Here is a 72,089-nt window from a genome sequence, read left to right as displayed (position 1 = left end):
CATCTCTATTTTGAACTTAGGTGGTTTCTCTAATAACTTGCCAAGGGAAATGATTTCTAAGAAAGTACATTAACCTTCTATGATATACACTTTAAACTTAGAAATTCTTAGATTCTCACTAGATTGTAAGCTCTCTGAGGGCAGGAGTCTTGTTTTCTTGTTTTTGTTTTTTTCTCTTTGTATATTTCTTTAGCTGAGCAGTATGCCTTGTGTGTAGGTCAGTACATGCAGGTTTTTTTTTTTTTTTTTTTTTTTTTTTTTTTTTTGCGGTACGCGGGCCTCTCACTGTTGTGGCCTCTTCCGTTGCGGAGCACAGGCTCCGGACGCGCAGGCTCAGCGGCCACGGCTCACGGGCCCAGCCGCTCCGTGGCATGTGGGATCTTCCTGGACCGGGGCACGAACCCGTATGTCCTGCATCGGCAGGCAGACTCTTAACCACTGCGCCACCAGGGAAGCCTGAGTACATGCAGTTTTGAAGGGTGATTTCTTTTTAAATTAATATGCACATTCCTTAAGACTTGTTCCTTGGTAAATACATTATAATACATCAGGAAGTTGGACAAGACCTCACTCTGGTAATAAAAATTTAACATACAATTTATGCAACATATCAAGAGGTTTTTCTTGAATATGTTGACTTAACTGTTGATTTTCACTGAACCATAGGAATATGACAAAGAATTAATTCTATGGAAATCAAGTGTTATGTGTCTTTTTTTCTTTTATGCTGAAGCCAAAGGAAAAACTTCTTCACAGCTTCAATCAGAAATTTCAGATGGTCAAGAAGATGTTATTAGCATAAGTACAGCTCAACCAGAAAATATCACAGTGGCTCCAGAAGACCCACCTGAAAACTCCATTGTCAACTGTGACTCCCAGGCCCTAAATATGTTGGCTGATCTTGCATTAAGCGCTGCTACCTCTACCACACCATCCTCTGAGCCCAGAAACTTGCCCTGCTCCTCTGAATTGCCACAGAACGATGTTTTGCTTTCTAAAGAACATTCTTTGCGTGGTACATCAGACCATGAATATCATAGAAGAGTTAAAAGTCAAAAAGGTGGACCGTCATCCAAGCCCTCCTCTGATAAGAGTAATCTGACATCAGACCCCACGGTCAGCCAGGAGGAAGAAAGCTTGGTTGCTGGCATTCAGGCCCCTGCAGAAGCCCAGTCAGCACTGCCCGAGGAAACCCTAGAAAGTTCCGACGCAAGCCAAAGCTCTGTCATTGCTGTGGAGCGTTCCTATGCCCTGCTCCTTGCAGAACATTCAAAGAAGCATCTACAGCAGAGAGGGGCCCCAGGCCCTGCGTTTGCCAAGAATGGCACAAAAGGCCCTGAAGCGGGAACCCCAGTGGGGAAAGTGATGCCATTTCGGCATCAGCAGGTCACCTCCCCACTGCAGCAGCTTTCCGAGGCCCCAGCGCTCAGGCGCAGGAGCGGGGTGCTGCCCTCCAGCCTGCAGGACTTCTGCCGCTCTCGTACCGTATTCAGCTGTGACGGCTCCTTTAAGGTCACTTTCGTATGGGAAGCAGATTACGTGTTCAGCTTAGACGGCAAGTAAGTATACCAACAACCCCCTGGAGAAGACTGTAGTCAGAGCACTACACGGGTGAGTGGGAGTGACCCTGGATGAAAACGGATGAACTTTTCTGTTGAGATAAATGTAGCGAGAAGGGATACTTGTGCTAAACTCTGGGGAGGGAGAAGGAAGTGTGTAAAATCCAGTAACTTGGGAATAATACCAAGCAGATTCACTGTAATTATTTGTTATATCAACTTCATTTTTATTTTACTCATTGTTTCATGTTCATGTAATTTTTAAAATAAAAATGAACACAAAAACTAAGGTTAATAATTAAGGCACTTACTTATAAGATAATCAACTAAAACAGTCATTTTCAATGATTTTGGTTTCTTCTTTCTTTAAAATCTCAGGCCTTGGAATACTGATTTACCAGATACCATGGAAGAAGTGAAGCTTTTACTTCATATGTGGGTAGCTCTGTTTTATAGCAATCAAAACAAAGTCATACAATCATCCCGAAAAGTAGTAGAACACAGCAACCCAGCAAAATACGTGTGCATAAATAGCACGTTAGAATCGTTTGAATTCAGTGAAATTGAAGAGTCCTCCGGTGTGGAAAGGTGCTCCGTAGACCCTCTGTTGGAGACTAATGAGGCTCCCAGAGGTCCTACTGCCAAAGTGTCCTTCCCAATCACTGACCCCCTGCTTCCTTTCATGAAACCACCGCCTGTGAGAGGCTTGGAGCTTTGGGTGCAGAATGAACAGAAAGAAATGTTTGCAACAGCAGGTCATCCAGAGACCCCAGAAAGCCAGAATTTCATCTATTCCTGTAATAATGAGGTAGGTAAAGCTGAATACTGTAAATGCTGGTGTTATTTTTGAAGAAATATTTTTTGTACGTAAAATCACATTCATAACAAGGCATTGGTTTCTTTTAGGAAAGTGGATTCTCTAGCTATGTAAAGGATTAGAATGCCAGAAACTTAGTTTACAAAGTCTGGATTGTCTGCAGGTGGAGCTTATCTACCATCCTGATTGAAGAAACAAAAGGAGGAAAAAAATCGTAGGCCTCAGATGATCTGGGAGCCAACCATAATTATGTAGCTTTTTAGTTGTATGATTTGGGGCAAATTACTTGTTCTCTGAGCTTATTATCTTTTAAAAGAGGTGAATAATACTTATTCTGTTTACCTATAATAGTGTTTATGGATCAAATGCAGTAATAATAAATATAAAAAATCTTTGATAAACCTTAAAGGAAACTAAAATTGAATATATTAAAAAATATTTTTAAAAACAAATCCTGAGGGCTTCCCTGGTGGCGCAGTGGTTGAGAGTCCGCCTGCCGATGCAGGGGACACGGGTTCGTGCCCCGGTCTGGGAAGATCCCACATGCCGCGGAGCGGCTGGGCCCGTGAGCCGTGGCCGCTGAGGCTGCGCGTCCGGAGCCTGTGCTCCGCAACGGGAGAGGCCACAACAGTGACAGGCCCGCGTACCACCAAAACAGAAAACAAATCCTGAGACAGTAAATAAAATGCCAGACCTCTCATATTCTGCAGATAACTGTTTGTAAATATGAAAAATACACTTTGTTTCATTTCACTGTTCTCAACTGATAGGACGGATAATCGAATTTTTTTTTTTTTTTTTTTTTTTTTTTTGCGGTACGCGGGCCTCTCACTGTTGTGGCCTCTTCCTTTGCGGAGCACAGGCTCCAGATGCGCGGGTTCAGCGGCCACGGCTCACGGGCCCAGCCGCTCCGTGGTATGTGGGATCTTCCCGTACTGGGGCACGAACCTGTATTCCCTGCATCGGCAGGCAGGCTCTTAACCACTGCGCCACCAGGGAAGCCTGATAATCGAATTTTAATTGGAGCAAATTAAAAAGTTGTATCAGATTCTAAGTAAATGGATTGACAAAATACCTGCCTTTTTAAGCTTTCAGAGCAGATTTATTACAGAATAATTTTACATGGGTTTGGGCACCTTCAGTGCCTGTGTTAACATTGAGTTTCTGTACCTGGGCTTCCGTGGGGATTTGCAGGTCCAGGGGTGAGCCTCAGAGGGTCTGTGAGTGTCTGCAGATGCTCATCTTCATCAGAATGAAGACTGGTGGAACGCTGTGGGCCAGAGACTGGTCTGAGCCCTTCACTCGCATTAGCTCAGTTAATTCTCACACGGCCGGGTGAGGTAAGGACCGTGCCACCCATCTTATAGGTGAGAAGACTGAGGATGGAGAAGTACAGAATGGCCTGGAGGCACATAGTAAATTGTCCGGCCAAGACTCAGATCTGGACACTCTAGCTGTTTCTCAGTGTCTAATTCTGTGGATGTATTTATGTATATATATGCACATATGTGTGTTTATATGTGTACACATAAAATATATGTTACGTGTGTATGCGTTCTTTTTCTGAGGATGGGGTTCATAAATTTCATCTTATTCTCAAAGAGATACATAAAATCACTACCTTAGAATAAGAAAGTATTTATGTCTAGTCAGGCAGATTTTAATTATTACATATATATTTATACACACACTAGTTTCTTATAAAGTATTTTCGGTCGTGGTAATATATATTAACTTACTTTAGTAATGTCCAATTAGGAATGATTTTCTTGCAAACATGAAAGAGTATTAAGTAGAAAGTAGAATGTTAAAATTAACGATTCCTAACACTTTCTATAGCATATACTTAGAAACATGTTTCCGTCATCTTCTTGAATACTGTACCCATACTTTAAAGGTGCACACACCTTTAAATCCTGTACCACTCCCTATTCTAGGGCAAACTAGGATTATCAAAGTTTTCATTTCACTAAGAGCACAGGCATGGTGAGATTCTCGACTATGGCCCAACATTATCAGCCACAGTACGATTGGGAGGGTCATAGAACTGTTCTCAGAATGAGTGTGCCATCAAGAGTTTTCTACGCTTTGTATCTGGCCAGTCGTGTCCCCTTAAAACCAAGTCTCAGCTCCTCCCTGCCAATTGCTCAGGTCAGTGTCTTTCTTTGACTAAGGCAGAAATGTTTTTAACAAGAGATTTGAAACACAGGTCCTGACTTACAACACGACTGCTTCAAAATCTGGCAGGAAATCTGTGGCCGTAGTGTTCCAGAGCTACAGGTGTAGGTCAACTGTATGGTCAATCCACTTTACCATATTCTGAACAAGACCATTCTTCAGCCTTTAAAAAAAAGAAGAAAAGAAACAGCCTTTTTATGAGGTTATCAAAATTGTCCAGAGGTATTTCTGTTACTGTTTATGCTAAATCCTTTCTGGTACTGTTTAAATCAGTCCTTTTAGTTGAGTTTATTAATGCAAGCTGCACTGTGTTTTCTGCTGCTTTGTTGAATAGGGAGGTATTAAAATGAGAGAGAGATTATGTCCAGTTATAAGCTAAGAAGACAGCTAAGGGGTAAGGGACTTTTATTTAACAGGATAGAGATTGATACCTTGGGAAAGCTGCTTATCAGTGTATTCTGAGTACAAGAGATAATAATTAGTGTTTCCTCATGGGAACATTCCAGATGACAGTGCATTTATAGTCTAATTGAAAGCTGGTGTTTAAAATAAGTTATTCTTTGCTTTAAAGATTATCTTTTAATCTTACTAAAAATAATTTAAATTAATTGAGCACTTTTTCCTCTACTGCTGCATTTCTGAATTAAGTGATGCTATTTAGCAAACAGTCTGCATTTTCAAGTCTTTAAATTGCCAGTGGTCTAGCCACTTTTCTTCCCAAAAGTCCATTAAAAAAAAAACAAAAAAAACAAGGCTGTGCAACTAAGAAAGTTTTGGAGTTCTCGTGTGTGTGTATTTAGATAAAACAAATTCCTATTTGGGGGGTATTTTAAGCCTAAGAAGAGAGAGATTTGCTTGATCTCTACCCTATGAAGATTCAAAAGAACAGAGCAAACTAAAATTGATCTTTGTCTGTTCTGTTCTTCACATATGTAAATGCTTGAAAAAAAGATCCATTTGGCCCTTGATTTTTTAAATTAATTTATTTCTTTTGCTTTTATCATTTCAGATAATTGGGGGGAAAGCCGAACAAGAGTCATCAGATAAACTAGAGACCTCTAATCTGGTGCTTTCTAGCATTGGAAGTACCCAAACTAATGGATCTTCTATTCCTGCTGAAGATAAAACCTTTGAGCCACTTGATGGCACACAGGTGACATCTTATAATGATACTGTCACACAGTCCACATTCGCCAGGACTTACGATGGGATCAGCAATCCGTCAATGATTTTTCAAAAGTCTGTGTACAGCACCCTTGAAAGCAAAGTTGATGTTTTTCATGCAAAAATGCAAACAAAAACAGGTGCTTTGCAGGGCTTTATCCAGCATAGCAGCCTTATAATCAAAGAATGTCAGTCATCCTTGGAAGGGGAGGATGATACGGAGTATGTAGTGATTAATCTGGAACGAGTTACATTCAGTTTTGAAAAAAATGCCTATGCACCGATACAGACAGAAGTTGTAAACAGAGCTGATAAACCTACACCCTTTAATGTGGAGTTGATTAAACAAGTATCACCTGCTACAAGCCTTAGACATCCTGTGTCCGCATTTGAAAAGACACAGGGTCTTAGGGACGTTCCCTCTCTGGCAATGTCAGGACAACAAGGCGCTAAGTACCTTTGTGCCTTCTCAGTGAGTAGAGAGATACTTGCTAAAGAAATGTGTTCGTTACAGAAAGGGCAGGCTGTTGCAGGCTCACCATCGCCGTCTGATAATTGCCTTGTAACAGAGGCATTATCACTAGTTAAAAGTTCTAGTTATTTGTTACCCAGAGAAGAAATGAAGCTCTCTCAAGAATGTTTTCTGTCGAGCCAGAGTCTCTTCAGCATCTCTTCGGAAGACACTGTAGAGTCGTCCCAGCTTGAAGAAGTAGTCTCATCGTCAGCTTCTGATCCCTTGGAAGAAAAAGATTCACTTGACTGCATCCCATCAGTGAGGAATGCTTCGGATGGCTCTTCAGAACTAAAGAATGACAAGAGTGGTCTAAACAGTGAACACATGAGTTTTGAAACATTTAATTCTGCATTTACCAAACAAACCAGCCTATCTGTGAATAGAGAGGAAGTCAGCCTCGAGTTATCAGAGGAGGATTCTGACCTTGACCTCACTCTCACCATATCACCGCCCACGAGTCCCTGGGAAGAAGCATCCGCTGGTGAAATGGAGCAGCAGCAGGAGGCCCCGTTACCCTGCTTAGAGCTTCAGGAGACAGCGGAAGAAATAATTGAGCCTGAAGAGGTGCCTGATGTGAACTCTGCTGATCACACGTCAATGAAACCACGAGAAAGTGAGAGAAAAGGTGATAACTTACAGACAGTGGCTTTCATACTTTCGAAAGAAACCTGTGCCCTTGAGGTTGCAGAGGAAGTTCAAGTTGGTTCAGACTTCTCCTTCAGTTGTTTTTTTTTGTTTGTTTGTTTTTTGTTTGTTTTTGTTTTTGTTTTTGTTTTTTCCCTCCTTCAGTTCTTTAATTAAAGAAGTGTCACCAGCTTCTAGTCCTGACTGCCAGGTACCAGGTGAAGAAGCACAGCCAGCTTGGGCTGTATTTCCAAGTAGTTTTAAACTCTGTGATGCACACTATGAGAAAACTGACAGATCCTCCCAGGTTGAAACAGTAGATTTGGCCATAACAGAAAAAGAAAATTCTTTTGTTGGTCCCACCCATCCAGTGGGACAAGATAACTTAACTCAGATATAGAAGGAAAAATACCAAAATTTAATAACGATGATATTTTGTGGGATTTTAATTTTATTCTTTATGTTTTCCCTGTATTTTCTACAGTCGGAATGACTACTTTTACAGGCAGAAAAAAATAATAATGATTAGTTTTGTTTTTTTTTTAAATCAAAGTAAGAAATCAGCCAGGTTATTACAATTCATTGTCCAACTTCTTACCTCGCCTCAGCCATGTAAAACGGGGGTTGACCGAGACTTGGAAGAACCACCCAGACTGGCAGTGGCAGCATGGTTGTGTGAATGAAATGCAATGACTTTTCTCCGGTAACTTGCAGAGTAGACCTAATAAAAGCATCTTGAATAAGGTCATTACCCCTTCAAAGGAGGAGGAAGGCTGTGTCATAGCCTGACATGCCTATTTCTAGTACTCGCCTTTGTGTGAGAACAGCATGACTGGATTATCAGCAAAAGAATCTTAGGAAAAGGCCCTGCCAATAAGGAGTCAAAGTCATGTGAAAGGGCCAGAGGAAGAAAGACCAAGGACTCAGTGTGGGAGGGACTTCCCAGACATACTGTACAACAGACAGAAAATAGGCACCTTCCTCACCGTCATGAGGAGTAATTCACATCCTGTGACATTGCTTTCTGTCCTTGATTATCTCAAATACAAGAAAATATTATCAATCAGCCTTTCTGAAAAGTACCAATACCAATGATCCACATTTCCTTTTCCTTCATTTGTCTGTTAACAGTGTTGATGTAAACCTTCCTGAAATAGAAGCCAGCACATTTCTTAAAATATGTTTTTGATGAGTGGTGCTCCCCACTTTCCCTTTCCTATTATTTCCCATGCCTCTCACAAGAAAAAGAAAAGAATTCAAAATTTTTTCCCCAATTGATCATGCTTTGGTTAGCGGGGGAGTTTTAAAGCTACCTTTCCCAATTTGGGTTATTTCCATAACAAACAAAAAGAACTATATTGCCAGTATTACTAAGAACATGCATAAAAGGATGCTTAATCCGTTTCGATAAGCTATTCACAGGCATAAAGAAACATTCAGAGAGGTTAGTCATTGTCATGAGAAGCTCAGGAAAACTATCACTTTCAAATGCAGTATTTAGGACACACTCCCGTGCATTGAGTCATCCCTCCAGCATTTGCGGAGCTGCCACTGACTAAGCAGAGGGGGTTGGCCGAAGGAGCTAGCCTTGTGTGACATGCCAGCCCAGGCCGGCCGATGAAAAGCATGTAGAAGGACATCGTGGAAAATTCCTAGGTCCTGAAATCCCAGCGCCAAGTAAGGGGAAGTTGCAGAGGTTGCAGTGCGGGTGCACAAGAAGGAAGGCTACAGAAGTACAGCACAGAAAGACTTCCAGGGCCCACGCTGCCAAAATGAGGCCTGGAGAACATTGATTTGCAGAGCAGCAGGACCGATGCCTTTCGAGATAGGGTACAGTGTTTCTGGATGCTGATGGAGCCTCTTGAAAGGTAGATCAATTTCTGGGGTCCCTTTTAGGGAGACTCTCACCCCGGGCAGGCTGCTGACCATCACCGCTGACCTGAGCACAGCTATATACAGAAGGATGACACCAGGAAGCCTAGGTCTGTGCCTTTGGAAAGAAAAGCATCACACTCAGAGAGTCTGGGGAGCTTTTATTGATATTAAGCAACAGATTCACAGGTGTCAATATAATATAGAAGCCAAACTTCATTTAAAGTCTATAACTGTAGGAAAGCTTATATATGACTTCCAGATCCTCACAAATCCATTTGTTTCAGAAAAGATTCTAAAGAAGAAGTCTGGAAAATCCTTAATTAAATTTTGGGATTGAGATGATGATGGGATACAGAATAAAGGAGGTCTCACAGATCTTTGGGGTTGATCGGAGGAAGGCCACATGGAGGAAGTGACTTAGGAATTTTCTTGTGAAAGTGTTGGAAACATACCAGCAGAGAGGTCTGAAGACAGTGAGGCTGTCCACAGCAGGCACGGGCTGGAATGCCCACAGGCGGCAGGTCAGTCTGCTTCATGCGCGGGTCTGGAGAAGAGCAGATCTGCTCAGAGCCAACCTTGGAATGAAGACCCCTGGCTGCTCTGGGTTGGCCTAGGGGATGTTCTGAGTATGACTACATTTCCTTTCTGAAGCAGAATCTGCCCTATTCCAGGAACCTAGGGTCTCTCAGAGATAAGGTTGTTCAAGAGAGACAGTAGCCTCCTGGGGATGCCTGGGATTAGGGAGTTCGGTCAGTGTGCCTCAATCTTTAAACTCATATTTGCATGGGTATTAAGTTTGTCCAAAAGGTGGGGATCAGAAGTTGTACAAAATGAATGATCTGCAATGCTCATTAAAAGGTACAGAGAGATGGAATTCCCTGGCAGTCCAGTGGTTAGGACTCTGCAATTTCACTGCTGAGGGACCGGGTTCAATCCCTGGTCGGGGAACTAAGGTCCCACAAGCCACGCGGCATGGCCAAAAAATAGGTAAATAAATAAATAAATAATTTTAAAATAATAATAATAAAATCATTGAAGAGCAATCCGCCTCTTCTTTGGTGGAGTCTGAGAGCACACAGGAATGCTGGTCAAGCCTGGAGGTTGTGCTGAGAACTTAAAAAAAAAGAAAAATGATACAGGGAGAAAAAGGAAAGATATGACAGAGGAAAGCATCTGAAAGAATAGATAAAATAGATTGAGCTAGAATAACAGGATTTAGTTTACTCTTTAAATTGAAGGCAAGCAATTAGCAATGAAGGGTAAATTTTCTAGTCCTTTCTACTCATACATTCAAAAGATGTAGAGTAATCAAAAATGCATGATATGTTCTCTGTTGTAGTTATCAGAGAGAACCAACCCCCGCACACACATTAAATCAGAATAAAGAAAAAAATGCTTCTGTGTGCAGGGAAAAAGAAAAAAAGGTCAATGCCAAGCAGAACAGGGTTACCTGGTGGTCCCAGAGGGGAACCTTTACCATGGCCCATAATTCAAGGTGGCTGATACAGACTAAAGGGGTTTAATTCCAGTGGACCAACATTTAGTGAGCACCTACTAAGCCTAAGGGCTGGAGACTGTGGAAACACAAAGATGAATAAGAAGACACTCCTCCCTTCTCAAGTTCACAGCCATCTTTTGGGAACCAGATCAGAACAGGAATAAGAAAGATATAAGTGAATCCAGTCTTTAGACATGTAATAAACCAACCTTAAAAATGCCAAACCGTTTGTTCAGAAGAACAGCAGTCTGTTCAAATGTAAGCCAAAGGCCGTAAGCTCTAAGGCCTGGCCAGTCTGCCAAATAGACATCACTTGTGATTTTAGGGATTCTGTGTTAAAAACATCAAATCACAACCCCTCTTAGTCCCCTGGAAACTCATAATCCACTGTTCAGCCTCGCTGAAGGTTTTCAGTATCTTGAGCAAGTCGTAATGTCTGAGTGCAGGCTCTGGAGTAAAGCCTGGATTCAAACTATGGCTCCCCTATCTGTTAACTGTGTCCTTGAGTAAGCATCTTCCCCTCTCAGTGCCTCAGTTACCTTATCTGTAAAATGGATACCTTCATCACAATATTGTTGAGAGAATTAAGTGACCGAACACTTGGAAAGCATTTAGAAGCATTTCTGGCACATAGTTAGCACTGAATAAATGTTAGCAACTTTTACTGTAGAGGCCCCTGACTAGGAAGTTCTCACTAATCCTTATCAACCAACACCCAAATAGGAAAGAGCAAGAAGAGCTATAGGTTTAGGAGGCTGGAGGTGAAGAGAAGCGGGGTTAAAAGAGTAGCAGGCTTCCCTGGTGGCGCAGTGGTTGAGAGTCCGCCTGCCGATGCAGGGGACACGGGTTCGTGCCCTGGTCCGGGAAGATCCCACATGCCGCAGAGCGGCTAGGCCCGTAAGCCATGGCCGCTGAGCCTGTGCGTCCGGAGCCTGTGCTCCGCGGTATTATTCATCATAGCCAAGAACTGGAAATAATGCAAATGTCTATCAACAGTAAAATGGATAAAGAAAATGTGCTACACCCACCCCTACATATATAGCAATGAAAATGAAAGAATTGTGTACACAGAAACATGAGTCTCACAGTGTTACTCCAAAGAAACCAGGCACAAACCCATTCAGTTTATATAAAGTTCAAACCACAAGCAAAACTAAATGATAAAGTTTAGGGATGCATATTTAGGCAGCAAACCTACTAAGAAAGGAAAGGAAGAGATTACCATGGAAGTTAGATTCGTTGTTAGGTTTGATGGTAGGTAAGGGGAGTGGGTATTGATCCATAGGTGGCGCAAGAAGGAACTTCTGGGTTTTTGGCAATGTTCTATTTCTTTTTTTTTTTTTTTTTTTTTTGGTATGCGGGCCTCTCACCGTTGTGGCCTCTCCCGCTGCGGAGCACAGGCTCCAGTTTTAATGTTCTATTTCTTGACCAGGGTGGTGGTTTCATGAATATTTGCTTTGTGATAAGCCAGGGAGTTGTACATACTGGTTTTATGTACTTTGAAAACATCGGCTGTACCTCAGTCTCTGCTTCTACAGCCAACCTTCCTCAGTTCTTGAACACAATTTCATGTCTAGGACTTTTGTACTTACTTTGTCTTCTGCTTGGAAAGTTCTTCCTCCTCATCTTCCAAGAACTAATTTGGTCTGTTTTTATCACTGAGGTTTGACCTCAATGTCCCTTATTCAGTGAGACGTTGTAGCTCTGCCTTTTCTGCTCTGGCCTCCAGCCTCCAACCCCATCCTCAGCATTTCTGGCTTGTTTTCACTGCAGTTATTATTAAGTTCTGTTCTGGTGGTGGTGGTGGTGGTTACTTGTTACTGTTTGTCATCCACCTCTAGAATAAGCTCCACTCTGTGCAGGGTCCTTATCTGGCTTATTCATGACTGTAATCTTAGTGCCTAATTCAGCACCTGGCCACAGTAAACAATAAAAGATGCTACTGAATGAGTAAATTATTCTATTCCCATAGTGTGGCCCAGTGTCTGGCTCACGGTTAAGTGCATCACCTAGTATCTCTGATTGGTATAAGTAATGCTATTTGTGGTAACAGCATTGCTATAGTAATGCTATTCCCTTAACTCTGCATGGAATAGAAGCTTCTAGCGGTGTTTTCCTAGGGAACCCACCACATAAACAAATGTTACATGGATCAACGTGATTTCGTAAACGTCGCTTTTGGGCAAGACAAGACAAGCGACGCTGCGGCAGCTGTAGCAGGAGACTCAAGGAGGGTAAATACTCCCAACGGTGAGGCGAAAGACGCGCGCCAACACATTCAACGCCGTCGTGGCCGCGCCTCCGCGGTTCTCCTTGCGCGCCTTCCGCTTCCGGTGACGCGTCAGCCCCGCGAGACGCCCAGCTCCGCCCGCCGGGCAACCGCGCCCGCCAGAATCCTTTGTCCAATCCCGGGCCCCGCCGCGGCCTCGCGCCTGCGTAGAGGAGAGAGGTGAGCGCCGCGTGGACGAGGGCCGCAGCTCGCGCCTGCGCGTCGGCTTCTCCCCAGCGATTGGCTCCTGCCTCCTAGGGACGCCACAGTTCAGTTTTCACTTTCTCTTCCCCCCACCTCCGCTTCCTGTGGGCGTGGGGTTTTACTTCCGGGTTCTAGCGTCAGTCACTGAGAAAGTCGACTTGTTACCTCAGGTGGAGCGGAGTTTCAGCGTTCGTGCCTTCCTATGACCCTCTGGGGCAGGAGCAGCGTTTGTTTGGCTGACGAGCGCGGCGAGGCCTGCAGGCTCCGAGCCTGGACGCCGGGTCCGCGTCACTCCCGCCAGCGCCTCGGAGCCGCCCCGCGACGCCCGGGCGGCTTTCTTGGCACAAGGGCGGAGAGGAAGGACTGTTTGCGACGTGGAGGGTCCCGCGCGCCGCTGACGAGCCTGTGCGAACGCGGGCCCTATGGAACCGGGAGGAGGGGAGTCGCTGCAAGGGGCGGCCCGAAGGCTCCCCGGCCCGGGGAGTTGGCCCGGGCGCGGCTGGTTGGCAGGGTCCGACGGGATCTGTCACGCTTGGCCTCGAGGGCCTGAGGGGAGGAAGCGCGTGTGGAGGCGCGGACAGCATTTTAGCATGGAGAGGAAACTGAACGCTTATCTTCGGTCCGCGGGGGCGGCGGCGGCGCACAGGACAGGTGAGACTGCCTCTCGTGGACGCCCACCCAGAGGGCAGGCGAGAGGAGCCCGTCCTCCGGGGCCGAGTGCCCGGCGTGGCCGCTCGGGTTGTGCGGGGTTCGTTGTTGTCATTTTATTTTTTAATGAAAAATTGAGTTCCAGTCGACTTTGCATGCTTCTCCTGGATGCTGAGTTGACTCACGCGTTCTTGCCTGGTAGCGCTGCTCTGGGTGGGAGGGGCGGGGGTCGGAGATTTTCAGAATCGCTTTTGCTTTGCTGCTTCGGCTCTGACTCCACCTGTGGCCGCTCTCAGCTGCTAACACACCGATCTGCACCAGTTTCTAGTCAGTCAGCGTCTTCCAGGTGTGTAAGGCGTCAGAATTCCTGTTTCCCCTTTCGGAGGCGGGAAGTGTAGGGCGGTTCAGCACTTCCTTTGAGTTGCCTGTGAGAGGACCGCTGCATCCTCGTGGACGTTGTTAAGAAGTGGCCAGCTGAAGCTTTCTTTGCTCCTTGGGTTGGGACTGGCAGTGAAGTACTTTTCTAAGGATTCTTGGTTAAGGCCGCACCTCCGCTTTCCTTCTGCATAGACTTCATTGGCCGTGTGTGACCTTTTCTTTTTTAAAGTAGGCATAGAAGAGGTCTTTCCCCAGGGAGGGTCATTTAGCTGAAAACAGAAGTAGCGCGTCATCGTAGGTTGGTCCATTCAACCCAGCAGTTTGTCTGAAGGTGGCACCAAGCAGCATTTGTGGGAGAACGTGGCACATTAACCTCAAAATTGGGGGGAAGATCCTTTGAAAATCCTCAAGTTTCTCTTAATCACCACTTGTCTATTTGAAATCCATATATTTAAATACACCTCTTTTACCCTTTATTCTCCCTGTAAGGTAAAATTAGAACAGTTAGGTTTTTGAAAATATATTCCAGACGTTAAGTGCTGTGCAAGCGTACGGTGTTATTGCAGTAACGTTGGTGATCCAAGGGCCCACGGTGTTCCCCTGAAAAAGCATTAGAAGGGGAAAGGGGTTTGGATATATTTAATATTATAGGCTCTGAGATTGGTAGTAAGCTTACTCAGGAGGTTTATAACAAAGCTGCTATTCCTTAATAGTGTAAAAATACTTTTCTGTTGAAAAACTGCCTTCTAGAACCAGATAGCTCTATACAGTATACTCAGTACAACAGTAAATAACTCAGACTGGAGAAAAATTAAAAGTGACACAGTGTTCACAACTATTTTAAGGAAGACAAAGAACAGTGTTTGAAATTTTGTGTTTTCAGGACATTTGTCCAAGTGTAACCAGTTCTTTTTTAAAAAGAGCTGTATCAGGAGCATCTCCTGTAATCCAGACATAGTTGCTTAAGTGAATTAAAATCTGCAAAGTGTCTAAAAACTTAACTGAGACGTAGTGTTTGTTAAATAAATGCAGTGTGATATATCTATTTAGTGTAATTAAATAGATATGACATCTGTTTGTCAAATGAGTCTTTCATTCCTCTACTGATGGACGTTTAAATTATTTTCAAGTTTTCCCTTATAACTAAAATGCTGCAGTGATTTTTTTGCCATTATAAGCAGTGTTTCATGCGCTCATCATAGTATTTCTATGAATCGTAGACTTGATTGCTTCTGAGAGTGATGGATAATAACGCTATTAAATTACCCTCAAATGATTGTACCTTTTTATATTCACTTTCTCAAAAGATGTGTTTTGTCTCCCCACTAGCCAGCACCGGATGGTAATATTTTACTAATTTTCTAATAGTTGAAATAACATCTCATTTAAATGTTTATCTTCCTTGGATAGTAGGAAAATTAAGCATTTTTGGCCAGGTCATATACTTTGCTGATTTTTTTTTTTAATTGAGTTCTGAATTTTCTTCTTTTCTTTGACCCATTTATCTACTACCACACTGTTTTAATTATTGTAGCTTTATAATATAGTTTGGTACTTTCTTTTGAAAAAAGTTTTGGGCTCTTCTTTTGCATTTTTCTTCCAGATGAAATTTAAAATCATCTTTTCAAGTTCTGTAGAAAATCTTGCTGGGATAGATATTGTTTGTGATTGCATTGAATTTATAGATTAATTTGAGAAGAGACATTCTTTTGAGTTTTTTCTTCTAAGAGGATAGGTATGCCTCCTTGTTTCTTCTGTTAAAATTTTTGTTGTGAAATATACCATTTGTATATACTGTTTTAAAAAACAAAAACAAAAAACTGTATCTGTGTACTCTGCTTAATAGACCATCACAAGTACCTTAGAAGCCTTTGGTGTGTGCCTTTCTCCAGAAACAAAGGATTCTCTGCCCCCATCACCATGGTCGTCCTGAATTTTGTGTTAATTATCCCTTTGCTTTTCTTTACAGTTTTATGAACCATATATGTATCCTTACCCAACATATTGTTTCCTTTCACCTGTTTTTGAACTTTAAGTAGAATCATATTGTGTACTCTGTGAATTACTTTCGTTAAACGTTATGTTTCTGAGATCCATCCCTGTTGAAGCATGTACCTATAGCTCAATTCAGAAACTTGAGGACTCCTTCACAGTTCTAGGAAGTATTGAGGACCACAAAGATCCTTTGTGGATCATATTGTGGATCAATATTATATTAGATATTGAAACCAACCAATTTTAAACGTAGATATTGGTATATTTACATATACCATTAAGTATATGGTGTATTGCTTATAGAGGTGTATACCTCTAAAAAATACTACTACTAATAATAGTAAACCTACTACATCTTAAACAGCATTTTTAATGAAAAATAACTGTGTTCCAAAACCCAGAATAAGTTAGTGGCAAGAGTGTTTTTGTTTTACGTTTTCGCAAATATATTTAATGACTAGAGTCTCATGTTTGCTTCTGCACTCAGTTAGTTGCAATATACTGTTTTAGTTGAAGTATATGAAAAAATCCGGCCTCACTGAGCTGTATGTTTAGAAGAGGGAGGAATATTTTAATATTCTTTTAAATAGTTATATTTTTCTTTAATACTCATCAAAACCTAATAGTTTCTTAAAGGTTAGCTGAAGTATAGAGTTTGGAATCAATGAACTTCTCAAACTATGCGATATTAAAACCTATTGGTCTAGCTTGCATTTTTTTTAACATCTTTATTGGAGTATAATTGCTTTACAATGGTGTGTTCGTTTCTTCTTTATAACAGAGTGAACCAGCTATACATATACATATATCCCCATATCTCCTCCCTCTTGCATCTCCCTCCCACACTCCCTATCCCACCCCTCTAGGTGGTCACAAAGCACCGAGCTGATCTCCCTGTGCTATGCAGCTGCTTCCCACTAGCTATCTGTGTTACATTTGGTAGTATATATAAGTCCATGCCACTCTTTCACTTCATCCCAGCTTACCCTTTCCCCTCCCCGTGTCCTCAAGTCCATTCTCTACGTCTGCATCTTTATTCCTGTCTTGCCCCTAGGTTCTTCAGAACTTTTTTTTTTTTAAAGACTCCATATATATGTGTTATTGCACGGTATTTGTTTTTCTCTTTCTGACTTACTTCACTCTGTATGACAGACTCTAGGTCCATCCACCTCACTACAAATAACTCAGTTTTGTTTCCTTTTAGGGCTAAGTAATATTCCATTGTATATATGTGCCACTTCTTTATCCATTCATCTGTCAGTGGACACTTAGGTTGCTTCCATGTCCTGGCTATTGTAAACAGAGCTGCAGTGAACATTGTGGTACATGACTCTTTTTGAATTATGGTTTTCTCAGGTATATGCCCAGTAGTGGGATTGCTGGGTCGTATGGTAGTTCTAATTTTAGCTTTTTAAGGAACCTCCATACTGTTCTCCATAGTGGCTGTATCAATTTACATTTCCACCAACAGTGCAAGAGGCTTCCCTTTTCTCCACACCCTCTCCAGCATTTATTGTTTGTAGATTCTTTGATGATGGCCATTCTGACTGGTGTGAGGTGATACCTTATTGTAGTTTTGATTTGTATTTCTCTAATGATTAATGATGTTGAGCATCCTTTCATGTGTTTGTTGGCAATCTGTATATCTTCTTTGAGAAATGTCTATTTAGGTCTCGTGTCCACTTTTGGATTGGGTTGTTTGTTTTTTTGATACTGAGCTGCATGAGCTGCTTGTAAATTTTGGAGATTAATCCTTTGTCAGTTGCTTCATTTGCAAATATTTTCTCCCATTCTGAGGGTTGTCTTTTCATCTTGTTTGTGTTTTCCTTTGCTGTGTAAAAGCTTTTAAGTTTCATCAGGTCCCATTTGTTTATTTTTGTTTTTATTTCCATTACTCTAGGAGGTGGGTCAAAAAGGATCTTGCTGTGATGTATGTCATAGAGTGTTCTGCCTATGTTTTCCTCTAAGAGTTTTATAGTGTATGACCTTACATTTAGGTCTTTAATCCATTTTGAGTTTATTTTTGTTTATGTTGTTAGGGAGTGTTCTAATTTCCTTCTTTTACATGTAGCTGTCCAGTTTTTCCCAGCACCACTTATTGAAGAGGCTGTCTTTTCTCCATTGTATATTCTTGCCTCCTTTATCAAAAATAAGGTGACCATATGTGCGTGGGTTTATCTCTGGGCTTTCTGTCCTGTTCCATTGATCTATATTTCTGTTTTTGTGCCAGTACCATACTGTCTTGATTACTGTAGCTTTGTAGTACAGTCTGAAGTCACGGAGCCTGATTCCTCGAGCTCCGTTTTTCTTTCTCAAGATTGCTTTGGCTATTCGGGGTCTTTTGTGTTTCCATACAAATTGTGAAATTTTATGTTCTAGTTCTGTGAAGAATGCCATTGGTAGTTTGATAAGGATTGCATTGAATCTGTAGATTGCTTTGGGTAGTAGAGTCATTTTCACAATGTTGATTCTCCCAATCCAAGAACGTGGTATATCTCTCCATCTGTTGGTATCATCTTTAATTTCTTTCATCAGTGCCTTATAGTTTTCTGCATACAGGTCTTTTGTGTCCTTAGGTAGGTTTATTCCTAGGTATTTTATTCTTTTTGTTGCAGTGGTAAATGTGAGTGTTTCCTTAATTTCTCTTTCAGATTTTTTATCATTAGTTTATAGGAATGCAAGAGATTTCTGTGCATAAATTTTGTATCCTGCTACATTGCCAGATTCACTGATTAGCTCTAGTAGTTTTCTGGTAGAGTGTTTAGGATTCTCTATAGTATTATGTCATCAGCAGACAGTGACAGCTTTGCTTCTACTTTTCTGGTTTGGATTCCTTTTATTTCTTCTTCTTCTCTGATTGCTGTGGCTAAAACTTCCAAAACTGTGTTGAATAATAGTGGTGAGAGTGGGCAACCTTGTTTTGTTACTGATCTTAGAGGAAATGGTTTCAGTTTTTCACCATTGAGAATGATGCTGTCTGTGGGTTTGTCATATATGGCCTTTATTATGTTGAGGTAAGCTCTCTCTGTGCCTACTTTCTGGAGGGTTTTTATCATAAATGGGTGTTGAATTTTTTCAGAAGCTTTTTCTGCATCTCTTGAGATGGTCATATGCTCTTTCTCCTTCAGTTTGTTAATATGGTGTATCACATTGATTGACTTTTGTATATTGAAGAATCCTTGCATTCCTGGGATAAACCCCAGTTGATCATGGTGTATGATCCTTTTAATGTGCTGTTGGATTCTGTTTGCTAGTATTTTGTTGAGGATTTTTGCATCTATGTTCATCAGTGATATTGGCCTGTAGTTTTCTTCCTTTGTGACATGTTTGTCTGGTAGCTTGCACTTTAAAGGGATCTTTCACCCATGCATTGGTCATGAGGAAGATACTAGTTCACTGAATTATGTAGATTTCCCAAATGATGGCACATTTCAATATATAATACCAAAAACTCACTTACATTATCATCACCACTTTGAGAACCACACCTGTGATTCATTCGTTTTTGTTGAAGTATAATAATCTACTCTAAGAATATATTATACGTTGATCCATTTTATTCTTTATGAACATATTGGTTATTACCAACATTTGGGCCATTATAATTAGTGGAGCCATAAATGCTCTCAGTCATCTCCAAGTGCATATACACAGTACTGTTGATCGGGCATATTTGTAGTGGAAGTGCTAGATCCATTGGGAGGATATTTGCATGTTCAATTTCATTAGATAATATCTAACTTTCCCCAGATGGTGATTCTGATTTATACTCCACCAGTTGTGAATGAAACCTCCCTTTGCTCACCATTCTCTCTACATATGGCATTGTCCAACTTTTAAAATCTTTGCTGGTCTGGTAGAAGTGAAATGATATATTACTGTGGTTTTAAACTGCATTTCTCTGATTACTTAAAAGAAACGCAGGGCTGTTTTCTACAGGCTGCTTGTTTTTTCTTACTAATATCTACGAATTAAAATGAAATATGTTATATGTACTAGTTGATGAACTCTTCCTGTTGCTAAAAAAGTTACTAGGATCATTTATTTAAACAATTTAAAAACATGTAAAGGCATACGTTGAAGAAAGTCTTTCTTCCCTGTACCTGTCCAGCTCATTCCCCCAGTGTATTTTTTGATATTCCTCCTTCTTACTGTAATTTCTGCTATTATGCTCCTTTATTTTGCTCCACTTTTCAGCATATTCTAGAAGTCTTCACAAATCAGTATAGAGGAAGCATACTCATTCTATAGAGTAGGAAAAGCAGTTTTCTACTTTGTGGCTGTACCAGTTTTACCTAATCTGTAGTAGATAGAGTATTTGATATTTTTCTAATCTTTTGCTATTAAAAAAAACAAAACAGTGGTGCATGGAGTAACTTTGTAGAGTTGTCATTTTGTATGTGAGATTTCTGTACAGTTAATTTCCAAAACTGATTGTTGGGTCAATATGTAAATGCTTTTGAAATTTTGGTAAATATTGCCAAATTGCTTTTCCTTGGATTCTGCACTCTTACCTGCAGTATACCTAAGTGACTATTTTTCCTAAAACCTCGCCTCACGGAATATGCTTATACATTTATAGGTTTTGATAGTGTGATCAGTGAAAAGTGGTATCAGTTTATTTGAATTTACATTTTCTTGGACTGTTTGAGCATCTTTATATATGCTTAAAGGTCTTTCCCCCCTCTTTTTTTGTACTAACTGCTCATATTCTTTGTCCATTTTTCTGTTTTTTATTGGGTTGTTGAACTTTGGGACTTCTTTACATACTCTAGGTACTAATCTTTTGACAGTTAAGTAGGTTGCAAATTCTTTTTCTCTTTGTGGTGCTAGTAATTCTTAATTTTAAACATTCTTATTTCATGTCTGTATATTTAGAATTGTTATTTGTGGGTAGTTTGGAGTATAGCTGTAATTTTAACTTTATTCACATATGGATAACCAGTTGTGGTAGAAATTACCATTGAATCCACTTGGGTTTGAAGTTTTGGTGGTGGCAGATTCTTGACTAGTGATTTAATTTTTTTAATAGTAGCAGGATTACTTAGATTCTTAAAGAAAATTATGTCAGTTTTGGTAGATTAGATTTTTTCTAGGACTCTGTCCATTTTGTCTAAATTTGTAATATTTATTGGTACAGAGTTGTTAAAAGTGCCCTCTTCCTATTTTTAATGTCTGAAGAATGTGTAATTATGTCTCCTTTTTTCATTTCTGATAATGCATATTTCTGTTCCCAACTCCCCTCCTCCTTTTCTATTAATTCATCTTGCCTGTAGTTTATCATCGATCTTAGTCTTTTTAGTGAATCCTGTTTTAGCTTTGTGATTATCTCTATCATGTCTTTGTTTTTATTTTTTAATTCTTTTTTTATTTATTTGTTTATATTTTATACTCAGCTGCGTCGGGTCTTTGTTGCTGTGTGCGGGCTGTCTCTAGTTGCGGTGAGATGGGACTACTCTTCGTTGTGGTGTGCAGGCTTCTCGTTGCGGTGGCTTCTCTTGTTGCGGAGCACAGGCTCTAGGCTCGCAGGCTTCAGTAGTTGTGGCACGTGGGCTCAGTAGTTTGGCTTGCAGACTCAGTAGTTGTGGCACATGGGCTTAGTTGCTCTGCAGCATGTGGGATCTTCCCAGACCAAGGCTTGAACCTGTGTCCCCTGCGTTGGCAGGTAGATTCTTAAGCACTGAGCTACCAGGGAAGTCTTATCATATATTTCTTTTTGTGTTTATTTTTTGTTTTTTCATTTATTAAACTATTTTTGAGATAGCTATAGATTTGTATGCATGTGTATGCTTTAGATATGCTTATTTTAAAGAGCATCAGTTGGAATTTTAATGCAATTTTCAAACATGTTTAGCTGGGATATAGCCTATTTACATTTGCTACAGTTGCTCTTATTTTTGCTTTCTATTTGTCCTGGCTGTTTTATATTTCTTTTTTCTCCTTTTTTGTTATTTTTTTAAAATAGCTATTTAATATCTTATATCATTTCATTTTCCCCGTATATTATTTCAGAAGTTTTATACTTTTTTCTCTTTTTATAGTTATCCTAGAAATATCATGCATCCTTGACTTTTCAAAATCTAAAAATAACCAGTAGGGCTTCCCTGGTGGCGCAGGGGTTGGGGGTCCGCCTGCTGATGCAGGGGACACGGGTTCGTGCGCCGGTCCGGGAGGATCCCACGTGCCGCAGAGCGGCTGGGCCCGTGGGCCATGGCCGCTGGGCCTGCGCGTCCGGGGCCTGTGCTCCGCAACAGTAGAGGCCGCGGTGGTGAGAGGCCCGTGTACCGCAAAAAAAAAATTTTTTTAAATAATAAAAATAACCAATATCTTTACCTTCCTCTTAGATAATACAAGAACCTTAGTAGTTTAATTTTATTCAGCTCCTCATGACTTAACATGTTATTATTATGTAGTTTAATTTTTTTTTAATATTCTTACAAGACAGAAGGAGACCTGTTTAGAATTGTTATTGTGTTTTGCCGTCAGTCCTTTTTTATATTTCCCACATTTTTGCTACTTTCTCTATTATTCATTGATTGTTTTATCTTTTAGACCATCCACCTAGGGCCATTTTCCTTCTGCTTAAAGTCTATCCTTTAGAATAGATGAACTCTCTTAGTTTGTGTTTACCTGAAAGTGTCTTTGTTTCACCATCACTTAAGGGAGATGTTTTTGCTGAATATGGCAGTTTAGGTTGGCAGTTATTTTCTTGTAGCAATTTGAAGATCTCATTCCTCTGTCTTTTGGTTTCCATTATTGCTATTGAAAAGTCACCTGTCAGTCTTTCAGTTCCTTGTCTCTGGCTGCTTTAATATTTTTCCCTTTGTCTTTAGCTTTCTGCTGTTTCACTGTATCTATATTTATCTTGCTTGGGTTTATTTGGCTTTTTTAAGTCTGTAAATTGGAGGTGTTTTGAAATGTGTTTATTGACTTATTCATAATTCCTAAACTGTGAATTTCCATTTTTATGTTCTGTTGATCTGTTTGTCTTAATGTATAAATAAATCTTTTATAACCTTCATAGTAAATATTTTCTCCTGGTCTTTTGCTTTTCTTTTCCTTTGTTTCCCACAGTTTCCCCAACAGACTGCATTGCCAAACTCGTGGATTTTTGATAATCTGATAAGTGAAAAGTGAACCTTGACAATAAAACTCTGGAACTGGTCTTTTGAGAGGAGTAGGACTGCAACTACTCTTTCAGTTTTTTCATCGTAATTGGTCTATTCAGATGTTTCTTCCACTTAGACCAATGTTAGTAAATTATATTTTTATAACTTTCAAATTTATTGGTATAGTGTGTGATAATTTATTCTTTTAGAAATTTTTCCCTGTATTTGTGGTTAGCCTCCTTTTGTTGATATTTAATTTTTTCTCTTTATTGATTATATTTGCTAAAGGTTACTTATTCCAAAAGAACCAGTTTGGGGACTTCCCTGGCGGTCCAGTGGTTAGGGCTTCACCTTCCAATGCAGGGGGTGTGGGTTCAACCCCTGGTGGGGGAGCTAAGATCCCACATGCCTCATGGCTGGCGGGGGTGGGGGGGGACAAAAACCATAAAACAGAAGCAATATTGTAACAAATTCAGTAAAGAGTTTTTTAAAGAAATGGTCCACATTAAAAAAAATCTTTTTTTTAAAAAAAAGAACTAGCTTTTGGTTTTTATTGTTTAACTCAATTGGCCTTTTGTTTTTAAATTTGGCCTCTCTTTTTATTTATGAATTTTCTAAGAAGTGTCTGGGGCATACTTTCTGTTTTCTCTTAAGAATTGAGTAACACTTAATTGGATAACTAAATCCCTTGGTAATATTCTGTGTTAAAGACTCTGCCCTCCTTGGTACGGTGAAATAGACCCTGTTTAGAACCTTTGGGTACACCTGCTTCCTCATTAACTATTCAAGACCCCAACTCCTGAGGCCTGTTTTGACCAGTTGAAGCACCTGCTTCACCCTGTGGTTATCCTCCACTTCTCTATGAGCCACCTTTAGTAAATAGGCCTATTCTCTGCCCAGGGCATTTGTGATGGGATATATCTAGGGGTGGTGGTGATTAAAAAAAAATCATTGTTATGGTATGGATTAGATGTCACTTTCCCTTTTGTTATATGTGATAATCAAAATAATCTAAAGCAGGTCTTAAAATGTAATTGACCCTGAGAGAAATTTAGTCTTAGGATTTTCTTGGAAGAAGGACAAAACTACTTAACAGTATCTTTGTAGTGTATAAATACAGTAATGAGTTTAATGCAGCCATTCATTGCAGGCTGATAGTTTAATGCTGAAGCACAAATTAGTAAACGTGGTTTGATGAGCCAGAGCAAAGGCCGGTTCCTTTATACAGATGTCTGAAAATGGCACCATATCAACTTCGAAGTGATTCTAATAAAAAGTGCATAATCTTGAATATGGAAAGTATGTTCTCCAAAGAATCTGTTGACTTTTTACACAGCATAGCAAGAAAGAAAACAAAATATGATATGAGATTATAAGCATCTGTCTGATATATAGAAATCTTTTTTATAGTAGAAATGGATTTTGAAAATGTTCAAACAGTCTTCAAAAATTGAATATTAAGTCTAAAAGTAAGCCACAGTTAAATGAAACAATCATAGTACAAAGGGATTTTTAGCAATGGAAATAATTTTTTTTTACTTTTGAATTTTCTTTATATTTTTATATAGCAGGTTCTTATTAGTTATCCATTTTATACATATTAGTGTATACATGTCAATCCCAATCTCCCAATTCATCACACCACTACCACCCGCAGCCAATTTTCCCCCTAGCAGTGGAAATAATTTTTTAAAGTTTTTAAGAAGAAGGCAGTTGCTCTCCCATTGCATATGTTAAATATGCAAAGTGATTTTGCTATTTTCAATAGTAATTAATCTACGTGATTCTTTATGAATTTAAGTAATTTCCTTTGTGAGTTAAGGTCTTCCTGTATGTTTTCTATTTGTACAATACCATAGCGGCAATGATTCTCTAGGAGCTCCTGATTAGTTTTCCGCTAGCAAGTGCAGATACGGTCCAGGAAATGCATATGGATGTCTTAGATTACTTGGTTAAAACATAAGCCAAAAGGAAAGACGTCCTTAGATCAGGCCAAACACCACACACACACACGCACACACGCACACACACGCACACACGCACACACGCACACACACACTCCAACTTTATTTTTCATGAGTTTTGTTAGGGCTGTGTGGCTTAGTGGGAGGGACAAGCACCCCATCCCAACCCTGGGTGCTGGTATCAGCATCTCCTGGGCATATATGGAGTATCCAAAACCATATTCAGTAGACCTTTTATTTTTGTAAATTACAGAGCAAAGCCCCATGAAACTATAATCAGCGAGTTTACTAGACAATAATGGGAAAGCTTTATAGCAGCGGTGAGTTAGAATAACTTGGGGTCACTGTGGTGAAAAGACATGGATTTCGGTTTAGGTCTAGGATTTGCAATCCAGAATGGTTACTGAATAACCTGCAGGCAAGACCTTCGAGGGAATTGAAGCTTGGAGCGATCGTTGTAAAATAACAATAAAACTGTCCACCTAAGAGTATTGGGAGACGTCAGAAACAGGGAACTGAGGACACTCTGCTTGTCCAGCCCTCGGACCAGACTGCGGCTCCCCGAGCCGGCGCACGGCCAGGTAGCCTGGCTGTGCGCGGCTCGCGGTTCGCCACCCGCCCTCGTTGACTTTTAAAGGCACAACCCGCGCCGCCCCCGCCACACTGGCTTTCGCTGGCAGGAGGGGGCCGGAGGGGCCAGCTGGGCAGAGGGACAGCCCCCTCCGCCACACGCCATGAGGTGAGGAGGAGGGGCCGGCCCTAACCCCCACCCAGCCAGGGGCTCCTGGAGACACCTGCGTCTGGGGCCTCCCACCTGGCCGGTGAGCTGCCTGCCAGACAACTGGGTGACGAGGAGACTGGGAGAAGGGACGGACTAGGTGTCCCACCTTCAGGGGGCTTTGGGGAGTGAAGCTTTGGTGGGGCCGCCGAGGTAGGTGGTGAACAAACGGTTGTATGTACTTAAGGGTTTACGGAGCGCCTTTGCCTCCTGACTCATGGGATTCTGCGAGCGTGGAGTGGAGAAACCCTTGCCGAACTGCCAGAGAGATGGCATCACTCTTTACAACTCTTCTGTGTGTGTAGACTTACAGTATTTTAGGAAATCTTTTGAATTGTAAAGAGTGATTCCAAATGGACTTTTGCACTTCAAATAATAGCAAGGGTATCTTGGTTTTTACTCTTTCTGTGGGTGATTATCTTGACATTAGAAAACATTTAAACTTTTGTACATGGTAGACTTTTTTTAATTTAAGAAATTTTTAAAGTTTAAAAATTTTTAAGAACTTAAAAATTGTTATAAAAATCATACATTTCTCATTCTGTAGTATTTTCTATTTTTTAATAGAGAAGCTTTATCTTATGGGTCTCTTACTGTTTTGGCTTATGGGAAATGCTATTTCCATTCATTTACTTTGTGTTCATTTTAAAAACTAACTTGCTACTACTTAGGGCCATGGAAGATCTTTTTTTCCAAAATGAAAATAGCTTTAGTTCCCCAGATTATATTTATGCTTACGTAAAATTTCAGATAATACGTAAAGCTGTAAAAAGAATGAAACAGGAATTACCTGTACTTGACCTACCCAAAGATAACTTGGTAGAGCGTTGAGTACTGTGGTGCTAGGAGCTCTGCTGGGTACTGAAGGTCTTTGTGAGCAAGACAAAGAGTATCTGCCTCTGTGGACCTTACATTCTGCTGGGGAAGATGGACACACACACACCCCCAAAAGTAAATTGACAAAATAGCTGTATGTTGTAATGAGTGATTTAAAGAAAATACCTACTTTAGGTGGGGTGATCAGAGGAGGTTTATCTGAGGGAATAACTTGAGATTTCACTCAAAGAAGAGAGGGAGCTAAGCCGAGGGCAAAACAGGAGAGCGAGCGTTTCAGTCAGAAATAACAGCAAGTGCAAAGGCCTGAAAAGAGCAAAGAGCTTGAATGGAAAGACCAGGGTAGCTGGACCGTAGTAGTAAGCCAGAGGAGGGAGGATCAGGTGAGGTGGAGGAAGCAAGCAGGGGTCAGATTTCACAGGGCCATGGCAGGGAGTGTGTGTTGTATTCTGGGGGCAACGAGAAGCCGCGAAGGGTTTAAGTAGAGAAGTGAAGTGATTTGGAATATGGATTGATTCATTCAATACATGAAATGTTTATTGAAACCTTACTGTGTACCAGGCACTGTTCTGGGCACTGGGGTACAGCATGGAAAAGGATAAATTCCTGTATTCATGAAGCTAATAATCTAGTGGTGGGCGCATAATCAAATAAACAAGAAAAACATCAGATAAGCATTATACAGATGATGACCATTGTTTAAATCATAGTATATGTTCTTAAGACTTTGTGTATATATATATACATACTTCTCCTTTGTTATCAGCTTTTCTTTCCCCTAAACAACTTATGGTAGGATTTTTTCTGTGTTACATTAAATGAACAGCTTTCTTTTATTTGGAAGCATCAATTTGTTTTGTAGATTAAGTATGGCCAAAATAATACTACATAAATGAAAAAAATACTGTGCAGCAACAAAAACTTATCTAAGTCATCTGTTTGGAAAGAAGTATATAGTAACTTCCTTTGGACAGTCTGACATGTGGCTCTCCTGCCTCATCCCATGTTCCAGCAGCCCCTCATGATAACTTTGACCTGTTAATGTGGTTAGTTAAATTTATGGATTTCCTATTTATTGAACCAATTCATACATTCCTAAAATGTACCTTAATTGACTTCTGTTATTATATTAGTGTCCTGATGGATTCCCTTTGCCAATACATATATTTTAGGATTTTAGTATCAATATTCGTGAGATCTATAGTTTCCTTTCTTAGTATTTTCTTTGTCAGATTTTGGTGTTAGCATTTGACTGCTTTATAAAAAAAATCGGGAAGCTCTTTTTCTGAGTTTTGGAACAGATTAAATTGCATAAGTATTATTCTTTCATTTAATTATCAAATACATATTTACTGAACATTCACTGCGTGCCAGGCATTGGGCTGATGCTGGGTAATCACAAGTAGACAAAACAGACATGATTCCTGTCCTCATAAGGCTTGGTTTATTAGGTAAATAGACATTAGTGAAATAATTATGATTATGTAATTATAAACCATGATAAATACTCTGAAAGAAATCGTTGAAGATCTACTTTGACTGTTCTTTTCATGTATTTGAGTAAATGGTTATTGCGTTAATACACACTAAAAATTAATTCTTTTAAAATTAATATTTGTTGAAGATTTGATATGTAATTAGTTCTGTGATAAATACATAAGTAAATAAAATGAGGTCTTCATAATTATAAAAGTTAAAATAAAAATAATGGTGATAGTAGCTACCATGGTAGGTGGTATATTGCACATTTTTTGATTGAAGAAATTAAGACTTACATTAAGTAGACACTTCAGTTATGTCTGTGACACCTCCAGTTGTACACTCCTCTGGAAATTCCACTAAGATCATAGTAACAGAGTAAAGATATAAATCCACAAAGATCAAGAGAGTGAGAAAGGAGAAGATAAATGAAATCAGTATTTGGGAAACTACAAAAGAAGGTGGTCAATTACTAAATGATTTAGTGGATTAGAGAATGCTGAAGGCTGAAGAGAGGTAAGCCAACAAGAGAAGCAAGCCGATTCCCTCCACAGAATCTGGAAAAGGCTCAGGATTTAGAGGTACCAAGTACTTCTCAGGGCAGGAATATGGGTGGAATAGAAATAGAAGTATCTGTAAACTGTGGTATCTTTTAAAAAGAAAAGAGAAAATACAACTTACGTAAAAGAAGAGATTCTTTTTTTAAAAAAGGGAGAGAAATTATTCAGGAAGCAAGAAAGGATTAGATAATAAAGCTGAAGAACTCTCCTAAAAAATAGAATAGCCACAACAATTAGACAAAAAGAGTGAGAAAGTATTTAGAAAATAAAGGTCCAGTCAAGAAAGTTTTTCATCTAAGCCAGTGGCAGGAAGAAAAATCTATAACGAAATCAGTACTATAGATATGTGGGAGAATCTGGAACATGATACAGTGGGTAGCCAGTGATACCAACAGCCAGTGTCATTGAGATGGGATATGTCATGAAGGGTTTCAGAGAGGTACTGATACCTGAAATCTAAGTAAGTATTCAAATGATAAGCCAAAAAAGGGCACTAGTGTATACATTTTCAGGGCAATAGAAATAGCAAATGCAGAGGTGGAAACACGATACACATGAGGAACTGCAAGCAGTTCATTATTTGAGAAATTCAGTATACTTTACAAAAAATAGCATGTATAGTTTTATAATAGTACACCTTTTTTCAAAAAGGATTTGAGGTAGAACTGTGTGAATATATTTAAGATTCTTTAGAAAAAGTAGCAATATTGATTATATCGTTCATTATGTCAAGAGGGGAGAATTAAATTGGGATTCAGGAGACCAGGATTCTAGTGCAGACCTACCACTAACTTGTTGAGACCTTAGTGTGATAATGTTGTTGACTGCCTTCCCAGTAATCACCTCCCTTTTTCTTCCCTTCCCCCAAACCACAATTTTGTCTAGCTTTTGGGGTGATCCCATGCTTCAGGAGCAGCTTGGGCGGGTGAGAGTGGGGGGCTGTGTGACTCTTAGTTACTCTAAGCTCATTATGGTAATTCCACTCTCTTTGGTTAGTGATTGTTTTAGGAATAAACGTGTGACTCAGTTCTGGCCAATGAGTTGAGAATGGGGTGCCTGCAGAGAGAATTCTGGGAAAGCTTTCTCACCGAGGACAAAGGAAAAGATGCCCTCTCCCTGCCTTCATCTTATTCTAGCTCTGAAGATGTGTTTGAGCCCAGTGTACGGATGCAACAGAGCAGTTTTCAGGCTTAAGGGTTCCCTCCTCTGCTCCTGAAGCTGAGGATTGTTTTTAAAAATATGGTGCCTTTGTTGCTACTCCTTTTCTAAGTTGCAAGTGTAATCTGGTTTGGGAGGGTCTTTACTTCCAGCTCTGCTTTCCTCTTTGAGACCACTGTCACCAGGAGATACAGCCCTTGCTTTCCAAAGGTCACACACTCACTCTAGGAGTATTTTGTGAGCGCATTCTAAGATCTCCAGGCCACCGGGACACTTTCATCATAGAGACTTTTTCTCGTTTGTCTTGATAAAATGCAGGGTATAGCATAGTACTAGGCACATAATAGTCATCACTAATAGTTTTGTTTAATGAAGGGTGAATCAAATATTACTTATGTAGGGGTGGGGAGAGGTTTTATTTGTGTTCTATTTGATTTTATTATTTCCAGCCAGTAGAACATGGGTGTGGTTCTATAATCTGTGCATTTTGAAAGGGTTTTTTCAATGAGGCAAAATTGATTCCTGTTTATCTCTGCGAAGAAAATTTTCTTTAGAAATTAAAGAATTGGGGGAAAACCACTTCAATCTATGTGTGTTACTACTTCTTATACAGCAAATTTAGCCTTTAGCTCTGGAGACTTGACAAAGAAGGGAAACATCACAAAATTGTACCTAATGCAAACTAGATGCTCAGTAAACATTTATTTATATAGTAGATATGCCTGAAATAGAACTATTCACTTTATGATTTAATTTTTTCTTTTTTCATTTTAGCATTTATGACATTAGCAGAGAACAGGACTATGTCAAGAAGTCCGGGGGTATACTTGGTGCAAATGAATTAAGACCACCCTCCCAGCTACATTCCCGAGACAAGGTTCATATCAGAGAAGAGTGGGTACTAAACTAAATGCTATAAGCTATTACTAATGAATCCAAAGCTGCACAGTACAGTTTTTTAGATTTTAATTTAGATCATGTAAAATGAAAGGACTTTTTTAAAAATTCTAACTTCCAGTAGCTACAGATTTCTTATAATTATTAGTCCAAAATTGATAGGTGATTAAGTTTGCAAATTGCATCAGAAAAGGTGTGTGTGTTCAAGAGAAATTGTCACACTCCTCTATTTGTATTTCTTTGAAATTATGATTTATTTTACTTGATTTTAAATTGAGATATTTTAAATAGTAGAAGTAATACATGCTTATGTAAGAAAAATCTAAATTGTAGTGATATATATAAGGCAAAAGTATAAGTTCTCCTTTTTGTCCACTCCCCAATCACCATTGGTGTATATACTGTTAACGGTTGGATTTCCCATCTTTTCTACATCTTTTTCTGTATACTTCCAAACACATAATTTTTTATGGTTTTTTTTTTTTACCAAAATGACAGATAATACATATTATTCACTCAGTAGTATACAATAGATATCTTTGTACGTCAGTATATACAGATTTACTTTGTTTTTATTTAGTAAGTGCAAGGTGTTTCCCTATTGATGGCAATTTAGGTTGTCTCCAGTGTTTTTGCTGTTATAGGTGTTGGTGCATGGAACACCCTTGGACATATAACCCCTGCACTTATGCTAATATTTCTGAGGAACAGATTCCCAGAAATGGAATGGTTATTTGGTATGCCCATTTAAGTTTTTGTTACTTTCTGCCAAATTGTGTTCTAAAAAAGCTGTATATATCTTAAACTGGCAGTCCTTTGATATCTTAAAGGTAAGGGTAGTACATTTTAGGATTAGGTGATTAAAGAATGGGCTGTTCCTTCAACAACTGTCAAATGACCTACTTAGAGGAGATACAGTATATAGGCATGGAGAGTATTAAAAGGTGTAGGTTGCCTTCTACTAATAAGGGCCTTTAATGGCACATATTGTTGGGTTCTTAGTGTTTCTGTCTCTGATAAGTGCTATTGCTTAATTCACAAACAGGAGTTGTGGTCATGTAAGTCTGGGGGAGATGTAGAAGTGGCTAGATTCTGTTAGATTACTGTGACACCTAAGTTGTTGACGTTTGTTCATCTCATTATTTGCTTTCAGACCAGATGCTTATAGAATGGAAAATAGATACCTGTGGTATAGCATCAGAAGCTGGTTTATAATTTTTTTATCTCTCTTATTAGAAGTTATAAAGAGAGAAAAAAGTGTCCCGAAATCAGACACTCAGTATCCCTGTCATGGATTTTGAGATGGGGGAGATTGATGCAGGGCGCTTTGAGCAGAATCCAACTTGTTGTGTCAAGCTTGACCTAACTTTTTTTTTTTTTTTTTTTTTTTTGCAGTACGCAGGCCTCTCACTGTTGTGGCCTCTCCCATTGCGGAGCACAGGCTCCGGACGCACAGGCTCAGCGGCCATGGCTCACGGGCCCAGCCGCTCCGCGGCATGTGGGACCTTCCCGGACCGGGACACGAACCCGTGTCCCCTGCGTCGGCAGGCGGACTCTCAACCACTGTGCCACCAGGGAAACCCAAGCTTGACCTGACTTTTAAGATCCAATCCACAAATGGCAGAGAAACGTGCCCAAAGCCAGGTGCTACAGGAAAGAATATTAACTCAGTTTTCAGAGCCATTTTGATTCAACTTCAGTTTTTTCCATGTGCTCTTTGTTGATCACTTAAACAGTAAGGGACACTCTTTATGCTTTACAGACAGGTACTTTTCAAGTTACCTTCTTAGATGTTGCTTTAGATTTCTTTGTGGAATAGCCCCCTCTTCTTTCTCTTAATATTCTGATCATCTTGAATGTTAAACTAGAGCATGTGCATTGCTCAGCAAAAAATGAAACTATCCATTTATTTAATGCTCCTCGTTTTGTACGCTTGTTTTAGGCGGTTAAATGAAAGCGCATTGTGTGGGAAGAGACAACGTCAAATGATTTATCAGTAAAATTCTCATTATGTCCTTAATTATAGAGCAGGAAACTTGTGCTTTCTTGAGAGTATAATTGAGGTCATTTATTATGAAGTCATGAAAGATTCAGGGTTTACTGTGGTTTTCCATTAACTTCTCTTTTGATATGCTTTTCCTTCTGCCAACTGTAAAATTATTACTTTTCTAACATATGGCTATTTGGAGAGTGCTGACATAAAAAGGAAGCATTTTTAACCATAAATAAATGGTTTTAGAAGTTACAGTATAAAAGTACAAAATAAGTCATTTCTTACTTGTTCCTCCTTGTTTATTTTAAATCATTACCATTAGTCCTAGCTTTATTGGGAGCAGTACTCCCCACATTGTATTAGATGGGGTCTTTTAAATTGCATTATTTCTCACAGTTTTCAGTTTATTATTGTGCGTTGATGCTCAAAATTGGGGATATATGTAGTATTCAGTACTTGTGAAACTTATAATCTATTAACATCTTGCAGAATTTAGGGAAGTTGATAATCATAGATTGGTCATTTCCAAAGCTATGACAACTTTTATTTCTTTCACTTGTAAGCAACATCTTTCACAAATATTGAGCCTCATGGTATAATTAGATTCTTTAAATATTATATTGCCTTTTAAAAAATTTAAATACTAGGTTTCCAAAATTATAATTTTTAAAGGAATCCTGATTTGCATTTGAGCTAGCTGTACAGATTATTTGTAAAAGGAGTTTGCAAGTGCATAGGCTTCCCAGTTTGTTTTGAGGAAGTAGCTAAAGAAAGCCATAATTTTTAAATTGTTATCACTGGTGTTTTGCTGTTTGAATCTCTTTAGAATATCCATATTTTTCACAGCACTGGTATACCGATATTGAAAGAGAGAAGGTGAAACTGAGGAAAAATCAAAGTCAGATACAATCGATATAGATCAGATGTGCCAACTTCAGAATATTCTTAAGTGTTTCATCCTCTTTTCTTTCTTTCCTTGCTATTTATAATCTTTTATTTTTGATACGATGAAGTATTATTATCAAAATCATTTTTAAATTACCTTGGGAATTGAAGCATTAGGACAGTTTAGTCCAAATGAATTTTACTGAAATGTTTGTTTTGATTTCTGTAATAGTCTAGGGTTTTTTAATCTGTTGTTCATAAATTAATTTTAATTAAAAAGCTTATGTTTTCTTTAACTTTTGAACTCTAGTGTAATTGGCAGAGTCCTGGTATAAGTAGGAAGCCAGATTAATGTACTTATTTATACTGTAAGGCCCAAACTTCCAGTCTTACATAAATTATTCTCTCTATTATTTACAAATAATCAGTGTGTATCCGCCCCCCCAACCTTGTTAAAGAGAATAGAGAGGATGTAAATAGAAAGGAGTAAACAAATCAAATAGTTCAATGTTATGAGAACTCATTAGGCTCAGTTCTTGCTAAGTGAGGACTGGTAAAATCAAAAGACACAAGGGCTCAATCAAGAGAATTACTGGATTGAGTCAGTAGTTCTCAATTAGGAAGCATGCCTCTCATGGGAGGGGTATACCAGCATCTTTGGGATAACACATGGGTATGGTTTGAAGAAAGCACTTTCAAGAAAAGTAATAAAGTTTTATTTTTGTAAAATGATGATTTTATAATACAGCCCATAAGAAGTAAATTTTAATAGACATGTACAGGCTGGTGAGGAAGCCCCAAAGAAACATGATTTCTAATGTGTTTGCTGAGTGTGCAGTAGTAGGCTCCTTCCAAGGAACCTAACAGACTTCCTTGGGGATTTGGTGAGAAGACAGGAAGGGTAAGTTTATCAAAATGTGGCTTAGGTTTAAAAAAATTTAAGAATGAGAAGCATTGGTCTAAGCAGTTGCTGACCACCAACTTGACACTACAGTTGCATCTGCTTTTACCCAGTGTGGCTACAGCGCCCAGCTTGAAACCAAAAGGGATTTATTCTTGCATTAAAAGTCATTCACCCTCAGTTATAATCCATTTAGGTTATTTTCACATGTGAGATCTTTTAAGATAGTCCAGATATGGTAGCCAAAACACATTGTAAATGTCTTAATCATACAGGAAGGAAATAGATGATTATTTCCTATTATCATAGATGATATATTTCCTGTATCAGTATTCAGTGATATTTAGTGTGCCACTTTTCCCCATCCTTTGGTTATCTTAAACAGTTGCATTATTTTTGTTTGTGTTTTGCAGTTTTTGAGACAGTGTCCTTGAGTTCAGACTCTCTCTTCCAGAGGGCAGTTTCAATTCTCCATACTTCTTACTTGGACTCTGCATCTGAGCATGGTTTTCAGTACAGTCAAGTGACTGGTGAAAAATGACATTTTCTTAAATGAGGTGAGGTGCTTGGTACACACTGTGTCTGTTTTATTTTAGTTTTAAAGAAAGAGACCCATTATTTTTGATATATAAGCCTAGTTCTTTTTAGCTATCCCATTTCAGCTGAAATAAAAGATCCTTGGAAATAGTCACTTGAAAGGTAATTATAATATATTCTAGGGAATAGAAAAATAATAAATGTCATTAGTCTTTTAGCAGGAGGAATTCAGATGATGCATTTTTAAAAGTTAATTTTCAAGGCAAAATAACATGTTTATAACATTTGATTATTCTCTCCTTATACGGTACAAAACTCTTTACCAAGAAAAAAAAGCAAGTAACTGTACTCACGAAGAACTTCAAGAAACTTACGGGTTTCTTCTGTTTGAAACTGAAAATCAGGTAAGGGAATTCGATCGTAGAAAAGTAATTTTGTGATGTTAATGTACAAAATTAATTATATCATTAAAGTTAAATATTGGTATTTTAGGTCTATAAAGTTTGTAAGATTACCAGTTCATCAGTCTTTTTTGTTAGTTTGGTGGCAATGTAAATGACAGTGAAAGCTCGTCATGAAAGAGATTGGATTTCTACAACTTTCCATAGGTTTTCTTTAGTTTTATCTTGAATACATTTGTAAGCTCGTGGTGAGATTTTGATTAATACAGATTCCTTAAGTATTAATAATGACTTTTAATGGAGTGAATGGATATTTTCTATTCTCGATCATTGTTTAGATAGATATTTTCTATTTCTTGTGGAGGTTTTTCAAGTTTAAATTACATGATTTTGGGGACAAGATGAACACGTTCAGCATTCTAGTTACTTGGAATTGTTTCATGCCTTATTTTGAAAATTGAACATCCATATTGTTGGTTGTACCTAAATTGTGGAGAAGGAAACTACTGTGTGCAGGTATGTCTCCAGAGATGTGTGTGGCTTCTAGATACAGTTCAGCAATGCTAGAGATCTATAATCCAACTTAAAGTAATTCAAAGGTAGTATTTCGGTTGAGGTCATGATTTTTAAAGAACAGGGATAGATTTGCTGAAGAATAATTAACATTACCATATAACTTATGGATTATATAGTAATACTAGAGAGTTTGTTTAACTTCCAAATAAGATATGTTATGGATTCATACTAAAAAAAAAAAAAAAAAAAAAGCATTTGCGGAGAAGACATTTTCAAATTTAGTGATTCCCAAGCTGTAATTGAAAAAGAAATCTTCAAGAGAGGACTTATCTGTGAGCTTGTTTAATTTGGTTTTGCTGGTGACATTTTTGTTAACAGAAATAATAAAATTTCACGAAAAAGTTTGAGCTGTTAATATTAACTAAAACACAATTGCCTTACGTAAGCTTGCTTTGTGCCATGAATGCATAGAACGTACAGATTCTGTATTGAAAGTCTGTATATAGATTATAGAGTTATTTCATGGACCCTCCCAAGAACGATATGATAAGCAAAGTACGATCTTTTGTTTAAGGCAAAGTTGGTATGTCAGCGTGGACTCTGTGTTGGCAGCAGTGCTATCAGCACTCTGGGTGACCCAGGGAGAGGTACGTCTGTAAGGAAAAGGAATCTCTTTTACAAGGTGAAGTGGGGTTTAGTTAGTTACATAAGATACCTATGTTAAATGCTAGTTTCATTGATGATAAATAGTGATCTTTGGAAGCAGACCTTTAAACATATAAATGAGCTTTGAGTCTAAGACTTAAGGTTTTCTAATAGGAGTTATCTTTTTTAAAAGGATGGTTGGACTAGAAAAGGTACTGAAGGTATCTTTCAGTGCCAAGAGTTTAGTGCAGTCATCTGGGGCTAGTGAGGATTTCTTCTGAATTATCATAATGGCAGTAGGAACACATAATAGAGGGAACTGACGCACCTTGGCAACTGTGGAATGTGAGGAGTAACAAAGAATCAAATGTAAGGTAACTTACACTGCACTGATATTGTCAGTAGAAGAGAGACACGGAGGAGAGGAAATTGTAGGGAAGCTGTTGAGTTAAAAGAGAAAGGTAATCTTACTGTCAAGAATGTGGATTAGCACTAATTTCTTTAAGCTTCACTTTCCTCATCTGTAAAATAGATGAAACTATCATCTAGATTTGCTGTGAGGATTACATGAGACTGTGTCAAGTGCTTAGCTTGGAGCTTACACCTAAATGAACACTACTACTTCAGTGAGCTAAATTTGAGAAATAATGAGGTGGTCATAAGTGTTTCTGAAAGCTGTCCTGCTGGTGGTAAAAATAGTTGGAAAAGGGATTAGAACTGGAGGTTGGGGTTCAAGGTGGCAGCGGGTGGGTGTTAGCTGAAGCCAAAAACATTGTTACATGGGGCAGCAAAGATGGCAAGAGCAGAACTTTCAGGTGGTTATGGGAGCAAGGGATGGGGCCACGGGGCAAGGCTAGGAAGAGGGAGTTGAGAGCAGTCCAGGGGATGAAGAATCAGGAGGTGGAGTTTCACAGAGAACAGAAGGCTGTAAGGAGGGGTGTTAGCAGTGTCAGATGCTACAGAAGTTGGAGATCAGCACTGAGAAGGATTACTGGGCTCCATGGCTACATTCCTGCTGACCATTTCTTTTAAATAACAACTTTATTGAGATAACATTCACATACCATTCGTTTCACCTGTTTAAAGTATACAATTTTTTTTAGCATATTCACTAAAATGAATATGCAGCCATCAGCACAATCAATTTTAGACCATTTTCATCAGTCACTCCCCACTCCCACCAGCCTAAGCAACCAGTACTCTACTTTTTGCCCCTATGGATTGGCCTATTCCAGACATTCCATGTAGATGGGATCGTATATGACCTTTTGTGACTAACTGTTTTACTTAGCTTAGTGTTTTTGAGATTCATCCATGTTGTAGCATATACTTCATTCCTTTTTTGACTGAATAATATTCCACTGTACCGCATTTTCTTTATCCATTCAGCACTTGATGGACATTTGGTTGTTTCTACTTTTTGGCTATTATAAAAAAATGGTACTATGTACGTTCTTGTCCAGGTCTTTATGTGGACATGTTTTTTCATTTCTGTTGGGTTTATACCTAGGAGTGGAATTGCTGGCTCATATGGTAACTCTGTGTAAAACAAATGTTTTTTTAAACTTATATTCAGCTCTTCTAAAGGACATGAAAGGGGATAAGTTCATAACCCCAATAACAGTTTACCTAAAACCTTTTTTTCCTTCTCCCCTACTCTTTTTAACCCCCCCCTTCTTTTCATTATGAAAAATGCTAACATAGAAAAAGTAGAGAGCATAGTATAATATACCTATCACCTACGTTTAACAGATAATGTTTTGCATTATTCTCTTCATTTGTTTAAAAAAGTTTTTTTTTCTGAAAATTGTGAAAGTGAATTACAAGCAAACACCTCAGCTTACATCTCTAAAAATTAAGGCCATTTTTGCGCTTTACTGCAGTCACATGAGTTTATTGTTGATGTTTGAGAGGCTGGCTTCAGTAGGGTGGTGGAGTAGATAGAGGCTGGATTGCTCCTATAAATACACAATCTTCTTCATCACATGTACTGGGGGTAATAATAAAATAGCACTACTGCCTGTGTGTGTTCTATAGTTTTGGGCTCAAATAGAAATGGATAGTTCTGTGTATGAAAGTAATCCTTTATATTACTGTAGTGTATTATAGTTTTAAAAGTTTATGGATCTTTTTAAATCTTCCTGAGAACCCTGTGATTTATGTATCTATACTCATGCCCACCTTGCCCGCTTAAGTGACATACTCCTCAGTCACATGGTTATTATTAGCAGTAAGTGAAAAACCTGGAACTGGAACCCAATCTCCTGGCCACAAGTTTATTGCTCTGTCTGCTATATCCATGTCCTCACCATTGTCTTTTATGTTTCAAAAGAGATACTTCAGGAATATCTCTGAAATGTGTCCTTTCCTCCTTATTCTCACTGCTGCTGCCGGGTGGGGATCCTCTTCTCCTGTCGTAACTTAAAGGAGTCTCTCCCCTCTTGAGACTCACTTCTCTATTAAGCTGCAGTGGGCTGTGATGTGGCTACAGTGGTGAACAAAACAGATATAACCCCCGCCTCCCTGGAATTCACAGCCCAGCAGAATAAGCTGCTTGAAGGCAGGACCTCGTTGTATTTCCCTTTGTGGCACTGCTGCCTGGCACACAGCTGCAGTGTAGTAGACCTCAGCACACATTCTTAAATATGAGTACTTACTGAGATGTTTTGCAAAAAATAACTTGAGAATCAGATTACTATAGGCCTTTTCACTGAATGATTGCATGGAGAAAAAACAGACTCACGAAGACTTTTCCAAACATGTGATACTCTTATCCCTTTTCACTTACCATACCCAAATAGAAAACTGGTTGTCGAACAGATGTATTGTATCTTAGCTCTAATGTTTCCATACCTTTAGAATATCTCAAATAGTTTTTAAAAGGTAAGCAGTTTCAAAATAGTTTTTTAATGTTAGCATTTATTTGTCTTTTGTGTTGTCTTGTTCAGTTAAAGGTAACCCATGTGTAAATAATCTTTTTAAAGTGTAAATTAATCTATTTTTATACTTTTATAGGTGTATACATTTCCAAATACTCAGACTATCTTCATGCAAGACCTTGGTATCATGGGAAGTCTGGTTATGTTGTAATTTTTAATCTAATTAAGGTAAAGACTAAATGTGCTTCTATGTAATTTTTCTTTTAAAAATGAAAGATTATCAGTCTGTGATAATGTTCTTTGCAGATCATTTGCTACACATAGTCCTTGCCAAAGACAGCTATCTAAAGTCAGAGAAAATAACTGCTTTTTGCTTTCCTTTACGGACAAAGCTTTTTTTAAATTCATTTTATAGATGATCTATGAATATGTTTTTTTAAAAAAAGCTTCAAAATAATACAACAGGTATTCAGTGAAAAGCTTTCCTCTCACCCTGTCCCACAATGCCACTTTTTAAATAGTAAATAACAGAAAACGAGTAGCTGCTTATAAAGCAGTGTGATTTCAGTTATAAGAGATGAATTTAGAAAGCAACATTCATTGATTTAAGTTGTCAAAATGAGAAACCTTTATATATTTTTTTAACCCCTAAAACATTGAGACCTTGTTCACAGTTTCATGGGGCACCTGCAACTGATGATCTCAGAAATTTTTAAATGCCCTTAAATAGTCCAGTATAAATGAATCACGCAATTAGAATTTTCACTCAAATAGTAGGAAAACTCTAATTTTAGAGGTTGGGGGGCTTTTTGAGGACATATTCTGTGGTCTTGTTTTGGTTTTGCTTTTGTTTTAGCTTTCCTACTATCTTAAGTTCTTTGGTTATAAACCTAACACTACTGATTTTTTTAAGAGTGTGAACTCTTCATATTCCAAAACTTGTCCCCAAGAACTGGAGGGAAAGTAGCATTGCATTGGCTCATAGTCACTGCTTCCCTCCCTTACTCTTCCCTCTCCTGCTCTGTGATAAGTGCTGTAGTTCTGCCGCAGACAACGTGCCTGTCAGCTCAGGTAACAAACATTTTTTGCTTATGTCAGATTGTGCCTCGCCATTGGTTTCGTGCCCCCATATCCCACCCTGTCTGGTGGATACTGCTGTTTAGTTTTTGCCTATGTGCTCTCAGTCTTCCTTACTTTACTGCTTAGAAGGCAGCCCTGCCCAACATCATAAGCTGTTTGATGGGGAGAGAATACAGGTTTTGATTGCTCACTGAAGTACCATTTATATTATTTGTCTTCTTAGTATTGCCTTTGGTGGTCCTGTTGATGAAGAGGCGGGACCTTGACAGCAAACATGTGTATATGTTCTTTATTAGGCTACTTTTAAATAAATCCTAGAGTCAGATTATTGCTATTTGAAAACATTTGATTAGTCTTAATATTTTCATTCTAGGGAAGAGTCAAGTTTGTGTCTGAGAATTATACAACTAACTATACCAGCCCATCTTCTGGCTATGATTGCCACGTGGCTGTAAGTACTAACAAGTTTTCTCACAAGACAAGTCAGTTTCGCACCTTTGAACTGAATCAGGTATAGTCACCTGGGAATAAATCATTTCTAAATCTAAGGAGTTAAATTTTGGGGCTGGGTAGGGTTGAAATAAACTTGATGCACGTGGAATTCTGTAGTATTACCCTGATAATACTTATTTTGCTTCTTTCAGTATTACCTCTATGAACTTTCAGGCAGCACTGTTATTGAGCGACCCAGACAGATCTGTCCTTATGTGATTGTAGCTTTTCAGTACAGGGAACCTAAAAAGATGGCAGCACCAGCTCATAATCATAAAAGCAAGTAAGTAATTATGTACATACTTTGTTTTACTGGATTTCTTTCCTTTGCTCTTATAAAATATGCTTCTTTTTTTTCCCCCTAGACTTGAACTCAAAGAAGATGGTAAGAAATTATTTAATTGGTTCTTTTAGCTGTTTCTTTAAGTAAATGTTTTGTTCATAAATAAAATAATCAGTTTCTTTCTTACCCTCATTTCTCACAGTTCTCATCTATCCATGGAAAGGGAAATTAATTATTCAAGGCTGTCTGATGTGTGATATAACTCTTTGGTCCTCTTACGGCACATTGGTTCCAAAACAACTGTAAGTATTGAATAAGTGCCTTTACTGATGCTTGTATAATTTTTTGATTCTCATTTTGAGGTCTTGCTTGTTGGCACTGGTGTGAAATACAGCAACTGTACTTGGTTTTAGATTACTCCTGGGGAGATGTATAGAGCACAGGGCCATGACACAGGAGACCTAAATTCAGATATAAATCTGACCGTTGCCTTGAAATAAGTTAGTTTTATAATCTTTGACAAATCACTTTTTATATTTTAGTATCTTAATCTATTTATGGGAAAATGATCTCTCAGGCTAAATTAATTTACTTGATGCTAGAAGTTTGACTTTCCCCAAGAAACAACTTGGACTTGCCTAGATAACAGATGCAACAGATTCTAGCCACTGAATTCTATTAGAATCTTTATAAGGTTTGCAGTATCTAGCTTTTTAATTTTCACACGATTTTCCTAGACTAGTATTAGAGTAGCCTTTACATGTATTTACATTATGATGAATTACAGTACTTGCTTCTGCAGAGAGAACTGTGAAGGGCATCTTGTGATATCTTTTTGTTTAATCTATTCTTAGTTTGCACCCAAAACTGTTGAAAGTTAGACATGCTTTAATTGAAAAATAAAATGAAAACTGGTGTGCTATTAGAAATCATTTACTTTCTACTGGCCTTTTTTAAGAAGAGAGAGGGAATTTATAGCCCATAGAATAAATTAAGGATTCTGTGAATAAATAAATGGGAGAGAAGGGAAAGTTCTTTCTCACTGTAGAGTGCAACTAATAGGTATAGAAAGAGCGATGGAATTTGGAAATCACATTTTGGCAACATCATAATAATCAGTGGAGGCTTGATGTAGTAGGTGAAAGTTTGATGGTATTTACATATCTCGCAAAGGAAAAAATAAAGACTTTACAATGGAAGAAGCTACAGAGACCATCTTAACTAAGTGGTTAAGTTAATGTCACCAGGAGAGGAATAAACATCATGTGCTTCCTGATACGATGCACAGAGAATAACACGATATCAGTCTGTGGTGCTCCTGCCAATCTAATCAGGAAGAAAGGTTAGACATGCCCAGATTGAGGGACATTCTGCAAAATAAATGGTCTATATTATTCAAAAATATCAAGGTCACTGAAGATAAAGACTCAGAGATTGTTGCAGACTGAAGGAGACTAAAGAGACATACGTAAATGCAATGTGGCATCCTGGATTGGATCCTGAACCAGAAAAAAGTACCTTCTTTTGTTACAAGGGACCTTAGTGAGACAGTTGGCAACATTTGAATGAGGTCTGTAGGTTAAAAAATTGTCCTGTATCATTGTTAATTTGTTGATTTTTGCTAATTGTTTTGTGGTTATATAAGGAAATATTTTTCTTAAGGGTACACATTAAGAAGTATTTGGGGGGAAAGGAGGCATCTGTAAGTCTGCAAGTATTCAAAAATGAGTTTTAAAGAAGGAAAAGGTAGTCAGGGGAAATGATGCAAGTCTGGCTGCGGTTCATCCTGTGGCACTGCATGGTCGGCAGTCCCATATTATCAAAAGTTCTTACGTAGTGTAATTTCTAGAAGATTCTCGTTCCAATATGCATAATTCTTCCACATGTCTGGATATTTTGGTTATAACAGAAATGCATGCATTCAGAAAATGGGAACACATTTGCAGACCATGGTTTATGAGGTCACATACTCAAAAATCTATAATATTTATGAATATGTACATTATTTGATCTGGCGTTTATAGATTTAAGAATTTTTTGTGGTTATAATATTTTTGTTTGCTTTATATTCGAAAGCCAAAACTTATGAAGCTGTAGTTTCAGTGTTTATTACATCACATGATATTGTTATTTTGTTTTTTAGACCACACGAACTAGAGTTTAAGTATGTAATGAAAGTGTCGTCTTTGAAAAACAGACTACCAGAAGCTGCTTTTAGAAAACAGAATTACGTGGAGCACAAAGGTCTGTTCAGATGTCATGGTACACTGCATGTCCTGAGCTCTGTTCCAGTTCTTTTCCACCCTCTCTTTCATACACACATGCACGCGTGCATGTGCACTCTCTCTCTCGCCCTCTTACTTCTGTTTTCCCTTAAGTACTTCTTAAAAGGGTCTTTTGTGAAAGGTGTAGAGTAGCTCTGTGATTCAGTTCTTGGGAGGTTCCGCCTCTACCTACTTTCTGGAGAGTTTATATCGTAAATGGGTGCTGAATTTTCTCAAAAGCTTTTTCTGCATCCATTGAGATCATCATATGGTTTTTATCCTCCAATTTGTTAATATGGTGTATCACATTGATTGATTTGCGTATATTGAAGAATCCTTGCATTCCTGGGATAAACCCCACTTGATCATGGTGTATGATCCTTTTAATGTGTTCTTGGATTCTGTTTGCTAGTATTTTGTTGAGGATTTTTGCGTCTATGTTCATTAGTGATATTGGCCTGTGGTTTTCTTTCTTTGTGACATCTTTGTCTGGTTTTGGTATCAGGATGGTGGTGGCCTCGTAGAATGAGGTTGGCAGTGTTCCTCCCTCTGCTATAATTTGGAAGAGTTTGAGAAGGATAGGTGTTAGCTCTTCTCTAAATGTTTGATAGAATTTGCCTGTGAAGCCATCCGGTCCTGGCCTTTTGTTTGTTGGAAGAATTTTAATCACAGTTTCAATTTCACTGCTTGTGATTGGTCTGTTTATATTTTCTGTTTCTTCCTGGTTCAGTCTCGGAAGGTTGTGCTTTTCTGAGAACTTGTCCATTTCTTCCAGGTTGTCCATTTTATTGGCATAGAGTTGCTTGCAGTAGTCTCTTATGATCCTTTGTATTTCTGCAGTGTCAGTTGTTACTTCTCCTTCTTTCATTTCTAATTCTGTTGATTTGAGTCTTCTCCCTTTTTTTCTTGATGAGTCTGGCTAATGGTTTATCAATTTTGTTTATCTTCTCAAAGAACCAGCTTTTAGTTTGATTGATCTTTGCTATTGTTTCCTTCATTTCTTTTTCATTTATTTCTGATCTGATCTTTATGATTTCTTTCCATCTGCTAACTTTGGGGGTTTTTTTGTTCTTCTTTCTCTAATTGCTTTAGGTGTAAGGTTAGGTTGTTTATTTGAGATTTGTCTTGTCTCTTGAGGTAGGATTGTAGTGCTGTAAACTTCCCTCTTAGAACTTTTGCTGCATCCCATAGGTTTTGGGTCGTGTTTTCATTGTCATTTGTCTCTAGGTATTTTTTGATTTCCTCTTTGATTTCTTCAGTGATTTCTTGGTTATTTAGTAGCGTGTTGTTTAGCCTCCATGTGTTTGTATTTTTTACAGTTTTTTTCCCTGTAATTGATATCTAGTCTCATAAAGTTGTGGTCAGAAAAGATACTGGATACGATTTCAATTTTCTTCAATTTCCCAAGGCTTGATTTGTGACCCAAGATATGATGTATCCTGGGGAATGTTCCATGAGCACTTGAGAAGAAAGTGTATTCTGTTGTTGTTGGATGGAATGTCCTATAAATATCAGTGAAGTCCATCTTGTTTAAGGTGTTATTTAAAGCTTGTGTTTCCTCATTTATTTTCATTTTAGATGATTTGTCTGTTGGTGAAAGTGGAGTGTTAAAGTCCCCTACTATTATTGTGTTACTATGGATTTCCCCTTTTATGGCTGTTAGCATTTGTCTTGTGTATTGAGGTGCTCCTATGTCAGATGCATAATATTTACAGTTGTTATATCTTCTTGGATTGATCCCTTGATCATTATGTGGTGTCCTTCTTTGTCTCTTGTAATAGTCTTTATTTTAAAGTTTATTTTGTCTGATATGAGAATTGCTGCTCCAGCTTTCTTTCAATTTCCATTTGCATGGAGTATCTTTTTCCATCCCCTCACTTTCAGTCTGTATGTGTCCCTGGGTCTGAAGTGGGTCTCTTGTAGACAGCATGTACACAGGTCTTGTTTTTGTATCCCTTCAGCCAGGCTATGTCTTTTTGTTGGAGCATTTAATCCATTTACAGTTAAGGTAATTATCGCTATGTATGTTCCTAGTACCATTTTCTTAATTGTTTTGGGTTTGTTTTTGTAGGTGTTTTCCTTCTCTCGTGTTCCCTGCCTAGAGAAGTTCCTTTAGCATTTGTTGTAAAGCTGGTTTGGTGGTGCTGAATTCTCTTAGCTTTTGCTTGTCTGTAAAGGTTTTAATTTCTCCATCGAACCTGAATGAGATCCTTGCTGGTAGAGTAATCTTGGTTGTAGGTTTTTCCCTTTCATCACTTTAAATATGTCCTGCCACTCCCTTCTGGCCTGCAGAGTTTCTGCTGAATGATCAGCTGTTAACCTTACGGGGATTCCCTTGTGTGTTATTTGTTGCTTTTCCCTTGCTGCTTTTAGGATTTTTTTCTTTGTATTTAATTTTTGATAGTTTGAATAATATGTGTCTTGGCATGTTTCTCCTTGGATTTATCCTGTATGGGACTCTCTGCACTTCCTGGACCTGACTGGCTGTTTCTTTTCCCATGTTAGGGAAGTTTTCAACTATAATCTCTTCAGATATTTTCTCAGACCCTTTCTTTTTCTCTTCTTCTTCTGGGATCCTTATAATTCAAACATTGGTGCTTTTAATATTGTCCCAGAGGTCTCTGAGACTGTCCTCAGTTCTTTTCATTCTTTTTTCTCTATTTTGCTCTGCGGTAGTTACTTCCACTGTTTTATCTTCCCGGTCACTTATCCATTCTTCTGCCTCAGTTATTCTGCTATTGCTTCCTTCCTGAGAATTTTTATTTTCATTTATTGTGTTGTTCGTCATTGTTTGTTTGCTCTTTAGTTCTTCTAGGTCCTTGTTAAACGTTTCTTGTATTTTCTCCATCCTATTTCCAAGATTTTGGATCATCTTTCCTATCATTACTCTGAATTCTTTTTCAGGTAGACTGCCTATTTCCTCTTCGTTTGGTCTGATGGTTTGTTACCTTGCTCCTTCATCTGCTACATATTTCTCTGTTTTCCCATTGTGCTTAACTTACTGTGTTTGGGATCTCCTTTTCGCAGGCTGCAGGTTCGTAGTTCCCTTTGTTTTTGGTGTCTGCCCCCAGTGGGTAAGGTTGGTTCAGTGGCTTGTGTAGCCTTCCTGGCGGAGAGGACTGATGCCTGTGTTCTGGTGGGTGGGGCTGGATCTTGTCTTTCTGGTGGGCAGGGCTGCGTCCAGTGGTGTGTTTTGGGGTGTCTCTGAATTTAGTATGATTTTAGGTAGCCTCTCTGCTAATGGGTGGGGTTGTGTTCCTGTCTTGCTGGTTGTTTGGCGTGGGGCGTCCAGCCCTGGAGTTTGCTGGCCATTGGGTGGAGCTGGATCTTAGCGTTGAGACAGAGATCTCTGGGAGAGCTCTTGCCGGTTGATGTTACATGGAGCCGGGTGGTCTCTGGTGGTCCAGTGTCCTGAACTCGGCTCTCCCACCTCAGAGGCTCAGGCCTGACACCAGGCCGGAGCACCAAGACCAACCATGTCAGCCACACGGTGGGTCTAGGGAGAAACGGAATTTTTCACAATAGCATTTTAAAATAGGAAATGTTCTGTGTTTCTGATTTTCTCCACAGTCTGTTGCCAAGATATGTGCTTCAATATGTATGAGGTGAAACTGTCCAACAAACAAGGGGAAAAAGTAGATAAACTAACAGAGTACATTAAAAGGGAGCAATTGGTAAGAATCATCAGTTTAAAATATTATTATTATGTTTTCCTTAAATTGAGAAATTGATATCTGTTTATTAGTTGGCTCTGCCTAGATTGAATTGTTTTAGCTTGCTCAAAAGGATTTTTTTTTTTTTTTTTTTTTTTGGTCACGCCACACAGCTTGTAGGATCTTAGTTCCCTGACCAGGGGTCAAACCCGGGCCCACAACAATGAAAGTGCCAAGTCCTAACCACTGGACCGCCAGGAAATTCCCTTAAGAGGATATTTATCATTTAATATTTATTGACATGATATTTATTGGCTAACATGTTCATCCCCTTTGTATCTTAGTTTACTTTTTCTGTGTCTCACTAGTCAGTTCATACTCCTGGTTTTAAGTATAGGAGGACAGTTTTTCTCAAATCCTTTTTTGTTGTTGTTTTTGTTTTATGATGGAAGAATTGAGTAGATCCCTGGTATTTCTGCATTAATCAAAGGAGATTGATTTGTGGGATATTTCTTTAAAAGTGACCCTTGTCAACACATAGGTGTATAAAGAAGAAAAAGTTGCTGCTTCTATTGTTTTCATAGCGTAGAAAAGCACGATTCTACTGAGAAATATGTAACATCCAAAGACCTCTCCACTGTGTTAACCAGGGCTCCTCGGTCTGAGGATAGGAGTAGATGCTGACCTTATAGTGAGTGATTCCCAAACATCCCAAAGGAAACAGTGTGCATGGTGGAAGTGAGCAAACAAGTCTGCTCAGCCCTTTAGTGGCACAACGGACTTATCCCCATAGTAGACAGTATGAAACCGGTAAATTAACAGAATAGATAGGTGAGCTGCCTTGGGGGAAGTGTCAGGTAAGATGCTTGAGTTGCACGTAACAGAAATTCAGACTGGCTTAAACAATAAAGAGTTTTGATAGGCTTACTTTTGAGTTTTAGATGGTAAAGCAAGTTCAAGTGCTGTTTGCTCAGGACTCTTTTTCTTTCAGCTTCTCCCTCCTCTGTGCAATAGTTCTGTCCTAGGCTGCCAGTCAGGGCTGCGTGCTTCCTTTTTGCATGCAGAGAGAACCCGTCCTCCAAACCATGGCTTCTGTCCTTAGACCAGTTCCATCATCTGCATGTCTCTCAGCAGCAACTAGAAAGGGAATGGCCCGCACTGATTAGTTCAGGCCACTCAGAGCCCACCTTCCAGAGCTGGGTGCGAGGTCAGGGCCCCCATTCTGCAGTAAGGAGGTGCAGTGGCTGACACAGGATGCTGAGCAGGTGACCACCGAGTATCGACGGGGACTACAGGCTATGTGTTTTCGAAGTAGTGTAGTTCATTTTATATTTGGAAATTCAAAGGAAGGAAGGTCAAAGATACTTTGAGAAAATGCATTAGTGAAGGGTCTACTTGTGAGTGCTTCTGGTATTGAACTCAGGAGACTCGGTGCCCAGCTTTACTTCACAGTTTGTGTGTTAATTACTTAACAGAAATTACTTATCACATAAGGTCCTTCGCTCTCAGTGCTCCAGGCTGCTTTTCCTGCCTCATTTTATAATGAATAATCTTTACATATCGGTCTCCCTACCTAGACATCGAGCTCCTTGAGGGTAGGTATCATGTCTTAAGCATCTTTGACACCTTGGTGCCTGGTGTATAGTGGACGAGCAGTAAATGTCCCTTGTACCTACAACACTGGACTTCAAGAACAGTACTGAGGAAGGTCTCTTCTTTAAAAGGTGGTAAAGACATGTATGGCTGGATTTTTCTGTGTGTGAATGGAAAAGGCTAGAAGTAGATATTTCAAAGATTCTATGATTTTTTTCCCCACAGAGGTTAAAATAGGAATTTTATATAGCCCTTTCAGCGCATAATTTGAGAGACTAATAAGATACACTACATATTTGTTTTACGTGCACATATTTTGGAATAAAGAAATGTACAGTTTTAAGCAGATATAGGATTTTACTTTCATCTATATTACAAAACTAAAATTCAGAATAATGTAGCTAATTATTGTCACTTTTACTCTTTACACCGATAAAAAGATAAAACAAGAATTACATCTGTTTGCTGATAAATACCAAAGATATGGGTATATATAACTGTTGATACATTTATTCAGTAATTCTCTCTTGAGTGCTTACTGTGTGCCAGAAGCAAAAAGACAAATTGTCCCTGCCATCAAGGAACTTACAAGACTATAGGAGACAAAAATGTAAACCAACCAATGCATAGGGGCTGTGATAGAAATGTTTGGAGACTCACAATAGTGATTGTTCCTGTGGGTGAAGTTTCAGTCTCATAATTAGTTCCAATAAATAATTAGAAAAGAAGTCTTTTTTTCATACTTGAGTTGTTGAATAATTTATTGATTTATCATATTTGTAGGCTTATGACCTGTCAATTTTTGAAGTATGTTTTATCACTTTATAAAGTGGTATCTTTTATTCTGTTTTTTTAACTGAGAAATTATTGTATGACATTGAATTTTATCTTCGTTAAGGGTATATAGGCTTTTGAAATGGTGACTAATGGGGAAGAAGAGCTGTTATCTCTGTGATTTAGAATGACAGAAGATGCCACTGAAGACTGTGGTAGAGGGAAAATAGAAGTATTTATTTTCATCTGCATTTCTTATAACCAGGGGACCTAATGATGTTATTTCCTTTTATTACTCATCTCTTAGGAAGCTGTAGAAAGGATTCTTTTAATGGATGGTATCTTCCAGTTTTTCTAGTCCCAGGATTCTGTGATATGTTTTGTATTAAAATGAGCTTAACATGTTAATCATAGGTCTGATTGACCTTGAATTTGTAGTGGCTAAATGGGAACAGAGCGGCTACTTAGCAGTATGAAATGTCCAACATGTCAATGAAAAAAAATGAAAGACGTTGTTTCTGATTGATTTGTTATGTAATTGAACACTATCCTAAAACTAACCCATGATGTTCTAGTTATTTATTATATGTAGCCATAACAAGGCCAAGATTACTTGAATGCTAAGGAGCTTGCAGTTTCTGATACTGGGGACAAAATTGTCCTGATTCCCATAAATACTGACATTTCAAGAATTTTTTTCTTTAACTTTTCATGAGCTTAAAAATCACTGAAGAATGTGGTAGAGGGAGAAGGAGAGAGGAATTGAATCTTCTTTCTTGCTATTTTATGTTTAAGGCAATCGTCAAATGCTTAGAAGATCGAGAATTTTTCATTTTACTTACGTCGTCAGCCTTAATGTCAGAAACAAGTAAGAACAACTTTTTGAATAAATGTTTTTCAGTATGTTTACTTTTATTGTATAAGATCAGCAACCTCACGTTTCTTCTGATTCTCATTCTGTGTAGGTTTTGGAGAGGAGCAGATGGGTCTTCACGGGTTGCATTTATTCCATTCATCCCCGTCAGCAGGTAAGGACCAGGACTGGCAGTTCACTGCACCTGTGGGCCATTTTTCAGTCCTCATCTTAAACTCTCAGCAGCATATGACCCTGGTAACTCTTTTCTTCTCTTAAATAACTTTCTTCCTTTACTCTCCCTGGTTAATCCTTCATCTCCTTTCTTTGTAGGCTTATCCTTTCCTGTCTGCTCCATGCTCAGATATCCACCTGCCTATGGACATTTCTTTCTACTTAAATGTCTCAGATGGTCCTCACATTCAGCATGTCCAAAACTGGATTCATTTGTTATTGAACAACAAGAGCTGGGAGTTGGTTTTATCATAGTCTCCCCGTCAGTAGGACTTAAGGTCCTCACAGAAGCACTTCCCTCTGTCTGGACTACTTGTCTCCTTCCCCCTGATCAGATGATGTTGATCGCCCCCCAAGCCAGAACCAGGAATTGCCTGCTGGGGCAAAAAATATTGCTCCTGCAGTCTGTAAATAGATATACAGTATATCTGTGGTATTAGAATTTCAGAGGGCAGTTAGGAAACAAAGTCTAGAAAGGCTGTCTTTGGTGGGGGTAGATAATGAATAAAATTGGAGGAGAAGTGCTGGTCTAGCCACTTACCCATAGCTGTCAGGTGTCAGTTTAAATATCACTTTATTTATTCCCATCACCACTCTTCTTCCTTCAATGAGGACCCCTAGGCTTTTCACCAATATAATTTAAATATTTATTTTTATAATTATTTAATGCCTGCCTTTCTTGTGTTCTACTGCATCCCTACTGCTTAGCAATGTCAGGCACCTAAAAAATGATAAATGCTTGCTGAGCAAATAAATAAAGTAAATGAGTCATTTCTTTTTGTCACATGAGGAAATTTTCCTCATTGTTTTATAATCACACTGTGTATGTTTAAACATGATTTGTATATAGTATTTATAAAGCTACAACCAATCCAAAAAATTTTTTTAATTGATGTTTTTAAATTGTATTCAGCTACTCAAAGCAGAGAACTGCTGGCATTACCTGTTTGGAATAAGCAAAATATTACCAGTTATAATAACATAATGGCGATAGCTGCTTGCATTTTTCAAGCATTTACTACATTGATATTCTGCTAGGCACAATTGATTTCACAGCCCTTAATAGGTACTTTTATTGTGACCATTTCAAAGATGAGGAAACTGAAACTTAAACTTGCCCAAGGTCAAACAGCTGAGTCTGAGCTGGCTTCCAGCTCTGTTCCCACACTGCCTCCCTCCGTATGCAGGAGCTCTGCCTTTATTCTTATTTTTAGGTGTACACTACCACCTGAATAAGAAACATTAGTTCCTGTACCATTTGGGGCTGAACAGCACAGGATTTCTTTTTGAGTAAACATTGGATTGTTGTGTTCAATGCTCACAGCCTCCTCTAGTTCGTTAAGACACTTTTCTATTTCTGGTCACTCAGAAATGTTCAGTGCTGTGGTTATTTGTTTTAAATTGAGTGACTCTTCGCTTAGCAGACTTAAAAAGTTCTTTTTCTTAGATTTCATAATAGCCTGTTACAAATCGTTCTGACTTCTGCCTTTCCAAATTCTTGAAATAATGAAGTTGTCTAGAAAACTGCTGCTTTATCGTGAACTGTTAGCAGTACATAAGAACTTTGTCATGTTTTATTTTTCCTTTTACTATCTAAATGAACTGCAGAGAAAGGAATTTTTATTTTAATGGCTAGCCACATTTTCCCATTTATTTTTATTTGCCATTCTTTTCCTGATACCTGCTCAAGTATAAACGTATTCAGCTAGGTGTTTCTTAATTTTGCAGTTACTTTTTCGTTAAAAAGAATGGTGTACTTCAGTTTAGTAGGCACCAAAGGTCTTTATTATCTGTGGGTTTTTTATTACTGATAAATTACATTTTCTAGGATTTTATTACCTATTTCTCAGTGACCTGACCTTTTCTCTTTTTTCCTGTACTCTTTTCCTTTAGGTTATTGAGTTGCTGAAAAATTAGCATTTCAGTCAGAGAGTGAACCAGGGAGAGGAAGTAAAATACAGACTAGTCAGTCTAGTTACATAATATTAAAAAATTGCATTTGCTAGAGAAGGTGATGAAATATATAGCAGTAGTTACCATGAGAGTTGGGGGTTACTTAGGGTTTACTTTCTTTTAGTTCAACTGGTTTGTGTTGTAACTCTAGTTTCTTCCAGTTTTATTGAGATATTATATAATTGACATACAGCACTATATAAGTTTAGGGTTTACCAGCATAAAGATTTGACTTACATACATTATGAAACAACTACCACAGTAATTCTAGTGAACATCCATCATATCATATAGATACAAAATTAAAGAAAATAGAAAAAACATTTTTTCCCTTGTGATGAGAACTATTAGTATTTCCTTTCTTTTTCCTTCTTTGGCTGCGTTGGGTCCTCGTTGCTGCAGGCTTTCTCTAGTTGCGGCTAGCGGGGGCTACTCTTCATTGCAGTGCACGTGCTTCTCATTGTGGTAGCTTCTATTGTTGCAGAGCACTGGCTCTAGGCACGCGGGCTTCGGTAGTTGTGGCATGCAAGCTCAGTAGTTGTGGCTCGCAGTCTCTAGAGCGCAGGCTCAGTAGTTGTGGTGCACGGGCTTTGTTGCTCCATGGCATGTGGGATCTTCCCAGACCAGAGCTCGAACCCGTGTACCCTGCAAAGGCAGGTGGATTCTCAACCACTGCGCCACCAGGGAAGTCCCAGTATTTACTTTCTTAACTTTCATATGTAACGTCAGCAGTGTTAATTATTTTTTATTATGTTGTACATTACATCTTTAGTACTTATTTATCCTATAACTGAAAGTTTGCACCTGTGACTACCTTCTTAAGAGAATTTGAAGTAGGTCATATAAGGTACAGATTAGATACATTTTAAAAGCAGAAAATGAGAATAGAAAAGTAATTCTGCCAACTCTAAATGCCGGTGCATTGAGCCCACGCTGGGCTCCTGGTCAGATGAGATGGAGCTGCAGGCGGGCCTGCCTTCTTCATTCTCACCTGATGATCCCATCTGAGTGACTCTTTTTTGGTTCTGTGTGTGCGTGTTTTCATATATATGGAGATAATATATGTTCATTAAGTGCATCCATAAGTCTTCTATTAATTGCTATTTAGATTACCATTTGAAACACTGTATCATATTTAACCATCCTGTAATTTTGTAATCTAAAGCGTTTTTTCCTGCATGTTTTTGAAAAAACAAGAACTTTGGGTTTTTAATACATGTGTATACATTTTAGGGCTGAAAGACTTGAAAGTTGAAGATGACATCTCATTGAAGGTGGTACCTATTTTACCTGCCCTTAATTGTGCCCTGCTGGAAGCAAAGAAATCATTTTCTGAAAAAGGAATCTGTCCAAACACATTAGTAAAGCATAATCTCCAAGAACTGTACAAGGTGGACAAAAGTCCTTCATTGACTGCTGCTTCTCAGGATGGAATTAAAGAGACTGCATTCTTTGGCAAAGTGTCCAGTGGTTTTGACTTGACTCCTCCAGCTGAAAAGTGCCCTTTACAGTCTTTAACTCAGTTGAGATCTTATTCTTCAAATCCTAATGGGTACATTTTGGAAGTATCTACTGCACTAGACTTATTGGCAGACTGTCCTCAGTCTCCATGTATTTCAGATGGAATTTGTGACGCTGGATTTTCTTTAGTTATGACTCCAAATGCTGAATTTCACGACTCAGCGGCAGAAGTAAGAAAAGAAACAGAAACACAAAAGAATTCTGAAGAGATGTTTAAAGCAAGGCAGGGAGCTCTGGTCCCATTAAGTCCCGCATCAAATCTGAGAGTTCAGCGTAAGAGAAAAGCAGGCACGCTGCCCGTGGTACAGAGTAAAAGGGTGAAGTTGTGCCATCCCTTTCCCAGAAGAACTCGTGGTGGAGCAAAGAAGCGTCCAGACTCTCGCACAACTCTCAAGTTCCGTCAGAAAAGAGAAAACGGTAAGCATGGTCTGTATGGATTTTCAGCTGAGCAATTAGTAATAACTGTTGTGTGTTAACCCTGTTCCTGTGTGACCATCCTGGACTGTAGCTTGACAGTGTCCGTTAGCTCTCTCCAGGTGATCTGTGTGCATGCTAAAGTTGGAGAAGCGCTAATCTAGATAACATGAAAATCAAGAAATAGGACAAAAGCCCACCCACCAATAGCTTGTATTTCACTTGTAAAACTGCTCAAATCATCACTCAGTTATTTACTTACCTGTCTAAGAAGTACGGTATTTCAGATGGAATTTATTGATGCTGGATTTTCTTTAGTTATGACTCCAGGTGCTGAATTTCACGACTCAGCGGCAGAAGTAAGAAAAGAAACAGAAACACAAAAGAATTCTGAAGAGATGTTTAAAGCAAGGCAGGGAGCTCTGGTCCCATTAAGTCCGGCATCAAATCTGAGAGTTCAGCGTAAGAGAAAAGCAGGCACGCTGCCCGTGGTACAGAGTAAAAGGGTGAAGTTGTGCCGTCCCCTTCCCAGAAGAACTCGTGGTGGAGCAAAGAAGCGTCCAGACTCTCGCACAACTCTCAAGTTCCGTCAGAAAAGAGAAAACGGTAAGCATGGTCTGTATGGATTTTCAGATGAGCAATTAGTAATAACTGTTGTGTGTTAACCCTGTTCCTGTGTGACCATCCTGGACTGTAGCTTGACAGTGTCCGTTAGCTCTCTCCAGGTGATCTGTGTGCATGCTAAAGTTGGAGAAGCGCTAATCTAGATAACATGAAAATCAAGAAATAGGACAAAAGCCCACCCACCAAAAGCTTGTATTTCACTTGTAAAACTGCTCAAATCATCACTCAGTTATTTACTTACCTGTCCAAGAAATAAGGTATTTCAGATGGAATTTGTGATGCTGGATTTTCTTTAGTTATGACTCCAGGTGCTGAATTTCACAACTCAGCGGCAGAAGTAAGAAAAGAAACAGAAACACAAAAGAATTCTGAAGAGATGTTTAAAACAAGGCAGGGAACTCTGGTCCCATTAAGTCCCGCATCAAATCTGAGAGTTCAGCGTAAGAGAAAAGCAGGCACGCTGCCCGTGGTACAGAGTAAAAGGGTGAAGTTGTGCCGTCCCTTTCCCAGAAGAACTCGTGGTGGAGCAAAGAAGCGTCCAGACTCTCGCACAGCTCTCAAGTTCCGTCAGAAAAGAGAAAACGGTAAGCATGGTCTGTATGGATTTTCAGATGAGCAATTAGTAATAACTGTTGTGTGTTAACCCTGTTCCTGTGTGACCATCCTGGACTGTAGCTTGACAGTGTCCGTTAGCTCTCTCCAGGTGATCTGTGTGCATGCTAAAGTTGGAGAAGCGCTAATCTAGATAACATGAAAATCAAGAAATAGGACAAAAGCCCACCCACCAATAGCTTGTATTTCACTTGTAAAACTGCTCAGATCATCACTCAGTTATTTACTTACCTGTCTAAGAAATAAGGTATTTCAGATGGAATTTGTGATGCTGGATTTTCTTTAGTTATGACTCCAGGTGCTGAATTTCACGACTCAGCGGCAGAAGTAAGAAAAGAAACACAAACACAAAAGAATTCTGAAGAGATGTTTAAAGCAAGGCAGGGAGCTCTGGTCCCATTAAGTCCCGCATCAAATCTGAGAGTTCAGCGTAAGAGAAAAGCAGGCACGCTGCCCATGGTACAGAGTAAAAGGGTGAAGTTGTGCCGTCCCTTTCCCAGAAGAACTCGTGGTGGAGCAAAGAAGCGTCCAGACTCTCGCACAACTCTCAAGTTCCGTCAGAAAAGGGAAAACGGTAAGCATGGTCTGTATGGATTTTCAGATGAGCAATTAGTAATAACTGTTGTGTGTTAACCCTGTTCCTGTGTGACCATCCTGGACTGTAGCTAGACAGTGTCCGTTAGCTCTCTCCAGGTGATCTGTGTGCATGCTAAAGTTGGAGAAGCGCTAATCTAGATGACATGAAAATCAAGAAATAGGACAAAAGCCCACCCACCAAAAGCTTGTATTTCACTTGTAAAACTGCTCAAATCATCACTCAGTTATTTACTTACCTGTCTAAGAAATAAGGTCATTCAGTTTCTGAACTGTCCTCGGACAAATTCGAGTGGAAGAAGAGGATCTGCTAAAATCAGGCACACTAAGAACAGATGGCAAAAACTGATAAGTGATAGCCTGAACATGTTTAAAGAGGGGGGAAAGTGCCTGGACTCTCCCAGAACTAGAGCATCCTGGGGCAGAATTTCTAATCCTTTGTGTGTTTTAAAAGTGGTCGTCTGGATCCTACTACAGACCTACTGAAACAAGGTCCAGTGGCCTCGAGACATATATATTGAAACAGTTCCTCAAGTGGTTTTGTTGCCCCCTGAAAACTGAGGGAGAATCAGCGTCCAGAGCCATTTAATGTTAGTCAAATGCACTTCAGTGAACAGAGCACGACAAATAACACAATTTTGGCTTAGAGTCATCTCAGATTATGTGTGGTGTATTTTGTTTAAAACTAGGGAACTTATGCTCTATGACCCCTTAGCGAAGAGGTGAGCAGACTTGGGCCAAAGGGTCCCTCAGGCATTACCTGTTGTCTCTGTACTTCACTGTGCTGGCACAGGTGGGCGGCTGTGACTGAGGTCTGGCCCTTCACAGAAAAAATTTGCCAACCCTATCTATAGTATTTTGAATTTTAAAATTCTGATGCCTAAAGAAGAAACACTGGAGGTGTGTGGATCCCCAGGATCCTAGATAATTAAGATTTTACCCTGTGGTTTAACAAGTAGTTATTTCTGGCCAATTATAGTTTGAGAAATTGTGTGTGTGTGTGTGTGTTTAGGAGGGTGGTAGAAAGAACGGCAGTATGAAGCAGCAACTCACACTCTACATTTCCTCACAAATTCCAGGCCAACCATATTGGGTTTCTCTCTATATGAACCATTTTAAAGGTATTAAATAAATTACCTATAATTCAACATATATGTTGTCACTGTTTCTCAAGTGTGCTAATTTCATCCACTATAAGAAATATGTTTTAGGGATGTCCCTGGCAGTACAGTGGTTACAACTCCACACTTCCAGTGCACAGGGCACGGGTTTGATCCCTGGTCAGGGAACTAAGACACAACATGCCACAGAGTGTGGCCAAAAAATGAACAACAACAACGATGTGATTAAACCAGCCAAGATGACTAAATATAATACCACAAAAGCTCAAAAAAAAATAGAAAAGAAATACATTGTATATTGTAGTCCAGTACACACAAATTCATACATTACTGAAACAGAAATTTCAGGAAGCATTTACCCTAACTATGTGTAATACAATCTGATATCTTCTGTTTCATTTAACAAAGAATTCTGGTTGCAGCCCATTAAGTTTATTTTATAATACACCCATGGGTTATTGCATGCAGCTTGAGAAACATGTCACTGAGTGATGCAAATAAGCAGGGCAGTCCGTGCAGGGTCACCTGTTTCGTGTTTCTCCTTTTCCTCGCAGGACCTAGGTTGTGAGAGATGTTCCCCTCCCGCCCGTGCAGATGTTACGCTTCCCCTAGTCTTGATCATCTCATCTTATTTTCTTTCTCTTCTTAATTTAGTCTTAACAGTTTTCCTGCTTGACTTATATTTTGCCTTTTTTTATGCTAAAAATTTTAGAAATTGTAACCAGTATAAAATCAGAAGTCTTACTCTAAAAACAAAACTGCTGCTTTATTGCCTTTGATAGTTTAGTAGGGAAGAAAATAATTAGACCCAGGGAAATGTACAACATTAAGAGAGTCTAAAAGCTTTTTTAAAAAACCGTTTATTTTTCTAACCTTCAAAAGAATAAAATGAAACTGGTCTCTTTTCTACATTTCACTAATAACCATCACATTCTGAAACTGTTTAATATGTTTTCTGTTCTCAATCAATTAGAAATAGTATTTTCCATATAACGTGATTTTAAAATATTTGCAAACATTCACACGTGTGATTATTTTATATAGTCAATGGGGAAAACGTTTTCACAGGGAACATTTATTAACATTTTTTTTTAACTCTTAAAGGATTGAAACACTTTCTGCGTGTGATACAAGCAGGTTGTTAATAGTTTTTTCTCCTCATGTGCCCCCACCTTTAGTTCTTTCCTTCCTTCCCTGCGAGAAGTAAAGCTGAGCATTTTGTAAGAGAAATGAGCAATTATAATAGATTTATAGGAAGTTAAATCAGAAGAGGACTTTCTTCAATGTACCTTCCTCTGTCTTCTCTTAAGAGATGATTTTTCAGGCAGTGTTAAAGCTTTGATATTTAGGTGTAGTGAAGGAAAATATGTAAGATGGCTCTTTGTGAACCTACAGTCTCTTCTCTACAGTGTGATCATGGTTTTAACCATATGGCTTTATGGGAGCTGTGTCGCTTTTGTGTAAATTGAATTATCCGTCACCCTGTGCTGTGAACTAGCATGTTCAGCCTTACCTGCCACATCAGTCAGCAAAGATTATGGAATCTTTTTTAAAAATTAAGTCATGCCTTGTTTCTATAAAGTTATTACTCTGATATTTTTCTCCTAATCCTAATTAGGGATATAGACCAACACTTAGCAAGTTCAAAAATCTTTTAATGAAATACCCCAAATTTTATATTTTATTCCCCATTATTAAAGTTTCCCCCCAAAACAAATCAAAGGAAAGCTATGCTGATAAATATGTGCACCCCCTACCCCTTAGAAAACGGTGTCTTTTCTGCATAAGGTGCTGAAGTGCTGACTGCACAGTTTGTACAGACAACCAAATTGGATTGGAAAAACCAAGAAGCTCCTATTTCTAAAGATGTTCCAGGGTCAACGAATGCTAAAAGGGCAAGGAAACGAGAGACATCTCCAGTCAAAACTGTTCCAAGGGCTGAGCCACCTGTGAAGAATTCTCCACAAAAACAGAGGGAAAATATAGTAAAAGGCAATCAGAATCCCAGAATCAGAAAGCAGCCACAACCTGGTAAGAAGTCCTCTTCCTGTAAATTTCAGCACCGTAATACAGACTAATCGAGATTATAAAGTAGTATATTGAAACAGTATAAGATCAGTTGAAATCTGTCACGTTCTTGTGGTCTTCTTTAGTTCAGACACTGACAGGACAAGTAACTTGGTTTCCCATTGTGAATAAATAAGAAAGTGCCAAGATTCATACCTTCACTAAATAGACCCTACTTTTCATTCTGCAGAAAGCCTGAACATGAACTGTTTAGCAGAGTTAAAGTATAAATGGCCTTTTTTAATGACTAAATTCACAAGCAAGTAGCATCTGGCAGTATTTTTCTGGACCATAATCAGTTATAGAAGATATTATAAGTTTGTCCAGAGGGAACTGTAAAGACATGGTTCAAAGCAGTCAGTAATCTCGAATCCTGTATTTCACTTGTATTTTTTCTTGTTTTTTTTCGGTACGTGGGCCTCTCACTGCTGTGGCCTCTCCCGTTGCGGAGCACAGGCTCCAGACGCGCAGGCTCAGCAGCCGTGGCTCACGGGCCCAGCCGCTCCGCGGCATGTGGGATCTTCCCGGACCGGGTCACGAACCCGTGTCCCCTGCATCGGCAGGCGGACTCTCAGCCACTGCGCCACCAGGGAAGCCCCTGCATTTGGTTTCAAAAGGCATTAAATTAATTTTAAAAGCAGTTTTACTTTTCTACTTCTACTTGTGCGGAAGTGAATAACCAAGTCTCCTTCTGTGAGCCAGCAGCTGACTGCTGGTTCCGTGTTCCACCTGCTGGAACCTCCTCGTTGCTGGCACGTTCCCTCATCACCGCGGACCTCACTTTTCTCCCAGCTCCATGTCCCTCTTCACACCCGTCTCTCTGAGTAGAGTGCAGCTCCACCAAGCTGCAAAATCTATACATTTTACAGTATCTTCGGTATTGAGTCCTACTGTGTTGTATGTGTGGTGGTGTTTTTTGTTTAGAAAAACCTTCATTTCCTCATATCTCTGTATTTCCATCAGTTTTCTGTCTAATCTCATGATTCTACTTTCTCTCATCTACCTTTAGGTTTTTTAAAAGCCTCAAATTTAGTGGAATTCAGGGAAAGACTCTTGTTTTGTTGGGGTGATGGTATTATGGATGAGCTTGGTTTTTTCTTTCCTCATTGTTTAAAAAAATTTTTTCGGCCACACCTTGCAGCATGTGGGATCTCGGTTCCCTGACCAGGGGTCGAACCCACACTGCCTGCATTGGAAGCGCAGAGTCTTGACCACTGGACCACAGGGAAGTCCCTTTCCTCAGTTTCGTTAATGTTGTTTATGGCTGAAGATTTTTCTGAAAGCTCCTCAGTCATATCACCGTACAGCCTGTAGAGAGTCATACCCAACACAGACTCTCTGCTTGTCTCCCCAGGCAGTTACGAGGTGGTCTTACCCACGGGTGCACATTTCTCTCCTGCCGTTTCCCAATGCGTGCCTTCCCTGCCAGGCACATGGTGCCACCCACACGAACCACGCCTGTTGTCACTCCTGTGCAGTCCCCTCTGCTCAGCTAAGTCCACCCGGAGTCATTTCCTGATGCTCTGATCTGCACTCATTTCTCCTTTTTTTTCCATTTCTTTTTTGGGTTTTTGAGAACGTTAAAGAGTTAATTCATACTATTTTCCAATCATCTGGTGTGTCTTGGTCCTGTCTTTCCAATTAGTTTGTAAACAGGATGAGTATAGATACATACATAATGCATTGTATTCCCAGCCTTGTCATTAGAATTCCTTGTGCTGAATTGGCTTCTATATACTTGTAGGCTAATCGATTAGTGGGAGGAGGTGTGCAACTGGGCATTGGCAGAAAAGTGAGCCCAGAAAATGAAAAGTTTCCAGAATGGGTATTCAGAAATAGGGCGATTTGTATTGCAAGTGTCTGTATATATTGTGCAGCCACATTCCAAGTTAAAATTTTAAGATTACCACCTTTTAAATAATGTGTTAATTTTTTCTTTTATTTCTTAATCACCCATGCTAATCCACTTCATTTCTTTTACTTGAAATATCAGAGTTTAAGAAGGCTCAATCATTTTGTTACTGAAACTAATGGTTTTCTGTCCTTTTTAAAGTTTTCAATATAGTTTTTATTTACTGAACTCTTTAATTTTTTATAATTTATTTGGCATCATTTTATCTATATTTCTTAAAAGAGATAGATGATCAGTATTGTATTTTTAATTAATTGAAAACCTCTAACAAGTCAGTTATTAAATGATTTACCTGAAATGACACATATGAAAATGAACCCTTTTTCTTGACTCAATACAGTGTTCTCTATATTCGACCTTCCTCATAGTGATACTCAGTGTAAGAACCATAGTATTTAAGGATAGAATGAACTTAGTGTCAGTAAACACATCAGATCCTAAAATGAATGTGTTTCCAGTACACCCGGAGGGTTCACGAGACAGCCCTCTTTGGGCCACTTTCTCGTACCTCACCCCGTTGGGCTTTGATATTTTAAATAAAAACTGGGCAGTGGTTGATTAATTTTACCCTCCTCACCATACACACACTCTTGTCATTCTGTTTGATGACCTCATAGGCCAGAGTTTTCTCTGTAAATGTACTGTCATTGGGCTTTGCAGACAGGTTAGTAATTTATTTCAGACCTGCTACTGCTAATTATAAAGAGGAGCACAGTTGGCTTTTCTGTCCATCCAGCCACCTGCTACAGGGACTCACTGCCCAGTATTGTTGAGAACTTTGTCCTTCATGATAATCACATTTTAAAAGGCTGAATCAAAGTCCTGAGAAGGCAAGTAAACACCTGAGAATGTTAGTTTTCTGACCGAATGCCAGTGGGTAGATTTGAGTACCTGCTGTAAGGAGAATTATCAGTAGATGAGGAGATTTGCTTTTTTGCAGATAGAATAGAGAGGAAATGTTTTTAATGCAGAAACTGAAGTTTTAAAACTTGAAATTAATTGGCGATTCTGAATATTCTTACTTTTCTCATTTTTTATTTGTATCGTAACGTATTATAATTAAACATCAGTACGGTTAAAAATCATCTCTATTTTGAACTTAGGTGGTTTCTCTAATAACTTGCCAAGAGAAATGATTTCTAAGAAAGTACATTAACCTTCTATAATATACACTTTAAACTTAGAAATTCTTAGATTCTCACTAGATTGTAAGCTCTCTGAGGGCAGGAGTCTTGTTTTCTTGTTTTTGTTTTTTTCTCTTTGTATATTTCTTTAGCTGAGCAGTATGCCTTGTGTGTAGGTCAGTACATGCAGGTTTTTTTTGTTTGTTTGTTTTTGTTTTTTTGCGGTACGCGGGCCTCTCACTGTTGTGGCCTCTTCCGTTGCGGAGCACAGGCTCCGGACGCGCAGGCTCAGTGGCCACGGCTCACGGGCCCAGCCGCTCCGTGGCATGTGGTATCTTCCTGGACCGGGGCACGAACCCGTATGCCCTGCATCGGCAGGCAGACCCTTAACCACTGCGCCACCAGGGAAGCCTGAGTACATGCAGTTTTGAAGGGTGATTTCTTTTTAAATTAATATGCACATTCCTTAAGACTTGTTCCTCGGTAAATACATTATAATACATCAGGAAGTTGGACAAGACCTCACTCTGGTAATAAAAATTTAACATACAATTTATGCAACATATCAAGAGGTTTTTCTTGAATATGTTGACTTAACTGTTGATTTTCACTGAACCATAGGAATATGACAAAGAATTAATTCTATGGAAATCAAGTGTTATGTGTCTTTTTTTCTTTTATGCTGAAGCCAAAGGAGAAACTTCTTCACAGCTTCAATCAGAAATTTCAGATGGTCGAGAAGATGTTATTAGCATAAGTACAGCTCAACCAGAAAATATCACAGTGGCTCCAGAAGACCCACCTGAAAACTCCATTGTCAACTGTGACTCCCAGGCCCTAAATATGTTGGCTGATCTTGCATTAAGCGCTGCTACCTCTACCACACCATCCTCTGAGCCCAGAAACTTGCCCTGCTCCTCTGAATTGCCACAGAACGATGTTTTGCTTTCTAAAGAACATTCTTTGCGTGGTACATCAGACCATGAATATCATAGAGGAGTTAAAAGTCAAAAAGGTGGACCGTTATCCAAGCCCTCCTCTGATAAGAGTAATCTGACATCAGACCCCACGGTCAGCCAGGAGGAAGAAAGCTTGGTTGCTGGCATTCAGGCCCCTGCAGAAGCCCAGTCAGCACTGCCCGAGGAAACCCTAGAAAGTTCCGACGCAAGCCAAAGCTCTGTCGTTGCTGTGGAGCGTTCCTATGCCCTGCTCCTTGCAGAACATTCAAAGAAGCATCTACAGCAGAGAGGGGCCCCAGGCCCTGCGTTTGCCAAGAATGGCACAAAAGGCCCTGAAGCGGGAACCCCAGTGGGGAAAGTGATGCCATTTCGGCATCAGCAGGTCACCTCCCCACTGCAGCAGCTTTCCGAGGCCCCAGCGCTCAGGCGCAGGAGCGGGGTGCTGCCCTCCAGCCTGCAGGACTTCTGCCGCTCTCGTACCGTATTCAGCTGTGACGGCTCCTTTAAGGTCACTTTCGTATGGGAAGCAGATTACGTGTTCAGCTTAGATGGCAAGTAAGTATACCAACAACCCCCTGGAGAAGACTGTAGTCAGAGCACTACACGGGTGAGTGGGAGTGACCCTGGATGAAAATGGATGAACTTTTCTGTTGAGATAAATGTAGCGAGAAGGGATACTTGTGCTAAACCCTGGGGAGGGAGAAGGAAGTGTGTAAGATCCAGTAACTTGGGAATAATACCAAGCAGATTCACTGTAATTATTTGTTATATCAACTTCATTTTTATTTTACTCATTGTTTCATGTTCATGTAATTTTTAAAATAAAAATGAACACAAAAACTAAGGTTAATAATTAAGGCACTTACTTATAAGATAATCAACTAAAATAGTCATTTTCAATGATTTTGGTTTCTTCTTTCTTTAAAATCTCAGGCCTTGGAATACTGATTTACCAGATACCATGGAAGAAGTGAAGCTTTTACTTCATATGTGGGTAGCTCTGTTTTATAGCAATCAAAACAAAGTCATACAATCATCCCGAAAAGTAGTAGAACACAGCAACCCAGCAAAATACGTGTGCATAAATAGCACGTTAGAATCGTTTGAATTCAGTGAAATTGAAGAGTCCTCCGGTGTGGAAAGGTGCTCCGTAGACCCTCTGTTGGAGACTAATGAGGCTCCCAGAGGTCCTACTGCCAAAGTGTCCTTCCCAATCACTGACCCCCTGCTTCCTTTCATGAAACCACCGCCTGTGAGAGGCTTGGAGCTTTGGGTGCAGAATGAACAGAAAGAAATGTTTGCAACAGCAGGTCATCCAGAGACCCCAGAAAGCCAGAATTTCATCTATTCCTGTAATAATGAGGTAGGTCAAGCTGAATACTGTAAATGCTGGTGTTATTTTTGAAGAAATATTTTTTGTACGTAAAATCACATTCATAACAAGGCATTGGTTTCTTTTAGGAAAGTGGATTCTCTAGCTATGTAAAGGATTAGAATGCCAGAAACTTAGTTTACAAAGTCTGGATTGTCTGCAGGTGGAGCTTATCTACCATCCTGATTGAAGAAACAAAAGGAGGAAAAAAATCGTAGGCCTCAGATGATCTGGGAGCCAACCATAATTATGTAGCTTTTCAGTTGTATGATTTGGGGCAAATTACTTGTTCTCTGAGCTTATTATCTTTTAAAAGAGGTGAATAATACTTATTCTGTTTACCTATAATAGTGTTTATGGATCAAATGCAGTAATAATAAATATAAAAAATCTTTGATAAACCTTAAAGGAAACTAAAATTGAATATATTAAAGAATATTTTTAAAAACAAATCCTGAGGGCTTCCCTGGTGGCGCAGTGGTTGAGAGTCCGCCTGCCGATGCAGGGGACACGGGTTCGTGCCCCGGTCTGGGAAGATCCCACATGCCGCGGAGCGGCTGGGCCCGTGAGCCGTGGCCGCTGAGGCTGCGCGTCCGGAGCCTGTGCTCCGCAATGGGAGAGGCCACAACAGTGACAGGCCCGCGTACCACCAAAACAGAAAACAAATCCTGAGACAGTAAATAAAATGCCAGACCTCTCATAGTCTGCAGATAACTGTTTGTAAATATGAAAAATACACTTTGTTTCATTTCACTGTTCTCAACTGATAGGACGGATAATCGAATTTTTTTTTTTTTTTTTTTTTTTTTTTTTTTTTTGCGGTACGCGGGCCTCTCACTGTTGTGGCCTCTTCCTTTGCGGAGCACAGGCTGCAGATGCGCGGGTTCAGCGGCCACGGCTCACGGGCCCAGCCGCTCCGTGGCATGTGGGATCTTCCCGTACTGGGGCACGAACCTGTATTCCCTGCATCGGCAGGCAGGCTCTTAACCACTGCGCCACCAGGGAAGCCTGATAATCGAATTTTAATTGGAGCAAATTAAAAAGTTGTATCAAGATTCTAAGTAAATGGATTGACAAAATACCTGCCTTTTTAAGCTTTCAGAGCAGATTTATTACAGAATAATTTTACATGGGTTTGGGCACCTTCAGTGCCTGTGTTAACATTGAGTTTCTGTACCTGGGCTTCCGTGGGGATTTGCAGGTCCAGGGGTGAGCCTCAGAGGGTCTGTGAGTGTCTGCAGATGCTCATCTTCATCAGAATGAAGACTGGTGGAACGCTGTGGGCCAGAGACTGGTCTGAGCCCTTCACTCGCATTAGCTCAGTTAATTCTCACACGGCCGGGTGAGGTAAGGACCGTGCTACCCATCTTATAGGTGAGAAGACTGAGGATGGAGAAGTACAGAATGGCCTGGAGGCACATAGTAAATTGTCCGGCCAAGACTCAGATCTGGACACTCTAGCTGTTTCTCAGTGTCTAATTCTGTGGATGTATTTATGTATATATATGCACATATGTGTGTGTTTATATGTGTACACATAAAATATATGTTACGTGTGTATGCGTTCTTTTTCTGAGGATGGGGTTCATAAATTTCATCTTATTCTCAAAGAGATACATAAAATCACTACCTTAGAATAAGAAAGTATTTATGTTTAGTCAGGCAGATTTTAATTATTACATATATATTTATACACACACTAGTTTCTTATAAAGTATTTTCGGTCGTGGTAATATATATTAACTTACTTTAGTAATGTCCAATTAGGAATGATTTTCTTGCAAACATGAAAGAGTATTAAGTAGAAAGTAGAATGTTAAAATTAACGATTCCTAACACTTTCTATAGCATATACTTAGAAATATGTTTCCGTCATCTCCTTGAATACTGTACGCATACTTTAAAGGTGCACACACATCCTGTACCACTCCCTATTCTAGGGCAAACTAGGATTATCAAAGTTTTCATTTCACTAAGAGCACAGGCATGGTGAGATTCACGACTATGGCCCAACATTATCAGCCACAGTACGATTGGGAGGGTCATAGAACTGTTCTCAGAATGAGTGTGCCATCAAGAGTTTTCTACGCTTTGTATCTGGCCAGTCGTGTCCCCTTAAAACCAAGTCTCAGCTCCTCCCTGCCAATTGCTCAGGTCAGTGTCTTTCTTTGACTAAGGCAGAAATGTTTTTAACAAGAGATTTGAAACACAGGTCCTGACTTACAACACGACTGCTTCAAAATCTGGCAGGAAATCTGTGGCCGTAGTGTTCCAGAGCTACAGGTGTAGGTCAACTGTATGGTCAATCCACTTTACCATATTCTGAACAAGACCATTCTTCAGCCTTTAAAAAAAAGAAGAAAAGAAACAGCCTTTTTATGAGGTTATCAAAATTGTCCAGAGGTATTTCTGTTACTGTTTATGCTAAATCCTTTCTGGTACTGTTTAAATCAGTCCTTTTAGTTGAGTTTATTAATGCAAGCTGCGCTGTGTTTTCTGCTGCTTTGTTGAATAGGGAGGTATTAAAATGAGAGAGAGATTATGTCCAGTTATAAGCTAAGAAGACAGCTAAGGGGTAAGGGACTTTTATTTAACAGGATAGAGATTGATACCTTGGGAAAGCTGCTTATCAGTGTATTCTGAGTACAAGAGATAATAATTAGTGTTTCCTCATGGGAACATTCCAGATGACAGTGCATTTATAGTCTAATTGAAAGCTGGTGTTTAAAATAAGTTATTCTTTGCTTTAAAGATTATCTTTTAATCTTACTAAAAATAATTTAAATTAATTGAGCACTTTTTCCTCTACTGCTGCGTTTCTGAATTAAGTGATGCTATTTAGCAAACAGTCTGCATTTTCAAGTCTTTAAATTGCCAGTGGTCTAGCCACTTTTCTTCCCAAAAGTCCATTAAAAAAAAAAAAAAAAAAACAAGGCTGTGCAACTAAGAAAGTTTTGGAGTTCTCGTGTGTGTGTATTTAGATAAAACAAATTCCTATTTGGGGGGTATTTTAAGCCTAAGAAGAGAGGGATTTGCTTGATCTCTACCCTATGAAGATTCAAAAGAACAGAGCAAACTAAAATTGATCTTTGTCTGTTCTGTTCTTCACATATGTAAATGCTTGAAAAAAAGATCTATTTGGCCCCTGATTTTTTAAATTAATTTATTTCTTTTGCTTTTATCATTTCAGATAATTGGGGGGAAAGCCGAACAAGAGTCATCAGATAAACTAGAGACCTCTAATCTGGTGCTTTCTAGCATTGGAAGTACCCAAACTAATGGATCTTCTATTCCTGCTGAAGATAAAACCTTTGAGCCACTTGATGGCACACAGGTGACATCTTATAATGATACGGTCACACAGTCCACATTCGCCAGGACTTACGATGGGATCAGCAATCCGTCAATGATTTTTCAAAAGTCTGTGTACAGCACCCTTGAAAGCAAAGTTGATGTTTTTCATGCAAAAATGCAAACAAAAACAGGTGCTTTGCAGGGCTTTATCCAGCATAGCAGCCTTATAATCAAAGAATGTCAGTCATCCTTGGAAGGGGAGGATGATACGGAGTATGTAGTGATTAATCTGGAACGAGTTACATTCAGTTTTGAAAAAAATGCCTATGCACCGATACAGACAGAAGTTGTAAACAGAGCTGATAAACCTACACCCTTTAATGTGGAGTTGATTAAACAAGTATCACCTGCTACAAGCCTTAGACATCCTGTGTCCGCATTTGAAAAGACACAGGGTCTTAGGGACGTTCCCTCTCTGGCAATGTCAGGACAACAAGGCGCTAAGTACCTTTGTGCCTTCTCAGTGAGTAGAGAGATACTTGCTAAAGAAATGTGTTCATTACAGAAAGGGCAGGCTGTTGCAGGCTCACCATCGCCGTCTGATAATTGCCTTGTAACAGAGGCATTATCACTAGTTAAAAGTTCTAGTTATTTGTTACCCAGAGAAGAAATGAAGCTCTCTCAAGAATGTTTTCTGTCGAGCCAGAGTCTCTCCAGCATCTCTTCGGAAGACACTGTAGAGTCGTCCCAGCTTGAAGAAGTAGTCTCATCGTCAGCTTCTGATCCCTTGGAAGAAAAAGATTCACTTGACTGCATCCCATCAGTGAGGAATGCTTCGGATGGCTCTTCAGAACTAAAGAATGACAAGAGTGGTCTAAACAGCGAACACATGAGTTTTGAAACATTTAATTCTGCATTTACCAAGCAAACCAGCCTATCTGTGAATAGAGAGGAAGTCAGCCTCGAGTTATCAGAGGAGGATTCTGACCTTGACCTCACTCTCACCATATCACCGCCCACGAGTCCCTGGGAAGAAGCATCCGCTGGTGAGATGGAGCAGCAGCAGGAGGCCCCGTTACCCTGCTTAGAGCTTCAGGAGACAGCGGAAGAAATAATTGAGCCTGAAGAGGTGCCTGATGTGAACTCTGCTGATCACACGTCAATGAAACCACGAGAAAGTGAGAGAAAAGGTGATAACTTACAGACAGTGGCTTTCATACTTTCGAAAGAAACCTGTGCCCTTGAGGTTGCAGAGGAAGTTCAAGTTGGTTCAGACTTCTCCTTCAGTTGTTTTTTTTGTTTGTTTTTTTTCTGTTTGTTTTTGTTTCTGTTTTTTTTTCCCCTCCTTCAGTTCTTTAATTAAAGAAGTGTCACCAGCTTCTAGTCCTGACTGCCAGGTACCAGGTGAAGAAGCACAGCCAGCTTGGGCTGTATTTCCAAGTAGTTTTAAACTCTGTGATGCACACTAGTGAGAAAACTGACAGATCCTCCCAGGTTGAAACAGTAGATTTGGCCATAACAGAAAAAGAAAATTCTTTTGTTGGTCCCACCCATCCAGTGGGACAAGATAACGTAACTCAGATATAGAAGGAAAAATACCAAAATTTAATAACGATGATATTTTGTGGGATTTTAATTTTATTCTTTATGTTTTCCCTGTATTTTCTACGGTCGGAATGACTACTTTTACAGGCAGAAAAAAATAATAATGCTTAGTTTTGTTTTTTTTTAAATCAAAGTAAGAAATCAGCCAGGTTATTACAATTCATTGTCCAACTTCTTACCTCGCCTCAGCCATGTAAAACGGGGGTTGACCGAGACTTGGAAGAACCACCCAGACTGGCAGTGGCAGCATGGTTGTGTGAATGAAATGCAATGACTTTTCTCCGGTAACTTGCAGAGGAGACCTAATAAAAGCATCTTGAATAAGGTCATTACCCCTTCAAAGGAGGAGGAAGGCTGTGTCATAGCCTGACATGCCTATTTCTAGTACTCGCCTTTGTGTGAGAACAGCATGACTGGATTATCAGCAAAAGAATCTTAGGAAAAGGCCCTGCCAATAAGGAGTCAAAGTCATGTGAAAGGGTCAGAGGAAGAAAGACCAAGGACTCAGTGTGGGAGGGACTTCTCAGACATACTGTACAACAGACAGAAAATAGGCACCTTCCTCACCGTCATGAGGAGTAATTCACATCCTGTGACATTGCTTTCTGTCCTTGATTATCTCAAATACAAGAAAATATTATCAATCAGCCTTTCTGAAAAGTACCAATACCAATGATCCACATTTCCTTTTCCTTCATTTGTCTGTTAACAGTGTTGATGTAAACCTTCCTGAAATAGAAGCCAGCACATTTCTTAAAATATTTTTTTGATGAGTGGTGCTCCCCACTTTCCCTTTCCTATTATTTCCCATGCCTCTCACAAGAAAAAGAAAAGAATTCAAAATTTTTTCCCCAATTGATCATGCTTTGGTTAGCGGGGGAGTTTTAAAGCTACCTTTCCCAATTTGGGTTATTTCCATAACAAACAAAAAGAACTATATTGCCAGTATTACTAAGAACATGCATAAAAGGATGCTTAATCCGTTTCGATAAGCTATTCACAGGCATAAAGAAACATTCAGAGAGGTTAGTCATTGTCATGAGAAGCTCAGGAAAACTATCACTTTCAAATGCAGTATTTAGGACACACTCCCGTGCATTGAGTCATCCCTCCAGCATTTGCGGAGCTGCCACTGACTAAGCAGAGGGGGTTGGCCGAAGGAGCTAGCCTTGTGTGACATGCCAGCCCAGGCGTGCCGATGAAAAGCATGTAGAAGGACGTGGAAAATTCCTAGGTCCTGAAATCCCAGCGCCAAGTAAGGGGAAGTTGCAGAGGTTGCAGTGCGGGTGCACAAGAAGGAAGGCTACAGAAGTACAGCACAGAAAGACTTCCAGGGCCCACGCTGCCAAAATGAGGCCTGGAGAACATTGATTTGCAGAGCAGCAGGACCGATGCCTTTCGAGATAGGGTACAGTGTTTCTGGATGCTGATGGAGCCTCTTGAAAGGTAGATCAATTTCTGGGGTCCCTTTTAGGGAGACTCTCACCCCGGGCAGGCTGCTGACCATCACCGCTGACCTGGGCACAGCTATGTACAGAAGGATGGCACCAGGAAGCCTAGGTCTGTGCCTTTGGAAAGAAAAGCATCACACTCAGAGAGTCTGGGGAGCTTTTATTGATATTAAGCAACAGATTCACAGGTGTCAATATAATATAGAAGCCAAACTTCATTTAAAGTCTATAACTGTAGGAAAGCTTATATATGACTTCCAGATCCTCACAAATCCATTTGTTTCAGAAAAGATTCTAAAGAAGAAGTCTGGAAAATCCTTAATTAAATTTTGGGATTTAGATGATGATGGGATACAGAATAAAGGAGGTCTCACAGATCTTTGGGGTTGATCGGAGGAAGGCCACATGGAGGAAGTGACTTAGGAATTTTCTTGTGAAAGTTTTGTTTATTTAGGGGCGCTGCTGGTTTGGCATAAATGGGACTTTCTCAAGTATCACTAATGAAATAACTAACCTCCATTCTATGAGTGTTTTCACCTGCAGTCCATCTGCTGCCAGGACGGAAGACAATGTAGCCTACATGCATAGCCATTTTCCCCAGTAGGTAGCATCCTATTTATGGAATAGTTCTTGGTTATTTTATTTTAAAGACGGAATTATCAATTTTGTATTTGTCCGGGTGATTTAACTACAGCTTACCTAGACATCGGTGATGCCAACAACAAATGAGTATTTTCCCTTTTCTTTGAAAACCTTTGATTTATATGAGAAGACTGTTCTGTGTACCTCAGTGTTCTACAACTTGGGGGAACATTTTTCTTTGTGTTTTACACATTGCCAGAATGTCTGACTTTGTTGTCTGGCTTTGTTCACAGCAGCACTGTAGTTTTCCATTAGTTTTGGGTTACAGTGTTCAATATTATTGTTTTAAATTATTCTCATTTTAAGCAGAATAGCTTCAAAGCTATTCATTGAAATTAA

The 72,089-nt window shown here is 39.3% G+C and overlaps 2 protein-coding genes and 1 long non-coding RNA gene across 4 annotated transcripts in view; all 3 read left to right on the top strand.

Moving 5' to 3' along the window:
• The window catches only part of LOC149749494 (protein TASOR 2-like), a 5,555-nt gene extending 3,692 nt beyond the window's left edge, over window positions 1–1,863 (top strand). The window contains exon 3 of the mRNA XM_089908353.1: window positions 734–1,863. Coding sequence (XP_089764479.1) covers window positions 734–1,563 — 830 coding nt within the window. The 3' untranslated portion in view covers window positions 1,564–1,863. The remainder of the gene's footprint in view (window positions 1–733) is intronic.
• Window positions 1,864–12,044: 10,181 nt separating this feature from the next.
• Window positions 12,045–32,268, top strand: LOC149749493 (uncharacterized). 2 transcript variants are annotated; one of them, XR_016392571.1, is made up of 3 exons: window positions 12,045–13,353; window positions 30,380–30,482; window positions 31,898–32,268. It is a non-coding gene; the product is annotated as an uncharacterized LOC149749493 (long non-coding RNA). The 2 variants fall into 2 exon arrangements; XR_016392572.1 differs by having other exon boundaries at window positions 30,380–30,499.
• A 23,629-nt stretch (window positions 32,269–55,897) lies between these two features.
• On the top strand, window positions 55,898–63,945 carry LOC149749492 (protein TASOR 2-like). The gene is made up of 3 exons (XM_089908352.1): window positions 55,898–56,183; window positions 59,113–59,355; window positions 63,116–63,945. Exons 1-3 carry the CDS (start codon window positions 55,898–55,900, stop codon window positions 63,943–63,945), a joined length of 1,359 nt encoding a protein of 452 aa, XP_089764478.1.
• Window positions 63,946–72,089: the final 8,144 nt, after the last annotated feature.

The sequence above is a fragment of the Delphinapterus leucas genome, chromosome 3 (genome assembly GCF_059928025.1).
Source record: "Delphinapterus leucas isolate spDelLeu-1000000601 "Yukka" chromosome 3, BTC_Dleu_Yukka2, whole genome shotgun sequence".
Classification (NCBI taxonomy): domain Eukaryota; kingdom Metazoa; phylum Chordata; class Mammalia; order Artiodactyla; family Monodontidae; genus Delphinapterus; species Delphinapterus leucas.
Note: the sequence above shows the minus strand (reverse complement) of the source record. Positions and strands in the feature narration are given on the sequence as shown.

What these genes read in the sequence shown, in the direction of transcription:
- LOC149749492 (XM_089908352.1), top strand. Translation starts at nt 55,898, where the DNA reads ATGACTCCAGGTGCTGAATTTCACGACTCAGCGGCAGAAGTAAGAAAA. An exon ending in CCGTCAGAAAAGGGAAAACG is followed by an intron (nt 56,184 to 59,112) that starts GTAAGCATGGTC and finishes TTTCTGCATAAG; the next exon opens with GTGCTGAAGTGCTGACTGCA. An exon ending in CAGAAAGCAGCCACAACCTG is followed by an intron (nt 59,356 to 63,115) that starts GTAAGAAGTCCT and finishes TTTATGCTGAAG; the next exon opens with CCAAAGGAGAAACTTCTTCA.